This window comes from Abramis brama, assembly GCF_963993115.1.
Source record: "Abramis brama genome assembly, chromosome: 16".
Lineage (NCBI taxonomy): Eukaryota > Metazoa > Chordata > Actinopteri > Cypriniformes > Leuciscidae > Abramis > Abramis brama.
Genome location: NC_139978.1, coordinates 2248119 through 2320207, shown reverse-complemented (window position 1 = coordinate 2320207; position 72089 = coordinate 2248119). Strand labels below are relative to the sequence as shown.

At 40.4% G+C, this 72089-nt stretch overlaps 1 protein-coding gene across 1 annotated transcript; it reads left to right on the top strand.

Annotated features, from left to right (window-relative positions):
- The first annotated feature begins 39336 nt into the window (after positions 1-39336).
- On the top strand, positions 39337-68425 carry LOC311066115 (zinc-binding protein A33-like). Its single transcript, XM_084087120.1, has 5 exons — positions 39337-39704; positions 59251-59388; positions 59466-59488; positions 59570-59688; positions 67229-68425. Exons 1-5 carry the CDS (start codon positions 39615-39617, stop codon positions 67723-67725), a joined length of 867 nt encoding a protein of 288 aa, XP_083943246.1. The 5' UTR covers positions 39337-39614; the 3' UTR covers positions 67726-68425.
- The last annotated feature ends 3664 nt before the right edge of the window (positions 68426-72089 follow it).

Here is a 72089-nt window from a genome sequence, read left to right as displayed (position 1 = left end):
TGGTCCTTATAACAGTGCAAAATTCAAAAATGTAATAAAGCGATAAAATGTTAAACAAAACAGCTTATGCCTGAATTGACAGGAATTCGACTACCTGTGGGAAATGAAGCAGAACACTATTCACTCATTTGAGAAAAAACTTTGCATTGCAGTGCAAAAAGGTCAACTTGTCCAAATGTTCAGGGCTCTCTTTTTAGAGGCTATATTTCCTGCCGCAGAAAACAGCCGCTCTGCTGGTGTGGAAGTGCTTGGTATACAGAGGTAGGACTTTGCTAATCTTGACAAAAAGGGATATTTCACCTCATTCAACTTCCACCACTCTAACGGATTTTCCCCCTTGGGAATGGGCTTCTCACCAAAGTATGTGAGGACCTCCTGCCTGACTTTCCTACTGAGCTCCTCAGCTTCTCCTTCCTTGGCTTCTTCCTCACTGCTGGTGTCAGAATCCAGAAGAGAATCAATTAAGGAGACAGGAACCTTTTCAGGAGCAGGTGGTGTACTGTCAGGTGCTCCGTGGTGCTGGACACAGCTGCTCCATTTCAACTGCCTTCATTTTGACTTTGACTTGAACTTTGAAGCTGTCCTCTGAAGAAAGAAACTTTAGTTTTCGAAACCTTGGATCCAGGGAAGAACTAAGGATTACAGTGTTATGTGATGTGTCACAGAAAGTGGTTTCACTCTTCCATCGTTGTTCAAGCTGTTCTACAGCTGTGTGAAGGAACGCTTGTGCACCTGGTGTTTCAAAATCCATACCTTGCATTGACTTGACCAATCCTTTTACCGATGGTGGCACAGAGGAAATTGTAGTGTATTTTTCACCACTCATGTACTCTGTGGCACAGTCAAAAGGCTTCAGGGCTGTGGAAAGCTCTTAAATTAGGCTCCATTGGTCTGGTTTTAAGTCTAAATATTGTTTGCCTGTTTTTGTCACAGTTAGGTCTGACAGCGTTGCAGTAACAGGCTACCGTTGCTCAAGCAGGCGACTAATCATGTGATAAGCGAACATCTTGGATAAGTTTGTGTTCAGTTGTGCCCATTTGTTGTTGTTTTTGCTTCAGTTTGGTGGATGCAAGTTCACTTCTTTTAAAATGTTCAACAAGGCATCGTGAAGCTCCAACCGCTTTGGCAATGATCTGGTGTTTAAGAGCAGAGGTGAGAACAAGCTGCAATGTGTGACCTGTGCATCTGAGAGAGGCCCATCCGTATTTCTCCTCCAGTAGTCGAGCAGCAGCCACAATGTTGGCCCCATTGTCGTGCACAATAGCAGATATTTTATCAGGTAGAATTTCAAATTTGTACAATATTTTTTCAAGCCACCCTGCAATATTTTGGGCAGTATGTCTCTCCTCCAACGGCATAGTAGAGAGGCAAATTGACTCCATTTGCCAGTCGATTCCAATGTAGTGGCATGTGATTCCCAAGAATGCTTCATTGGCTACACTAGTCCAAATGTCTGCAGTCAGAGCCACTTTGCTGTCAATGGCTGAGATCACTGATTTCACTTGATCCACTGTGGCATTGTATTTCTTGACCAACAACCTTGCAAAATGCGTTCTAGAGGGGATAGTGTAACCTGGATTGAATGACTTTAACATTTGTTGGAAGCCTGCTCCTTCCACCATCGAGAGCGGTCTCATGTCCTTCACTAGCATGTTTAAAACATTGTCTGTCAATGGTGCACATTGCTGCGGGGTGAGTATCTTCTTGTTACACACAACATCACTAAGATTGATTTGTTTCTTCCTAAAACACACAAAAAAATGACAGAATAAGTACGATTTTAAAACCAAAATGAACATTTTCATTTTAATTATGAACAAATCAGCACCAATATTTCTAACACTGTATGGCGTTATATTAACCTCTTACCCCCCGCCTTAACGAGCATATTGTCTCCAGTTCGACTTTATTTGTTGTGTTATTGTTGCTTGTCTGGCACGTTTTTCTCGCTCTTTAGTTGCTGCTTTGTTGTTGTTTTTGTAACTTTTTTGTGGCTTTTTTTCCGTTACTCTTTTATCATGTTTTCATCACGTTTTTGTCATGTTTTTGTCGCTCGTCACATTTTTGTTGCGTTTTCATTCTGGCTATTTCAACGCTTTTTTCATGAAGCTTTTAGATCTAAACTGGAGAAAGTGTGCTCGGTTCAGGTGGGGGTTAAGAGGTTAAACAACGGCAACTATGTGTCGATACATTATATAACTGACAAGTATTTTTGCGTGGAGTAAACTCACCGTGCCGGTGCTGGTTCTCCGTTTCCACACACACGTGTTTTCGTTTAAGGTGCTTGTGCAGAGATGTAGTACTCCCGTGCCAGGCCAGTTCAGTAGTGTAGAGTTTACAGGTTACTCTTCTTTTTTGAAGGCTCAAAGTAAAGTGCTCCCACACTTTGGATGACTTCGTTCAATTAGTTTTATCTTCCGCTTTTTTCTTTCTCGAGCTTACTCCACTGCCGCCTGCCTCCGCCATCTCGCTGAATGCTGCAGAGACACTGTGCGGGAAGCTTGGACATAAAACGGGGCCAGCTATTGGCTATTCGCTACTTCTCCTGCTGTACTGGCTGAGTAAAACCTCCGGTGGCTCATTACTGCCACACTTTGGTCACCGCAGATTTAAAATATGCACGAAATGAACCGCTTAAGGCAAATAAAAGTTATTTAGCAACTAATCGATGACTAAATTGGTTGACAACTATTTTAATAATCGATTTAATTGATTAAATCAATTAGTTGTTTCAGCTCTATTAAAGAGCATTACAAACATATCAAATTGAATAAGCAAAGCATTTTTTTTTTCTTAATTATTAACTTAATAATTGGCATTTCCATCAGCTATATCGGTAAACATTTTGATGCGCTAAACCTTTTTCTGCAAAAAAACCCTTGGATGGAAACCTGGCTATTGTCGCATAAGTTTTGCTGTATCGCTAAGAAAATCTGCCCTCAAGTCGTTACCATACATCATTTCGCGTATATCACAAATTATATTGTATCTTTCGCATCAAATTGTAAAATGCAGAGAATAATGAAGCAATTGAAATTTGCCAGTTTACTGCTTACTATTTGCATGAATAATAGGCCTATTACTAAATTAGGAAATATTAATCAGAAGATGATGGTGAAGTGGGACAGCTTGTCTGACAGAACTGCATTTATGTGACGAAGCCCATGGGTTTGGACAGGGCAGCTCATTTCTCCTGTATGCAAAATGTTAGGATCCATTACCAAGATTAGTACAGTAAAATGTTCGGTCATATAGCAACAGTCTTTAACGTTAGCCTTGAACATGTAGTCGAGTCAGTTGCGGTTTGAGAATGCGTGTATTCAAATCATTCAAGACAAAAAAAAAGTTAGTAGTTTCAGAGTTCAATAACATAAAATCAATCAAAAACATCAAATCGCTGCTATTTTCCCCCCTCAGGGACAGAACTGTAACCTTACTTTTTTTATGTGTGTGTGTGTGTGTGTGTGTTTAGGGCAGGACTATATTTAACTTTTTAAATGGTAGAGCTGATGTCTTAATTCAAAAAATCATTTGAATTCAACCCCCTTTATTTTTTCTAATTAGTTAGATATAAAATTATATTACATATTAATAAATTGTATTTATATAATTATTTTATTAACAAGTCTCATGTTTGTGATTTTCATTTGTCAAGTAGCCAGATCCTTCCCAGAAAATCGTGATTTTATTTATTCAGATAAAGACATGTTGTTTATTTTACCTTTCTTTTTGGCAGTATTGAAAACTCCTTCATTCTTACTTCGTTTGACAGATGCACATTTGTAGTTTGACGAGCGGCAGAAATTTTCAAGGCGCTGTTTTTCTCATCCATTTTGAAAAAACACGTTATTATATATTATTAAATTGTATACATAAAATTATATAGACAAGGAGGCTGTCCCCAGATTTTTCAAAGCCAGACCAGTTCCTTATGCAATGAAGGCAAAAGTAGAAGCTGAAGTAGAACGCCTGTGAAGAGAAAACATCACTGAACCTGTTAAACCCTCTGAATGGGCTGCACCTGTAGTGCCGATGTTAAAGTCTGAGAATACAGTACGACTATGTGGTGACTACAAGCTAACAGTAAATCGAGTTTCAAAGTTGAAACAGTACAACATCTCTAGAATAGAAGATTTGTTTGCAACATTGTCAGGTGGGCAGAAGTTCACCAAACTGGATATGAGCCGTGCTTACCATCAGACTGCATTAGATGCAGAGTCCAAGAAATATGTCACTGTGAATACCCACAAGGGGTTGTTTACTTACCGTGTTTTACCCTTTGGAGTTTCTTCTAGTCCTGCCATCTTCCAGAGGACCATTGAGGGAGTTCGGCAAGGTATACCAGTGTGGCAGCTTTCCTCCATGACATCTTGGTGACCGGTCTTAATGATGAGGAGCATCTCCAGGCGCTTGCCAGGGTATTGGAAATATTGCAGGACTGCAGTTGAAACGGAGCAAATGTACTTTCATGGAAAAAGAGGTAATGTTCTTGGGCCATAAAGTAGATGAGGCTGGCCAACACCCCGTACCAGGAAAGGTGACTGCTATTCAGAATACTCCCTCACCAAAGAATGTGACAGAGTTGAAGGCTTATTTGGGGCTGTTAAATTATTATAATAAGTTCTTGCCCAACTTGTCTGCTGTTTAGCCCCTGTGCTCCAGTTTCTGCGAAAATATGCAAAATGGACGTGTCGTGGGGAACAAGAGGCTCTTTTTGCTCAGTCTAAAGAAATGATCCACTCAGTACAAGTTCTGGTCCACTATGACTGTTAGCGGTTGTGGACGAGGCAAAACATAGTCCCGCAGCCGCGAGGGACTAAACACTGAGAGTCTGAATACACTGCGACTCGCAAAAACTCATTTCCACTCGTTGATCCAAGTTCAATCATTTATTGCACTTCAACACATAAAAGAACATGGTACTGCAGTTACCCGGTGATAAAAGTGCTGTATGAGTGCTAAAAGTGCGGTCAACAGAAAGTGTTCGCTCCCAGGCTCACTCCCTCTCTCCGTCAAAGCCCCATTGAATTCAGGTGAGCCCGTGAAGCAAAATAAACCACTATCACTTCCGCCCAAACCCCGGTGGACACGCCCACCACCTACAATCCGAGTGCAGTGAATATTTATGAATGAAACCATACAGAACACATAGGAGACTTACTGGTGGCTCTTACAATGACCCTCAGAAGGATGTGATGTTATCATGTGATGCTTCTCCTTATGGCCTTGGTGCAGTTCTTTCGCATAAGATGCCTGATGGTAGTGAGAGACCCATTGGATTTATGTCACGGACATTAAATCAAGCTGAGTGGAATTATTTGAAGTTGGACAAGGAAGGGTTGGCCGTAATGTTCGGCTTATAATGCTTTCATAAGTATTTGTATGGTCGGAAGTAGGGGTGTCTACTCTGATCTATTGTGTTTTCAAGCCATACCAGCAGCCTGAGGGCGCTATATGCACAATAATAGTCCATATAGAGCTGGTAAGTCCCGCCCATCCGTAAAACCCCAAGTGGACCTCTAGGTTGAAAAATCGTCAATGCAAGTGAATGGGAGAAAATAATTATTTTCTGGTCCCGTTTGAATTGTGCCATGAATGTGAACATATGTTGTCTGTGAATTTTTTATTAACTTTTCATGTTACGAGTTTGACAGTATATGGTATGATTCTTCGGCTAGCAGTTGTGGAAAAGACATAACGAGAAAGACTACATGTCGCCTATGTGACGTCACCCCATAAAGTTGACTTACCCGTGGTTTTCGCCAACCTCAACGATTTTGTCCTCTCCCTGAAAGAAGGCGGTGAAGTGCACCAAAGACACAGCCATGTTTAGCGGGATCCGTGAGCTAGTGTCCGTGTGCGAGTGGTGTTGACGTTTCAAACGCGTCGAAAGCAGCGAAGAGTTGTAGTCCACAAAGCGCTCTCACACAAAGTCTAACCGTATCAAACTTCTACTCGCTAAATTGTAGCATTCTTTACACCAAAAGTTCTATAAAAAATTCACAGACAACATATGTTCACATTCATGGCAATATTCAAACGGGACCAGAAAATAATTATTTTCTCCCATTCACTTGCATTGACAATTTTTCGACCTAGAGGTCCAGGGGAATTATCGGAAGGGGCGGGACTTACCAGCTCTATAATGAGCATGAAGAAGAGCCATAATCATGTGACATTCCAGGAAGTAACAGACACACACAAAGCTAACAGAGATCGCTGTAACATGCTTTTTTGATGTTTTGAAGACAATAAACATGATTGCAATGATATTTGATTTGCCTGTGTTCTTCAAGCCATGCCAGGTATTTTCATAATAATAGATTATATTTATAATGTAATGCTAATCGATATAGACTTTATCATCGTGCAGAATACTATAAAATAATATATTTTCTGTCTGATTTTTTTATCTGAAGCCAAATTAGATCACAGAAGATTATTTAAAACACTCGACTTGCGTTATAAAGTAAGTTTGGAGCACAAACATGGTTTTAATCTCATAAATGGTCGTGTATTGATGGTGTGCTAAGCTAACATGCTAGCTAGCCCAGGTGCACCTGCCACCTAAGTTAGCAGTTATTCTTTTATGATTTTTTTTCTAAATAGGAATGCTTAGTGAAATGTTTCTTTATTCAAGAAGGGCATTTGAAGTGAGAACTTTGATAAAAGAAATTAGGGATTGAAACCCTATGAATAGCCTGTGAATAGCCAGTCATTAGTAACTATAATGCAGACAAAAGAAATGCATATTTAGAGCCATAACCAGGCTGGAGAGGTGTGAATGTGTGCAGGAGAGACTGAGGGCCCTATTTTAACGATCTGAAACGCAAGTGTCAAAGCGCAAAGCGCAAGTAACTTTGTGGGCGGGTCTTGGCGCTGTTGCTATTTTCCCGGCGGGATAAATGACTCTTGCGCCCGATGCAAATCTAAAATGGGTTGGTCTGAAGAGCTTCATTATTCATAGGTGTGGTTTGGGCGTAACGTGAAATAAACCAATCAGAGCGTCATCTCACATTCCCTTTAAGAGCAGGCGCGCTTGTTCTAAAGCGGATTCCTATCATAACGGCGGATTTGCCAGGAGCGGTTCACAGCCGAGGAGAGCAACGCTCTCGTCAGGGAGGTTGGGGATGGAGAAACCCACCCAAATTAACTTCGGTTAAAAAGGCGTATGATAATTTGGGTAAATGTGTAAGCTAGATGTATGCTTTTATAATAAATTATCTATCTATCTATCTATCTATCTATCTATCTATCTATCTATCTATCGTAATAATGTATGATTTGCAAAAATGAAAACTGCTGCTTCTGTGTAGATGATAGAATCAAAGTGTATGCGCGTTGTGCACACGCTACATTGATTATGGCCAAGCATGCGCCCTTAAAATAGCATATGAATAACATGCGCAACGCGCCACTGACTTTAAACTATTTTTTCCTGGTTAGTGGCGCAATTGTTTTCTAAACCTGCAAAATAGCATGAAGGAACGTTTGCGCCGGAACACGCCTCCTTTTTTGCGCTGAACCGCCCAGGGAGCGCAAGTACATTCCCTAGTTTAGCGACGTGCTTCTGTGGAGGGAAAAGCGCGCTTTGCGCGGGTGCAAAATAGGAATGATACATGCGTCGGTGTACAAAGTCAATTGCGCTGGGTGCAAGATAGGGCCCTCTGACTGAATGGGGCTCATTTGCACCACAAAAAATAGAGACAATAGACTGAATAGATGATGACAAACATCAGCTGCATTTTAGAGTCTAATCAAAATAAAGTCACATGACATGATCTTGAAAAACATTTAACTAAATACAGAGTTTTAGACTTATCATCTCCAGATTTTACATATAACATGGTCAGACATGTGGCTTTAGCTGTAGTGCATTTCTAGATTGCTACAGTACCAACTTCAATTTTATTGTCATGAGGATGTTTCATAAAAACAAAAACTTTACAAATTTTTGAAGCTATTTATAAAAAAATGTTTTCATTATGACAATAATTAATTTTACATTTACAATAAACTGCCAGGTGTCAGCTTTCAAATGAGATACATACTTGTGCTTTTAGTACAAAGGGTTCTTGAACTTTATCTGTTTCAGTTTGGGTATGTAATTTCTGGGGATTTTTCAAAAGTGGGGTTGCAGCTTAAAGGCAGGGTAGGTAGGAATTGTCTAAAAAAAACTTCTTTTTCAAATTTGTTTAAACTTTATGTATATATCAATACATAATTAAAATGTAAGTACTCTGAAAAAGAAAGTATAAAAATCGAATGTATGTAGACCTCTCACGACTGTTTTAAAGACAGCTCATTATTTCCATTCACTCCACCCTCTCCCTTCTGGGCTCCTTCCAAAGACACGCCCCCAAAACACATGAACGCGCGACTCCGACCGCTGAGCTGGAAGACGCATTATTTACCTGAGACGAGCGGAGAGGAAGGACCGCAGTGCATGTAGTAACATCATGTCAGAATCACATGTAATAAAAAAATCTAACTTTATCATTATGAATATAAACAAATAAGATGTATTTTAGTACTCACTATCAAGCTAGTATATCGATATTGGTAAAGTTTAAATTATATATTTTTTTGATTCGCTAACGAGCTAGTTATAACTATAAGGCAAAGCTAAAAACAGGTTGCATTGATACACGTTTTTCCATTTCCATTAGTTACACTGTGATGGCGATGAATTTCGTGTAAGATTCATAACATATTTGTCATATATTCTGCATGTAAGAGTTTCCATGATGAAAGCATTGTTGACTCTGAGGGTAAATCTAGTTCTAAAAAAAGTTCCTGGATGCGGAGTAACGTCAGGTCTACTAGCTGTTAAACATGTATTTTGTTATGTAAAGTAAAATTTTGCACAATTCAACACGACAGCTATCAACTTGAGCTAGGCCTATTGATTATTTATCAACTCTACTATGGCTCGCTAAGTAATGTTATGATAGCTATATTAGGCAGCTACGTGTGCTAGTGATACATGATTCATGAAAACATAAACAAAAAAATATGTCTAATCAAATTACAAAAAGAAAGATTACCTGTCCAGCAGAAATAAAGCCATCAAGGAGTCACTTTTCAGCCCCTTGAGGTCCCTCAGTTCTCGCCATCGCTGGAAAGCCACACCGATATTGACTCGCGTTTTATTTCTAGGTTTATCCAAAGACTTTTTGTTTATTGCCTTTTCTAATACTGTCTTCTTTTTTTGGCCTTGTTTGCCTTCGCTAACTGCATATGCTGGTAATGTGAATTTTGAACGCTCTCTCTCTGCCATTATTTTGCTATTCCTAGGTGCCTCTTGAACTCCTCAAATCAGACGGGTGCGCGCATGTAGGCAGATCCTTTATCAACAGGGTGGTTACCATGGTTGCGAGAGAGAGTGACAGTCGCCTAAGCCAATCCTTTGTTTCGTCCCGAATGGAAATAATGAGCTGTGTTTAGTGCAGATTAAACGGTCTAGAGTCACTCGATTTTTATACTCTTTTTTTCAGAGTACTTACATTTTAATTATGTATTGATATATAAAGAAAGTTTAAACAAATTTGGAAAAAAGTTCTTTAGACAAATCCTACCTACCCTGCCTTTAACAGGTTAATTATATGAATATAATAGATTTAATGTGCCTTTTTTAACGGTGCTTTAACTGGAGCAACGGCACGAATGCGTACACTGTACAGCTTTCATGTGACACCATATTTATTTACGTTTTCTTGACAAAAAGTGTTTCCAAACTAGCTTTTTGCAACATTTGAAGTATGAGCGGTCCAGCGGGCTGTATTTATAGATATTGTGATGTATCTGTTACCGGCCTCAGACCTAGGGGGTATCTGGGCTGACAGCAAAGGATACACAGGCAGTGAAGAACTGTGCACCTGTGAAAAACACTGTAAAATAATAAAGAGACAGACAAAATGAGTGTCGTTCCTTTGGCGCGTCAGTTTACTTCTGAGATCATAAAACTTTAGTAACTGTAAACACTTCTTGAGTTACATACAAAAATAACTTTATCTGCACATTAACTTGTGTTATATGACTCATACGTGTACACATAAGATATATCAATACATACACACCTGTATTCCATAGCCTGTTTCACATAAAGGCAATATATGATTTCCATATTTTGTGGAAAGAAGTGTGTGTACAGAATAAATCAATAAAGATTCACATAAATGTCACTCATTACTCGCATAACTAGAAAGATGACAAATGTGTCACTTAAACACACAGAATGCATAAACTAAAACCCAGCGCCATTTTACATACACCAATTCACCCTGATTGCCTCGTGTCACTCATTAAGCGTGTGCGCAAAGCACTCAAAATGGCGATTGAATTGTTAATGCAACAGATATACTCAACTACTCAATAAAAACACAAAAATAACAAGCAACCACGCACTGCCAATGCACTCAAACATCACAACAATGCTGTATAACTTAATACTTTTGAATGCATTTACTAAACAATAAATCGTTTGCATCTGTAACCCTCGAGTTAATTCAATTTGTATAAAACACATTAGAACATGAAAAAAGTTACTCAAAACACTTCACAATTACGTTCCTAAACCTTCCTATAGTCATGTGAACAATCAGAAGTATGTTTAAAGTGCATATTATTTTACCTGTGAAATAATAAAGAGACAGACAAAATGAGTGTCGTTCCTTTGGTCAGTTTACTTCTGAGATCGCACCGGGAATAAGCTAGTCTCTATAGTGTGCTTCACAGGAGCGCTCAAGCGCCATCCGCTGGCGTGGCGGTGAACTGATTCTGAACTATTGGTGTTCACATTAAAAAAAAATAGGGAGGTATCGGTTTTCAATTAATTATTGAATAAACATTTTAACACCCTTTACACTCTCCCCTGCTTTTAGAGAGGCCTCCAGGCACCCAGAACTAACCCAACAGAATAGAAGAAAGGTGGGTTTTTTTTTCAGAAGATAAGAGAAAAGAGCTATCAGTCTGATGAAAGGACAGGTAAGTATATTAATGTCAACAGTCCTGCCTCATTTGTCCTTTCTTAAGTCTAATATGCCCACACAGGTTGTGACGGGTAATGTCACAATTCTGGTGTCACAAACCGGAGTGGTTGCTCATATGTTTGAGGGTTATCTGGCTCAGCTCTATGGTGTTCCGGGTGAAACTCTGGTGCCGCTACTCGAAGATCACTACCTGGCTCATGATGGGACTGTTTGAGAGTGGATTTTCCCCTTTCATATACTGGGACTGGTCTGGGATTACAAGCATATTCTTCCTCGTCCCCTGTATCACCGGAGTCGTGCTCTAAGGCAGTGGTTCCCAAACCTGTCCTGCCGGCACCCCAACACTGCACATTTTCTTTGTCTCCCTAATCAAACACACCTGATTCAACTCATCAGCTCATTAACCCATGTGATAATGAGCTGATTAGTTGAATCAGGTGTGTTTGATTAGGGAGACAAAGAAAATGTGCAGTGTTGGGGTGCCGGCAGGACAGGTTTGGGAACCACTGCTCTAAGGTATCAGACCTGTGATGTCGGCTGTTCTTGTGGTGTTGTCTCTGCCTTTGTTGTTTCCGTGTCCGATTTTCCTCTCCATTATGTTCAATGGGCAGATCATTCACAGGCAAAAGAAGATTACGGTGCAAGACACGTAGAGTGCGATCACCAGTTTCGGCTTGAATTCGATACACAGGACCAACTCCCATCCTCTCAACAACACGGTGAACCTTGTTCTCCCAGTAAGGACGGAGTTTGCCGGGCCCACCTCTCTCTGATAGGTTGCGTACAAGCACACGATCATCTGGCTGAAGCACAATTCCTCTGACACCACGATCATAGTATTTTTTTCCTTTTGCAGAGCTCTTTTTACTATGCCGCCGCGTTTGTCGACCTCAGAGGGTTAAATAATTCACACTTCTTTGGTCGTAATTTTACACCATGCTCCCGTAAGCGGCGGAGACTCTCTTCAAATTTTTGACGTGGTCCTGAAAGGATATGGAAAAGCAGAGAACATTGTCTAAGTATGGAAAACAGCATTCATCCCTCAGACCAATCAACACACCTTCCAAACACCTTTGGAAAGCCGCCGGTGCATTGGAAAGGCCAAAAGGAAGACGGATCCACTCATACAATCCCCAAGGCGTGCTGAAAGCTGTCAGGTGCCTGGAGTTCTCCTCAACAAAGCCCTGGTGATATGCACTGCCCTGGTCAAGTATGGAAAACCATGAGTAACCTCCCAGGCTATCTAATAGATCCTGAATACGTGGAAGGGGGTGACGGTTGGGTATAGTTTTGCTGTTTAGTCCACGAAAATCAACACAAAGGCGTAGGCTCATATCTTTTTTTCTTACGCAGACCATGGGAGAGGAATAAGGTGATACAGACTTCCTAATCCATCCATGATCTAGCAGCTTTTGAACATGTTCCTTAACCTCTCTATACAAGGGCTTTGGGACTGCGTTGTAGGACCTTTGGACTGGTGTATCATCTTTTAAGTAGATTTTGATTTGTAAGTCAGAAATGCAACCAATATCGGTGTCATCTTTGGCAAAGACATCTGACTGGTCGAATAATATACATTTCGCAGTCTCCTGCTCTTCCTCAGCTAGATTTTTCTCAAAGTCTGCTCATGAGTACACAATTGAGCTGCACACTAGTGGGCTGTATTCTGAGGCGTTGGCTCACAGTTTATGGAGGAATGAGGGATTGGTTTAAGATCAAGTATTTCTTCAATAGTACCATAAACAGTTTTCTTTGCAAGATAGATGTAATGTTTCGTCGAGTTCTGAATCGGGATTTTGATGCGCTTGGATGAGCCAACAGGGACATCAACTAAAGCTGGGAACAATTCTAGACCCTCCAGGCAATGATTCTCAGGGCTAGGCTGAAACATCATCGTACCTCCACTGTTCCATCCTCGAATTCTACACTGGACTTCACGGATCTTGCCTGCAGGGATATTTACACCTTTCTTGCCTTTCTTGGTACTGTCACTGACACTCAAAGCTTCTTTCAGTATTTCAGTTACATCAACAATATCGTCCTGATCAATGTTTGCTTTGATCATCTCCGCAATGACATTACTACCTAAAAGAGGGTAGTTGCAGTTACGACTGATAAGCAGTGGCACTCTGATTGTCAGGCGCCCATGACGCTGGTTGTATATCTGAAGATCAATCTCTGCCCATTCATCAAGGGGAACCTGAGTATTATTAGCAGCAGAAATTTCAAGGGAATTATCAAATAACGATCCAAGTGGCTGTATTTTGATACAGGGTAGTGCTTGTTCAATCCACGATTTGCTCACCATGGTCACTTGTGCCCCAGAATCAAGCAGCATCTGAAGAGGTACCCCATTGATGGAACATGAGACCATGCATCGCTTACCAATGAGTTGAGCTACTCTTTTCTTTGGGTCTGACTGGTACTGAAAGTTTGTCTGTGAGTGTTTAGGTGTTTTGACCTTTTCTTGGGGCTCATCACTGCTTAGGATCACTGGCTGCCCCTCTCCAGCGACCTCTTCCCATTTCCCGACAACCTTCGTTGGAGACAGCCAATGGCGCGATGTCCTGCCTGGCCACAAACAAAGCAGTGAACACAATTGGTATTGTTTTTATGTACACAGTCATTGCATTTACCTCTGGTCTCAGATAATGGTGGTTGTGTGCGGTCAGTAGGTGAGCGGCAGTCTTTCAGCTTCACAGCCTCAGTGGGGGTGGACATCTGGGCTAGATGCTTGGTTAGAGAAGAAACTTGAGCAGTTAGTTCTTTGATAGCATCACGGTTTGCTTGTAACTCAGCGTCAACTTTGTTGGGGTGTTCAGTTCACTTTGGGTGTGCTGAGCTGCGCTTACAGTAACTGGTCTGTTTTTACCTACTGAACCCAGTCTTTTCCATCGCCCTTCTTCTTCAGCTGTTGATTTTGTTATTTCTTCCAAGAGCAAGTCATCACTAACCTGCATGTCTGAGAGAAAAGGTTTAAGATCACGTCTGACATGGCTGTTTCTCTCGTTTAACCCCTGGTAAAGTGTGTGAATGAAAGTGCCCTGAACGAGCTCTTTGTTATAGCTAAAACCTACACCAGGTTGTTGTGACTCAAAAAGAACACGCTGCCTCAGGCCCATTATTCGTTAAAGAAACTGTTGTGGGCTTTCTTTGTCATTTTGTCTAGCACTAGTTAACTCTTGAAAAAGTTCAGTACATTTTTGTCTCTAATGTGGAAGCGCAGAAATCTTTTCAACCCATCAATAGTGAGGTCATCCTTATTAACCAACATCTCTCTGAATGTACCAGGTTTTGTTATCTTAAGGACTGCTCTGATAATCTCAGACTCACTGAAACCCTCCTGCAACCCTTGATCCATTTGCTTACAGAGACAATTGAAAGACATGTCACATCCTGCATCACAAATTTGACCACCATGCAACTTAAACTCTCTACGTGGTAATAAAGCTGAAACATCAGACAATCTTACAACATGGTCAGAAATGTTAGATGAGTTCATCCTACCCAAAGGAGCAGCAAAGGATACACAGGCAGTGAAGAACTGTGTACCTGTGAAAAACACTGTGAAATAATAAAGAGGGAGGTATCGGTTTTCAATTAATTATTGAATAAACATTTTAACACCCTTTACATATCCCTAATGTAAGTGATTGTTAGGCTGCATAAATTTGGTCAACTGGAACCAGGAACACTTCCTATAACATCTGATGTACTTGTTACATCATAAGAAGAATAGCATCTACGCTAATGTTAGTCTCTCTGTTTATCCCGAGGTTGCAGTACTCAGCAGGATCCGGGCCATATCCAGATCAGATGGAGGACCTGCGCCAAAACACGACCACAACGCATGATCTAGTCAGCCGGATCCGGGCCGGATCCAGATCAGATAGAGGACCTGCGCCTAGACACGACCACAATGCAGCCCTGAAGTGTCAGCTGAGATTGTGTCAACTAGACTCTCCCCTGTAAAGGGTCTCGTCCACACGACAGCCATCGGCACTGATCCTCAACAGACTCGTCTCCATACCGATGTGATGAATCTGATCTTAAATCAGATGGAACTGGATAAATATTGCATTATTTTCCTGTTATCAATGTAAAGCTGCTTTGAAACAATCTGTATTGTAAAAAGCACTATATAAATAAAGGTGACTTTACTATATATCATGGGCTATTTGGCATTATTTCACACTGTATCCAGTACTAGTGTGTTACTTATAAGATGTATGTCTTGTTTTGACTACGTTTCCCATGGTACTTTGTGTTACTCAACTCCATGACCAACGTTCCCTGTGTTAATTGATTAGTCATTATGTTTCACCTGTGTTCATCTATTATCTCATTAGTTTCCTTTGTTTCATCCATGCATACAAAAAATAAAAATCTTTAATTCCTTTACAGTTTAATAATAATAATCGATAAGAGCCGTAGCTGTAAGATCACATATATAAATGTAGCAGCGGCAGTAATGTGATTCGTCTATGCCACCCCAAGGCCTAACCCGGGGAACTGGAAGTGACCACTAAGACTTCTATCAAATTAGACAATCAGGTTCGAGCACTGAGCGAACAGAGACATTGGTTCCATGCAAAAATACAATTTTATTAGTCAAATTCACAGCAAAGTAGTAAACACTCTGAAAGCTGACGTCAGCAATTCTTAAAACACTACACACTGGGTAAAAGTCACTACAATGTCAAATATCACAGCAATCCAGTGGAGATCGAACAGTTCATCATCAATAAAACAATAATAAATAGCACACATAAGGGTGTATGAAACAGGGTACTGACATGGAGTCTAATGCAAAAACGCACTCTCACAAGACCAGACTGAGGCTTACTGGCGGGCGTCCAGTGACTCGGGTATGAGTATCCAAAGAATCCACCCCAGACACATGTGCACGGCCACACAACCACACACCCAGCATGGCAACAATCACACTGTGAAGATACCCACACTATGCACCAAAGTGGGCCCACCACCTCGAGGACGCCGGCTCCACCGTCAGCACTCAGCTCCTGAACATACAAGAAGGACAGAATACACAAAATTAACTACAAGTCATAATTCCACACCATAGATCAGACTAACAAGAAGGAAAACAAAATAACTTTACCAACAACGCGGTACTGATGAATAAAATGAACAACCAAACAAAGGAAATTAAATAACGTTGTAAAACAACGGCAGTACTGATGAATGAAATAAAGAATCAACCAACAGTTGTACTGGGAAATGAAATTAACAAACAAACAACAAGGCAAATTAAATAACTTTGCAAAACAATGTCAGCAATGGTGCTCTGCGGCGGGAACCGCCTCCTCTCGATGATGCAACTCAAATAACAAATGATAACATATACACACAAAAAAACACCAAACCAAAATAAATTTACAATTAGGGGACAAGAACGCACAACCCACTCGAACAGTCACAACCGAATCACAAACGCATTCATTCATGGATACACCGGTCTGAGGGCAGGCACACAAGTGGCCTATGATACAGTTTGTTCAGAACGAGGAGCTCAGTCCATTAGCTTGGACCCGGCAAATAGCTCAGCAGATAGAGGGACGTGCGCTAACAGCAGCTAAGCAAAGCCGCAAACGCTTCCTTGCTATGGTCCAGTCCATTCGGCCACATATGGGCATTAGAGCCCACTCCACTAGAGGCATGGCCTCATCATGGGCTTGGTCCAGTGGGTTTCTATTCATGACATTTGTATGGCGGCAGGCTGGGCCTCCCCCTCTACATTCGTGAAATTTTATAACCTGGAAGTTCCCGCCTTGCAGGCTAAACTGTTATCAGTATGAGTGTTACGTATATTCTGCCCATGTGTTCATGTGCAGACTACTCTCATGTACTGCTAGCTCTTCTGCTGAGCTGCACTAAGGGGTGAGATTCTCTATACACAGACCAGCGGAGCGTTGCGGGCCACCTATTCTCCACACAGCTGCGCTAAGGGTTTATACTCTCTATACATAGACCGGTGGAGCCGCTCTTTATTCTCCCTATGATGTGCTTATATACTGTGCTGGCCCGCGCTGCTGGCCGCCTTTCCCCACACGTTATACATAGATCGGCAGAGCCGCTCTGTATTCCTATGAAGTGCTTTTTACATGTGCTGGCCCGCGTTGCTGGCCTCCTGTTCCCGCATGTTGTGTTCCCCGGGCTCCCCTGGGACTCATGCAGTCGATGCTCGGCGTGCACGGCGTTGACAAGGGGTTCCAGTAGCGTAAGTAACTTACGCAATACGAGAGAACCTCTCGTAAGAGAACGTACTCGGTTACCTAACGTAACCTCGGTTCTCTCTAGAAGAGGGAACGAGTATTGTGTAACCTGCCGTGTCGCGCCACGAGCTTATTCGCGTCAGTCTATGAAAACCAGATTTCCAGCCTGTGAGCCCTTCCTTTATACACGCTAACCACACCCATTCTGGCGGGCTGTGATGCCACTCACCGATAGGCTGCTGCAGTTGCCGCAGGTCAGCCAATGAGCACGCTTATATAGCCTGCTATGGTCTGCTGGCTGCTGCACTGCGTTGACAATAAATACAAAATTAAGGATAATTTTTGGCTTCAGATCTTGAGAAAAGATGACTTTACCCGTAGCGTAAGCTAATTTACGCAATACGAGATGACTTCTCGTAAGAGAACTCAAACTCTTCTGTCTGGAGGACAAACAGCCTGTGTGTTTAGTGTGCAGAGATTCAAAACAACATGACAATCATAAATTCAGACCCATCAGTGAAGTGGTTTCATCATATAAGGTAAGACAAATGTTTCTGCTTGAGTGCACGTTGGGTGCACCTGCCCCTTGGTACCCAAAGTGCTCTTTTGTCAAGGCAAAATTTCCTCTCCTTTTTTTGTAGGCCCTTTTGTGGATGCCTGCCCAATCTAACTACTAGTAAAATTAATGAATAATAATTTTGCCGTAAATAAAATAACCCACATCACACCTTTCACCTGACGAACTCATCCGGGACAATTCCTCACACTACACACGCATTTTTTAATTTCGCGCGGCTACGCGCACTACCAGATGATATCTTCAACTCTGCGGCTGCTGGTAAGTGGTGTTTCATTCTCAGCGAAGTGATTTTGATGTTTGTATACTTATTATTACTTATTACATGGCGACGAGATCTGGCAGCTGATACCAAAGAACTCGGATATACCTGGAGCCAGCTGGAGAGAAAAGCTCAAGACAGGGATGCCTGGAAAGCTCTTGTCAGCGGCCTATGCCCCAGGAGGGGTAGCAGGCATAAGTAAGTAAGTATACTTATTATTATTATTATTATTATTTTACAAGGACGACGTGAAGAGAGCATGCAGACAGAGATGTTTATATTGCTGTGTGTAGGCTGTAGAAGTAACGTTAGCTTGCTGTTGGAGGGAGAAAAGTTTCACGGGCGTCGAGGGGTCTGGTCTTTTTATGTTATTTGACTAAAAACTATTATTTTTACTTTAAACTATTATTATTATTACAGTATTTATTTTAAAAAAATAGAGTGCCTTAAAATTATTATCACAACACTGGTAAGGCTTACCAGTATCTTATGTTTTGTGTGCAGCAGTCTCTGTGAACATCTCCCCTAGCAGCCTGGGCAGAATCTGCAGCTTTACAGCAGGTCAGTGAGCTACATTTTGTCATGGTCACATAAAAATAGTTTAATCAGCTAATATATCTCCTATATGTTTGTATTAATGTCTAGTCTCAGATCAGCTCCAGCAGTATCAGCAGCAGCAGCAAAGGCAGCAAACTCACTTAAGGACTTTAGTTAGCATTTACCAGAATAGGTATCACATTAATGTTAAAAATCTTGTAAAGTATTAATTGCTGTATTTCTGTTTGCTTTGTTTTTATTTTCATTGTATAAATGTAACTCTTGTATTTTGCCATGAAAATAGCCACAGATGCTGACATGGCATTAAATAAAACTGTATGAACTGTACGAAACATGGGCCACGTTGATTTTGTCCTACACAGTTCACTATAACAGCTGTTCTTTATTATTCTGTATAACAGAGAAGAAAAAGTCATCAGGTTGGGATTGTCATGTGGATGAAGGTAGATGAACCCAAAAGCAGACTGAATGCTCACACACAATTTATTGTACGAGGCTGAATCCAGCTTCTTATTCGCAGCTTCTTATTGACGCTATCCGTTCCACCTTAAATGACGCGAACTTCCGCGTTTGCTGGCTTCTTATTGACGCTCAACTTAGGGAGCGTGCGGTTTTTCTCATTTTCGCGTTTTTAAAGGGATTGTGTTACTTTTGTGTTTATTTTCAGAATAAAATATTAATAAACGATGTTTAAATGCAAATAACACTGATATATCAGCGAAAACGGACTGTAAAAATATAAAGGCACACAAGTATAATTAGGCTACAGTATTCTTTAATTATTTGTATATCATCAGCTCAGTTTAGGGACCATGTGGTTTTTCTCTTATTTACACTTTTTAGGGACCCTGTTATCTTGTTGGCCTATTTTCAGAAAATAATAATACACTATTTTGAAAGGTAAATAACAAATAATTATATCATAAATGACTGTAAAAATATAATTAGGCCTACATCATTCTTTAATTATTGCAAATAACATAATTTGAATCTATTTTAAAAATAAATAGAATACTTTTTTTTATTTATTTTTTGTTATTATTACAAATTAAAATTTCACAGGGTAACCAGAGATAATGCTCCAGCTTGGATCCAGCCTCTTATGAAGACATGTGGAGACCCCATGCAAGGAATCCAGAACATCAAAGATGTATGATTATAAAAAAAATAAAGATAATTTTATCATTGCTTTAAATGCATGTATGATATTTCTAACTACTAATTTGTGCTATCTTATAAATGTACTTTCTGATATCTCATAAAATCCTATTGTGATTTTGTTACATAGAAACCTGCATTTTCTGTAAAGCTGCTTTGAAATTGTATGTATTGTGAGAAGTGTTATACAAATTAATGTATGAATTAAATTAAATTGAATTGACTTGAAAGAGAAATTGCATGGTTATACTGTACATTTTAAAGTTATGGACCCAATCTGACAATACAGAAGAGTTATCACATTGTTGGCCCATTTGGGGGCGTTTCACTGATGCTTTATACCCTGCATCTCTGCTTGAATATAATCATGCACAATTTCAGATATTTCTAATGTACAATTTTCAAATTATGGACCAATGAAGTTGATAGACATAGTACAGTTAGAAGAGCCATTGCATTTTTGGCTCAATTGGTGGCTCTATATCTCAGCTGCCTTTGAGGGTGAGTTCATAGTTGCACTAGGGCATTATACCCATTGTGCTTGACTGTCACCACGCACAAATTTAGACGTTTTTACAGTAGAATTTTGAAGTTATGCACCCATGAAGTTGGCAAATGTGACAATGCAGTTGATTGGAGGGTGCGTTAAATTGGACATTATCCCATTATAGTAGAGCCACTACTCTAACGAAATCCAAATTTTAAGAAGTTTTTACTGTAGAATTATTTTTTTTTATGTATACTTGAACTTGGCACATCACACATTGCACAAAGAGCCACCTATTGCATTTTCTGCACAATTCACGGTGCTATTTCACGGCAGCCTCAGAGGGTGCGTTAAAGTGGACATCATCCTATTACAGTAGAGCTGTCCCTCTAATGAAATCCAAATTTTAAGCAGTTTATACTGTGGAATTATTTTGTTATGAAGCTTTGAACTTGGCACTTTACACAATGCACAAAGAGCCACCTAATGCATTTTCTGCCCATTTCGCGGCGCTGTTTCTCGGCAGCCTCAGAGGGTGCGTTAAAGTGGACATTATCCTATCACAGTAGAGCTACTACTCTAACGAAATCCAAATTTTAAGCAGTTTTTACTGTGGAATTATTTTGTTATGAAGCTTTGAACTTGGCACTTTATACAATGCACAAAGAGCCGCCTAATGCATTTTCTGCCCATTTCGCGGCGCTGTTTCTCGGCAGCCTCAGAGGGTGCGTTAAATTGGACATTATCCCATTATAGTAGAGCTACTACTCTAACGAAATCCAAATTTTAAGCAGTTTTTACTGTGGAATTATTTTTTTATGAAGCTTTGAACTTGGCACTTCACACAATGCACAAAGAGCCGCCTAATTCATTTTCTGCCCATTACGCGACACTGTTTCTCGGCAGCCTCAGAGGGTGCGTTAAATTAGACATTATCCCTTTATACTAGAGCTACTACTCTAACGAAATCCTCATTTTAAGCAGTTTTTACTGTGGAATTATTTTTTTATGAAGCTTTGAACTTGGCACTTTACACAATGCACAAAGAGCCGCCTAATGCATTTTCTGCCCATTTCGCGGCGCTGTTTCTCGGCAGCCTCAGAGGGTGTGTTAAATTGGACATTATCCCATTATAGTAGAGCTACTACTCTAACGAAATCCAAATTTTAAGCAGTTTTTACTGTGGAATTATTTTGTTATGAAGCTTTGAACTTGGCACTTTACACAATGCACAAAGAGCCGCCTAATGCATTTTCTGCCTATTTCGCGGCGCTGTTTCTCGGCAGCCTCAGAGGGTGCGTTAAAGTGGACATTGCCTTATTATAGTAGAGCTACTCCTCTAATGAAATCCAAATTTTAAGAAGTTTTTACTGTAGAATTATTTTTTTAAGTATATTTGAACTTGGCACATTACACATTGCACAAAGAGCCACCTATTGCATTTTCTGCAGAATTCACGGTGCTATTTCACGGCAGCCTCAGAGGGTGCGTTAAAGTGGACATTATCCTATTACAGTAGAGCTGTCCCTCTAATGAAATCCAAATTTTAAGCAGTTTTTACTGTGGAATATTTTTGTTATGAAGCTTTGAACTTGGCACTTTACACAATGAACAAAGATCCACCTAATGCATTTTCTGCCCACTTCGCGGGGCTGTTTCTCGGCAGCCTCAGAGGGTGCGTTAAATTGGACATTATCCCATTATAGTAGAGCTACTACTCTAACGAAATCCAAATTTTAAGCAGTTTTTACTGTGGAATTATTTTTTAATGAAGCGTTGAACTTGGCACTTTACACATTGCACAAAGAGCCGCCTAATTCATTTTCTGCCCATTACGCGGCGCTGTTTCTCGGCAGCCTCAGAGGGTGCGTTAAATTGGACATTATCCCATTATACTAGACCTACTACTCTAACGAAATCCAAATTTTAAGCAGTTTTTACTGGTGAATTATTTTTTTATAAAGCTTTGAACTTGGCACTTTACACAATGCACAAAGAGCGTAAATTGGACATTGGACGCGAAATGGGCAGAAAATGCATTAGGCGGCTCTTTGTGCATTGCGTAAAGTGCCAAGTTCAAAGCTTAAAAAAATAATTCCACTGTAAAAGCTGCTTAAAATGTGGATTTCGTTACAGTAGTAGCTCTACTATAATGGAATAACGCCCAATTTAACGCACCCTCTGAGGCTGCCGAGAAACAGCGCCGCGAAATGGGCAGAAAATGCATTAGGCGGCTCTTTGTGCATTGTGTAAAGTGCCAAGTTCAAAGCTTCATAACAAAATAATTCCACAGTAAAAACTGCTTAAAATTTGGATTTCATTAGAGGAGTAGCACTACTGTGATAGGATAATGTCCAATTTAACACACCCTCTGAGGCTGCCGAGAAACAGCGCCGCGAAATGGGCAGAAAATGCATTAGGCGGCTCTTTGTGAATTGTGTAAAGTGCCAAGTTCAAAGCTTCATAAAACAACAATTCCACAGTAAAAACTGCTTTAAATTTGGATTTCGTTAGAGTAGTAGCTCTACTATAAAGGGATAATGTCTAATTTAACGCACCCTCTGAGGCTGCCGAGAAACAGCGTCGCGAAATGGGCAGAAAATGCATTAGGTGGCTCTTTGTGCATTGTGTAAAGTGCCAAGTTCAAAGCTTCATAAAAAAAAAAATTCCACTGTAAAAGCTGCTTAAAATGTGGATTTCGTTAGAGTAGTAGCTCTACTATAATGGAATAATGCCCAATTTAACGCACCCTCTGAGGCTGCCGAGAAACAGCGCCGCGAAATGGGCAGAAAATGCATTAGGCGGCTCTTTGTGCATTGTGTAAAGTGCCAAGTTCAAAGCTTCATAAAAAAATAATTCCACTGTAAAAACTGCTTAAATTTGGATTTTGTTAGAGTAGTAGCTCTACTATAATGGGATAATATCCACTTTAACGCACCCTCTGAGGCTGCCGAGAAACAGCGCCGCGAAATGGGCAGAAAATGCATTAGGCGGCTCTTTGTGCATTGTGTAAAGTGCCAAGTTCAAAGCTTCATAAAACAATAATTCCACAGTAAAAACTGCTTTAAATTTGGATTTCGTTAGAGTAGTAGCTCTACTATAAAGGGATAATGTCCAATTTAACGCACCCTCTGAGGCTGCCGAGAAACAGCGTCGCGAAATGGGCAGAAAATGCATTAGGTGGCTCTTTGTGCATTGTGTAAAGTGCCAAGTTCAAAGCTTCATAAAAAAATAATTCCACAGTAAAAGCTGCTTAAAATGTGGATTTCGTTAGAGTAGTAGCTCTACTGTAATAGGATAATGTCCACTTTAACGCACCCTCTGAGGCTGCCGTGAAATAGCACCGTGAATTGTGCAGAAAATGCAATAGGTGGCTCTTTGTGCAATGTGTAATGTGCCAAGTTCAAATATACATAAAAAAATAATTCTACAGTAAAAACTTCTTAAAATTTGGATTTCATTAGAGGAGTAGCTCTACTATAATAAGGTAATGTCCACTTTAACGCACCCTCTGAGGCTGCCCTGAAATAGCACCGCGAATTGTGCAGAAAATGCATTAGGCGGCTCTTTGTGCATTGTGTAATGTTCCAAGTTCAATAATTCATAAAAAAATTAATTCTACAGTAAAAACTGCTTAAAATTTGGATTTCGTTAGAGTAGTAGCTCTACTATAATGGGATAATGTCCAATTTGACGCACCCTCCAATCAACTGCTCCTGTAACTGTATTGTCACATTTGCCAACTTCATGGGTGCATAACTTCAAAATTCTACTGTAAAAACGTCTAAATTTGTGCGTGGTGACAGTCAAGCACAATGGGTATAATGCCCTAGTGCAACTATGAACGCACCCTCAAAGGCAGCTGAGATATAGAGCCACCAATTGAGCCAAAAATGCAATGGCTCTTCTAACTGTACTATGTTTATCAACTTCATGGGTCCATAATTTGAAAATTGTACATTAGAAATATCTGAAATTGTGCATTATTATATTCAAGCAGAGATGCAGGGTATAAAGCATCAGTGAAACGCCCTCAAATGGGCCAACAATGTGATAACTCTTCTGTATTGTCAGATTGGGTCCATAACTTTAAAATGTAGTAACCATGCAATTTCTCTTTCAAGTCAATTCAATTTAATTCATACATTCATTTGTATAACACTTCTCACAATACATATAATTTCAAAGCAGCTTTACAGAAAATGCAGGTTTCTAGGTAACAAAATCACAATAGGATTTAATGAGATATCAGAAAGTACATTTATAAGATAGCACAAATTAGTATTTAGAAAAATCATACATGCATTTAAGCAAAATTAGTGTGCAGTTTAAAGCAATGATAATGATAATTTATTTTTTTATAATCATCCATCTTTGATGTTCTGGATTCCTTGCATGGGGTCTCCACAAGTCTTCATAAGAGGCTGGATCCAAGCTGGAGCATAATCTCTGGTTACCCTGTGAAATTTTAATTTGTAATAATAACAAAAAAAACAAACAAAAAAAGCATTCTATTTATTTTTTAAATAGATTCAAATTATGTTATTTGCAATAATTAAAGAATGATGTAGGCCTAATTATATTTTTACAGTCATTTATGATATAATTATTTGTTATTTACCTTTCAAAATAGTGTATTATTATTTTCTGAAAATAGATAGGCCAACAAGATAACAGGGTCCCTAAAAAGTGTAAATAACCACATGGTCCCTAAACTGAGCTGATGATATACAAATAATTAAAGAATACTGTAGCCTATTTATACTTATGTGCCTTTATATTTTTACAGTCCGTTTTCGCTGATTTATCAGTGTTATTTGCATTTAAACATCGTTTATTAATATTTTATTCTGAAAATAAACACAAAAGCAACACAATCCCTTTAAAAAACGCGAAAAAGAGAAAAACCGCACGCTCCCTAAGTTGAGCGTCAATAAGAAGCCAGCAAACGCGGAAGTTCGCGTCATTTAAGGTGGAACGGATAGCGTCAATAAGAAGCTGCGAATAAGAAGCTGGATTCAGCCTCGTATTTATTGTAGACAAAACAGAGAAAACAAAACCTACGAGGGGGCAAAACAAGACAAGAGGCAATAGCCTTGACTAAGACTCGACTTGACTTTGACGATGACTAGACAGATCTAACTAACAGCAAAACAATTCTCACTAAACGTTTAACAAGATTCCAGACAAAGTACTCACAGAGGTATATCATAAAGTAAGGATGGCTGACGCGAAACAGTCGTTCCGAAGTTTTGCGAGATCCCGAAGCGCAGATGTGTCGAAACACTGATCCGAAGCGTGATTCGAAACACACATGTCACGTGACTATGACCAAACGAAGCCTCGAAGTGTTTTACTAAGTGTTTCATCAGGTGTGGTCCGCCGAATCAGCGTTTGATTGGAACGGTCGGGAACAGACCACACAATCGCACATCCGTATAAAAGTGAAATAAAGGCATTTTGACCTCGTGGGTTTTTGTGAGAGGAGTTTGACTTTGAGATAGCGGATTTTTGGTGATATAGTGACATAGTGCGATTTGATTAGTTATAGGCAATTTAGGCTTACATTTAAATTTACACAACACATTGACTGATAGGCTAGAGACAGACAGAGTATACATATAGTGACACATTAATAGATACATAGATATAAATATATATAGACAGCTAGATTAATAGATAGATACATATATAGATAGATTACAGATACATATATAAATACATATATTATAGATAGATACATATATAGATAGATTATAGATACATATATAAATATATATATTATACTGTAGATAGATACATATATAGATACATAGATTATAGATACATATCTAGATACATAGATAGATTCATATAGATAGATAGATAGATTTGGATAGATAGATAAAATGGAGGCTCCCCAGAAGAGATGCCGTACATCTGTGGTGTGGGAGCATTTCCATTTAGAAACCCCAAATAAAGTGAGATGTGTGTATTGTGATCGGTATCTAGCCTACTGCAACAATACAACATCCATGATGCGCCATTTGAGGAGCACTCATCCTGCCATTTTGCAGGGTGCAGAGGATGGCATTCCCCCTGCACCTAGGCCTGCTACTGACACTGTTGGGCCATCTATGCAAGGTATGCATTGTTTGAAATATAATTATAATTGAAATATAATTACAACCTTTTGGTTGGTTTTGTTTACATCAACGATGCGTATTTGCCCAGAACTCATGATCCACTAACTTACTGGAAAGAGAGAGCAGTAATCTTTCCTCATTTGTATGTCCTTGCTAAAAAATATCTTTGTATGCCAGCAACAAGTGTCCCTTGTGAGAGGATTTTTTCAAAGGCTGGAGAAATTATCTGTAAAAAAAGAAGTAGGCTAAGTCCTTCCACAGCAGAGAAATTAATATTTTTGAATAAAAATCTCTAAAAAAGTGAGACATTGTGGCTTGATTTCTTTTATTAATATTAATTTTTCATGACCAAAATAACATTATGCACAGTGAGGAGCCTATAGGTTACAAGCTTAACATATTAGAAAATTATAATAATAAAAAAACAACACATTTCTTTAATGGCTCGTCAAGGTTGATTCAGATCAACACCTGCAAGTGACCACTAGGTGTCACCGTTGAGACAGGTGTCGGATTGATTCGAAGCCTCGAAACAATATGGCACATTTGGTTCAACTGTTTCATTGCTTCACGAGGCCTCGATCTGGCCATCACTATCATAAAGATAGACAAGCAACGATAGACTGTGTTTGACAAGTTTAGACAATGAACTGATAAAGGACAGAGAAACACAAGGGGATTAAATAGGAGAAACTAATAATGACGGCAGGTGACACAGGTAAAACAATAATGACAAAACGAGGATAACAAGGGGGCGGGGCAAGGTAACGAGACAACACAAGCACATGGCCCAAACAAAAGGCCATGTGCTTGCACACAAAACATGGGTCCGTCATGATTCTGCCTCAAGACGAGAAAAATCAAGAACAAGATGGCAGAATCATGACAGGGATAACTTAAGATACTTCAGTTTCTAATCCCAGACTTATTAATAGGTGCACATAAATAATTTTTTTACTTTTAAACTTAAAATTTGTCTTTTCTGTTCTGTTTCTTTTTCAAAACTGCATCAAAGCATTTGCTGCCGTATCGATACAGAATCATCTGTATTGATAAATTGCTGTATTGATATTTTTAGCACAGCCCTATTTAAAGCCTTGCTCCATGTGCCCCCTTTTATACTTTGAGCACCTGCCCCTCCAGAGGTCTCTGCACGGCCCTGATGCACTTTTAAGAAAGTTGTGGAAATAAAATAATATTTACATTTTATCAGTTGTTATTGAAACTCATCATTGCCTGGAACACACTAAATAGGGCATTTACTGCAGAGGCGTGTGTGGGTTAGGGCAGCGGACAGTTTATGAATGCACTTTTAAGAAAGTTGTGGAAATAAAATATTTACATTTTTACAGTTATTGAAACTCATCATTGCCTGGAACACACTAAATAGGGCATTTACTGTAGAGGCGTGTGTGGTTAGGGCAGGCGGACAGTTTATGAATGCACTTTTAAGAAAGTTGTGGAAATAAAATAATATTTACATTTTATCAGTTGTTATTGAAACTCATCATTGCCTGGAACACACTAAATAGGGCATTTACTGTAGAGGTGTGTGTGGTTAGGGCAGGCGGACAGTTTATGAATGCACTTTTAAGAAAGTTGTGGAAATAAAATAATATTTACATTTTATCAGTTGTTATTGAAACTCATCATTGCCTGGAACACACTAAATAGGGCATTTACTGCAGAGGCGTGTGTGGGTTAGGGCAGGCGGACAGGATTTTTTGGAAGGGGGGGCTCGCTGTCCTTACCTACTCTAAGGAGGCTCATATTCACCCAATTTGAAAACCCCTGGTCTATCACATTTTGAAAATCTTATAAGATGTAAAAAATCTTTTGGTGTGTACCCAGCATTAGCGGATCACAGTTAACTGTACCTGCAAAAAATAATAATAATAAAAAAATGAAGTAGTTCTTTCGAATTTTTCTACAGTTAAAGATGGATCTTTAATTCCTTTACAGTTTAATAATAATAATAATCGATAAGGGCAGTGGCTGTAAGATCACATATATAAATACAAACAGAATTCTTTGTGATATTGTCAGAGAAACAGTTATGTGACAATGTATGTTGAAACGTAATCGGTTACTAAACGTAACCTCTGTTCTCTCTAGAAGAGGGAACGAGTATTGCGTAGTAGCTACGCTACGGGAAAGTCTTCTTTCTCGAGATACTGAAGCCAAAAAATTATCCTTAATTTTTAATAATCTTGTCAACGCAGTGCGGCAGCATGCAGACCTAGGGCAGGCTGTCTAGCGTGCTCATTGGCTGCCCTGCGGCAACTGCAGCAGCCTATCGCTGAGCCCTTGGCGTGACGTCACGTCCAATGAGCGCGCTTGGCGCGCTTAATGCGTCACAGCCCGCAAAAAGGGGTGTGGCTTAGCGCATATAAGCCAGGCTCAGAGGCTGCTTCACTGGTTTCTGTCGCTGAAGCGAGTGAGCTCGTGGCGCGAGCACGGCGGGCTACGCAATACTCGTTCCCTCTTCTAGAGAGAACAGAGGTTACGTTTAGTAACCGATTACGTTCTCTTACGAGAGGTTCTCTCGTATTGCGTAGTAGCTACGCTACGGGAACACCCTTGTCAACGCCGTGCGCGCCCAGCATCCACTGAATGAGTCCCAGGGAGAGCCCGGGGAACGTGATAACAGAGAGCCGGGTGGCCAGTAGAAGGCTAGCGCAGTACACAAGCACATACTAGGGAGCACAGAGCGGCACAGCCGGTCCGAACTGACAATTCCCTGCATAGTTCAGCTCAACCAGTAGAGCTAAATCACCCAACGTAGCCCGCGCACTGATAGTGGGCTGGTCTACGCGAGACTTAGGCTGATAAAACTTTCGCCTGCAAGGTGGGAACTTCCAGGTTGTAAAATCTAACAAATGTAGAGGGGGAGGCCCAGCCTGCCGCTGTACAAATGTCGTGAATGGAAATCCCGCTGGACCACGCCCACGACGAGGCCATGCCTCTGGTGGAGTGAGCTCGAATGCCCAGTGGGCACTGCAGGTCTTTAGACGCATAAGCAGCTGCGATAACGTCCACTATCCATCTGGACAGGCTGTGTTTCGAGGAGGCGAGACCCTTGGTGCGCCCTCCAAATGAAACAAAAAGCTGCTCTGAGCGCATGAAGCGGCGGAGCGTGTGATGTAGTTTCTCAGCGCCCTGACCGGCAGAGGAGATTACTATCGGCCTCGCTGCCGGAAGTTGGCAGGGCTGAGAGAGAAATGACCTGCGCTCTGAAGGGAGTGCCCAATATTTTGGGAACGTAACCATGCCTCGGTTTGAGAATAACTTAGAGTCGTTAGGTCCGAACTCGAGGTACGCGGCGTTAACAGATAACGCGTGAAGGTCTCCCACACTTTAACTGAAGAAAGAGCTATCAGAAAAACGGTTTTGAGCGTGAGGTATTTCATATCCACAGTTTCCAAGGGTTCAAAGGGATGCGTTTTCAGGGCCTCCAAGACCAGTGAAAGATCCCACATAGGAACCGAGGGGGGTCACAGGGGGTTCATCCTCCTAGCTCCTCTAAGGAAGCGAGTGACGAACACGTTCCTTCCTAATGCGCGGCCCAGCTCTGAGTCAATGAAAGCTGAGATGGCCGCAACATAAACTTTGAGCGTGGAAGGGGACCTGCCCGTGTCCAGCAGCTCTTGAAGGAAACACAATACGTGCGATACCCCACATGCCTGTGGATTGAGTCCCTTGGCAGTGCACCACTTACTAAACACAGACCATTTAGACGTGTAGAGCCGCCTCGTAGAGGGGGCTCTAGATTGTTTGATCGTGTTCATAACCCCTTTCGGCAGATCAACGAGTAACCGTTGAGGCTCCATGCATGCAGAGACCAGCGCTCTGGATGGGGATGCCAGATCGAGCCGCGGGCTTGGGAGAGAAGGTCTCTCCTCGCCGGTATCGGCCAGGGGACTGTGTCTGCCAGCTGTATTAGTTCCGGGAACCAAGCTTGGTTCTCCCAGTACAGGGCTATGAGGAGCACTGTGTGGCGCGCTTTCCTGACTCTCTTGATGACCTGAGGCAGCAGGGAGACCGGGGGGAAGGCATATAGCGGGCCGCTGGGCCAGGTCTGGGCCAGCGCGTCCTCGTTCTTCGTAAAGAACTCTGGGCAGTGAGCGTTGTCTATTGACGCAAAGAGGTCGACTTTCGCTTTGCCGAAACGGCGCCACAGTGACTGGACTGTTTGGGGGTGTAGAGACCACTCCCCAGTCCTGGACAGTCTGTCGGGACCCTCGTTCAGGTGACCAGGCACATGCGCGGCTCTCAGCGAGCGCAGAGAGTGCTGAGCCCACACGAGGAGGCGTTCCGCCAGGGAATCTTTGATCTGACACCGCCCTGGCGATTCACATAGGCCACTACCGATGTATTGTCCGTTCGGACTAGAACATGGTGACCTAGGAGGAATGGGAGGAAGTGCTTGAGCGCTTTCTCGACCGCGAGCATCTCTAGACAGTTTATGTGTAGGAGATTCTCCTGGTCTGACCAGCGGCCATAGACCGGTCTGCCTTCGAAGAGCGCTCCCCAACCTTCAGCACCCATTCTGACGCGCCCTGAATAGCTTCCCATGCTTTCGCACACATAGCTAGGGGTCGAATGGTCTCTGGGTTCATTTCGCCGCACTGCGCGGGATGGGGAACCTGTATCAGAGAAGATGGGGCGGCGCACGCGCCGCCGGTGCTCGAATACGGGGGTTGGCAGGTAGTGGTGACTGGCTGTACAGCATATGACGGCTCGATCCCATGGATGGAGCACATTACGCTGTTAAAAACCCGTGGCGCGAAAGCGGCGCGGGGGTAACGTGTTTGACAGTGAGCGCGCGTGCTCGAGAGCGGGCACAGCGTTTACACTTATAACACGGCCAGTGTTTGGGAGCTTTAGAGCAGTGATTCCCAACCCCCGGTCCCCGGACCGGTGCCGGTCCGTGGACCCGTTAGTACCGGGCCTTGAAATATTCCCAGAATAATGTTTCTTTTTTTCTTTTTTCTTTTTTCTTTTTTTATAATAATAATAATTGTCTTTTTAAATGCTTTTTTAAGTGCTATGACGTCATGTTATTTAATCCAAAACCTAAACAATAAATAGATTAAAATGTGTTTCTTTGAGCGCCTTGCGATTGCTTAGCAACGCGTCATATCTGAACTGACTGCAAAAAAGCGCGCTGCACCTGAAGTGACAGGGAAGTGGAGAGATGAGCGGGCCGCGATATTTTTTTTCAATGGCTAATTTCATTGCGGACAGTTCTGGTAAAAGGAAAGGCGATGACCAACTCGAAAATAGAGAGAGAGAGAGAAAGAAAAAAGTAAAGCTTCATAAATACGATACCTCATATACATTAGGTATGGATTTATGACAACAGGCGATTCCGTGGCGCCAAATCCGTTGTGTGTTATTTGTGGTGAAAAACTGTAAGCTGGTTTTCGTTCATATTTGTGAAGCAGACCTTTTTAAATTTAGTTTTATTGTATCCTGGAATGTGTGTGCATTGTTTTGGATGCATAGGCCTATGTTTTTTATGGATGCTCAGGAAGAACAGCTTGTCTTGTGCACAGCTACAAATATTGTAATATCAATAAGCAGTTCATGCTCACATTAAACTAGTTTTGTTCTCATTGGTCTGATCTGGTATTTTTTGTTAAAGGTTAAAGCTTAATCTCTAATTTTATACTTTTAAAAATGATTGGCTGAAATCACTAAGTTATGTGTTTGCTATTGTATTCTGAAACTGTCTGACTGCTGAAACCAGCCGCGGCGCTACCATTGCCACACATTTTCTACTATGTTTTTTTTACGTTTCTTCATTCAGATCTATTTGCGATCCATTCCATTCTAAACAAACAACGCAGTTTAGGCTACATGCTTCGTCCTTGTTACATTATTCATTAAGATAATAATTAATAAATGCACGCATAATTATCAGTGAACTTGATAAATGTTGCAGATATGTTTTACATGCATGCACAAGCAAATGCCTTTCAACTTATGTGTGCAAAATTCAGAATAAAATGAATGTGCAGCAATTTGTACAAATAGAGAGTTTGTAGGTCTACTGTGTTGTTGCCATTAAATAAGCGCATTTAGTTTCATATTTGTTAAAATATTATAATGTTATTTTTTCATCTATGTTGATTATGAAAAGTGAACCGCAGGAGTAAGATAGGATGAGCAATATCGAGAGACATGGAGCGGGTCAGACATGATTTTGACCACTTAATTAAGTTTTGTTTTGCAGAAAGACTTTTTTTAAAGTGAATTTCGTTTTGTATAAATTGTATCTTAATTTTAATATTTTTTTTATCAACCAATTGCCTGGATTTAATAAATAAAAAGCAGACAAATATAGCAGACAACACAATCATAGAGGCGCCCGCGCGGTCACTTGCATTGCTCGTGAACGGGAGCGCATCTCATCCTAACTTAACAAAACTCAGCATATGCCTCACAGACATGAAATATATCTTAAGAAAGCTTGAAATGTCTTTTTAACAATTTAAAACGAAAAGAAATAGGCTACTCTCTGGTTATGTAATCCATGATGTGCATTTCTCTCTATAGGCGCGTTCACTACGGAGATGGCGATCGTCAACTTCATCTTTACAGCTGTTGTTGCTGTTAATAAACTAAAAATAATAGGCCTATAATTTTATTAAACAATAAATTAAATTAAATTGTAATTGTATTAAAAAAGCAACAAAAAATTTTGTTTAATTTTTTTTTAACCTATGATAATTACGCATTAAATTCAGGTAGGCTACTGAGTCGCTGTCCTCAGTGCCGCAGAAAAGCGCTGAAACGGAGATGAAGGGGAACCCGTTTTTTTTTTTTTTTTTTTTTTTTGGCTTATTTTAACTGGCCCATCCAGTTTTCTGGGGGCCCACCTACAATCAAAATCCTGGCGCCGCTAGTGGTTGAAACTGGCTCTTATTTTCATACAATTAGCCTTTGTTGTCCCCTGTTGGTGTGTGAAAACACTAAGTTGTTGTTGAAGTGATTGTCTTTAGTGGTTCTGGAGAGATTTGACAGGTGAAATGGACTGGTATTTTCATACAATTTGCATTACTGCCACCTGCTAGTGAGTGAGTGCTGTGTGAGTTGCTTTTGAAGTAGACCTAATTGTATGGCAGTAAAGGGAAACATTTTGTGAACCGGTCTGAGAGTTTAAAAAGATTGGTATATTCATACAAGTAGCCTTTGTTGCCATCTAGTTCATTATATGCAAATAAATTATAGGATGTTACTGTTTTACACAGTGATATGTTCCAAACGATGCATCTTTAAATTGACAACTGGTCCCTGGAATTTTTTTTATGAATATGCTGGTCCCTGGCACAAAAAAGGTTGGGAACCCCTGCTTTAGAGGGTCTGTAACCCGAGGTAACTATGTGGCAGAGCGGGCAGTGGGTAGGTGTGGGCACAGAATTGTGGGCACATTCTCTACGCATAGCACTCGAGCGGCGCGTGCCCGCTTTATGAGGGTGTGCTCTGGGAGCATTACCAGGGGGACCGTGTTTTTGTGTATCAGTGAGCACATGGGAGTGGGCACATTTTCTACACTTATGACACCTTCGGCGTGAGCCGGGAAACCCCGTGCTCGTGAGCGGGCGCAAGGCTTACATTCGTAACACGGCCAGTGTTTGTGAGCTTTAGAGGATCTGCAACCCGGGGTAACTGTGTGACAGAGCGGGCAGTGGGTAGGTGTGGGCACAGAATTGTGGGCACATTCTCTACGCTTAGCACTCGAGCAGCGCGTGCCCGCTTTATGAGAGTGCATTTTGCAACAAACGCCTCGCGCTCTTTTGGATGCAGTGTGTCGGGTAGGCGAACACACAAACACACACAACATAGAGCAGAAAAGGATATAATTCGCTACGCCGGATAGCGGAGCAGGCAGGGAAGGCTGAAGGCGGCGAAGACGGCCGGCTTCCTCAGGCTGATATCCTCGGCGTGCTGGTCGCTTGTTTCAACGGCGGCGGCTTCCTCAGAGTCCAGCGATGCGGAGAGCGTCGCTGAAGAGACAGAAACCAGTGAAGCAGCCTCTGAGCCTGGCTTATATGCGCTAAGCCACACCCCTTTTTGCGGGCTGTGGCGCATTAAGCGCGCCAAGCACGCTCATTGGACGTGACGTCACGCCAAGGGCTCAGTGATAGGCTGCTGCAGTTGCCACAGGGCAGCCAATGAGCACGCTAGACAGCCTGCCCTAGGTCTGCATGCTGCCGCACTGCGTTGACAAGATTATTAAAAATTAAGGATAATTTTTTGGCTTCAGTATCTCGAGAAAGAAGACTTTCCCGTAGCGTAGCTACTACGCAATACGAGAGAACCTCTCGTAAGAGAACTCTATTTGTTAAGAAATGTATTTTTGCTAATGAAGTGAGTATATTTTTCATAAGTGACAAGAAAGTATTAACAAAGGTGCTGACGAGTGATCCCTGAGAGACAAACTTTTGTCTCATCTCCGTTTCTCCTGTTTATTCAGGACTTTTAATCTGTTGATCTGTTTGTTTCTCCAAACACTGACAATCAGCAGATAAACAGAGGAGTGTTCATCACTGAAACTTCAGCATGAGAAGAAATCATTTTGAGAAAGATTGGATCATGACAGACCCTGGAGAAACTCTGTGACAAAGGTTTTGAGATCTTTAATTTTTTTTTTTTATATTCAAGTATTTTCATTGTTCTTTTGTGTTTTATCTAAGGCTTTAAAGCGTTATATCTTAACGTTTCAATGCAAGTTAATTTTACAAGAAGAAATCCTGATGTTGTTCTTTGACCTGTTTCAACCATAGACAGTAAAAGAAATGGACACAGCGACCCCATTGAATTCAACGGAGAAAAGTGAAGTCAATTAGAAGCTCTCTCTTCCTGATGGCTGAGCGACTGCGCAGACTCAAACTGAGCTTGACGACGTGGATGTGACGTGAGCAGCCCGTCTGACAGTTGTAAGTCTTCTTGTAGCTGTGCCAAGAGAAATCTGAATCACCCACCGAATCTTGCAGAGACAGCGAGTGTGAGCACGAGCAAATTGTGATAAGTATTCTGATTAATTATTTTTTCATTTTGCATAGTATTTATTTATTTTAAAATTTAACGCCAGTACACCATATTAAGTTAATGCATAATATTAAGAAGTTATGTAAAATGATATTCAAGAACTTGTGATATGAATTCATACCCAATAGGTAAATGTAAGGAGATAACATACTAGGCACAGGCTAACTAAATGCTAGTAAAAGAAAACGTATGTAAGATTGTGGCCAAAACTGGTATTGCAATCACTCTCAAATTACTGTAGAGCGGAGTTTCCCCTCCCCCCTGACTCGAGGTTGCCAGTTAGGCTGCAGGATCCAGCAGGAACTTAGGCTGCTAAAAGGAGCTTCCAGTGGCAAGTGACAAGTCCTACATAGTAAGTTTTTTTTTTTTCCTGTTAATTATGTTTATGCTTCATGAGAGATGTTTTGTATATTTCGGATGCATAACGAGGTCTTTTAGGTTTCGTAATGTTAGACATTTTTTATCCGACACGTTTGTAGCTGCAGGGTAACTAGAGCAGAGCTGGCAACCCGGATGCTGAAACACAACTGACTTCATGGTAGATAGGTGGAGGGCGGGGCATCAGGCCAAAACACAACATGACAACATCAACATCAGTTGCATCGGCTGCAACTTCACTTTTAAATGACAATATCCTTGCCGGACTACTGTTGTCAGTGATATAAGTATTTGAAATGAACATGATTTCTTAAAGGGTTAGTTCACCCAAAAATGAAAATTCTGTCAGTAATTACTCTCCCTCATGTTGTTCCAACCCTGTAAGACCTTCGTTCATCTTCGGAACACAAATTAAGATATTTCTGATTAAATCTGAGAGCTGTCTCACTCCTCCATAGGCTTCTATAGACATTATAACTTGCTGGCCCAGAAAATGTATTAAAGACATCGTTAATATAGTCCAAGTGACTACAGTGGCTCAATCTTAAGTTTATAAAGTGACGAGAATACTTTTTGTGCCCAAAAAAAAAACAAAATAACGACATTAATCCACTATTCATTTCTTTCTCTCTGTGTGTCACGGTTGATGAATTAATTGACTCTTCCTTGCGTGTTATATGTGTGTGTGTGTGTGTGTGTGTGTGTGTGTGTGTGTGTGTGTGTGTATGGGTGTGTGGGCGTTGTCGCTGATTATTCTCCGGGAGAATCAGCGACAGGTGATTCTCATCTCCAGTGACTACTTAAACTCACCTCGTGCGTCTTGTGTTTGTCAGATCGTTGTTTTGTGGATGTTCCCCGTTCTGGTCCTGTTCATCCTCGTCTCCTCGTGTCTCCAGCCTGAGTTTTCGTTTGGATTGTTCGTCGTTGCAGTTGTCTTCACGTCTCGTCTTCACTGGGATTTCCCCTCACTCATCTGACAGCGCTTCCTCGAGTTGCCAACGCAAGCCTGCGCTGCCAACGCACCCCGAGCTCTCTCTCTTTTAGGATCGTGAGACCTGCCTGCATTGACTGTGTCTGTTCCTGTTATTTTCCTTCACGTTCTGAGTCTGGTTTCTGTTATTATTCAATAAAGAACCAGTTTTACTTGCTATTGTCTCCTCGGTTACTTCCCGTCACACTGTGCCTCGAGTCTTTTCTCGTAGTGTTATAGCACAGCGCTTCTGTGTTGTACGTCACACGCATCACACACATGACCATCGTCGGCCAATAATGAGCCTACGTGTGACGTACAACACAGAACACTACGTGAACTTACTCGAGGTACAGAGAGAAGGAAATGAATAGTGGAATAAAGTCGTTATTTTTGTTTGTTTTTTTGGCCACAAAAAGTATTCTCGTCGCTTTATAAACTTAAGATTGAGCCACTGTAGTCACTTGGACTATATTAACGATGTCTTTAATACATTTTCTGGGCCAGCAAGTTGTAATGTCTATAGAAGCCTATGGAAGAGTGAGACAGCTCTCAGATTTAATCAAAAATATCTTAATTTTTTGTTTCGAAGATGAACGAAAGTCTTACGGGGTTGAACAACATGAGGGTGAGTAATTACTGACAGAATTTTTGGGTGAACTAACCCTTTAATGTCTAGTGACATATCAGGGCCATTTTATGATTAATTGAAATACATTTCTTACATACGGTTCCTTTAACATTAGTAATTAATCTTAAACAGCTAATGTACTGTAAGTCGAATGTTAAATGAGTCATATTTATTTAACCACCCAGGGAGCGCATATTTTAAATATCATTTAAGCACGATTAAATTAGGCATTGGTAAAGATAACGTGCTTGGCACAAAGTTAATTGATGCATATGATGTTGTACTGGTCCTTCTCAAAAAATTAGCATATTGTGATAAAGTTAATTATTTTCCATAATGTAATGATAAAAATTAAACTTTCATATATTTTAGATTCATTGCACACCAACTGAAATATTTCAGGTCTTTTATTAATACTGATGATTTTGGCATACAGCTCATGAAAACCCAAAATTCCTCAAAAAATTAGCATATTTCATCCGACCAATAAAAGAAAAGTGTTTTTAATACAAAAAAAGTCAACCTTCAAATAATTATGTTCAGTTATGCACTCAATACTTGGTTGGGAATCCTTTTGCAGAAATGACTGCTTCAATGCGGCGTGGCATGGAGGCAATCAGCCTGTGGCACTGCTGAGGTGTTATGGAGGCCCAGGATGCTTCGATAGCGGCCTTAAAGGGATAGTTCGCCCAAAAATGATATTTAAGCCATGATTTACTCACCCTCAAGCCGTTCGAGATGCATATGTCAATCTTTTTTCAGACGAACACATTTTCAGTTATTTTAGAAAATGTCTTAGATCTTTCAGTGGTTATAATGCGAGGCAATGGGGTCCAGCTGATTCAAGTCGCAAAATGTACATGCATCCTTCACAAAAATAATCCATCCGGCTCCAGGGGGATAAACGAAGGCCTTCTGAGGGTAATCCGTGCGGTTTTGTCGTAAAAATATACATATTTAAAACTTTATAAACGAAAATAACTGGCTTCCGGTGGCGGTCGGCGCGCGTTCATGGAGATGAATGACGTCGTGACGTAGAGCGAACGTAGATTTTTGTTTTGCTCTGCTCTCTGGCTGCGCTGTCACGCTCGGTCTACGTCACGACGCTTCCTGCGCTACGTCCTACGTCATAAGCCAGCAACCATCTCCATGAACGCGCGCCGACCGCCACCGGAAGCCAGTTATTTTCGTTTATAAAGTTTTAAATATGTATATAATTTAGCTGAAGGCTTGAGAGTCTTAATCCAGTAGGGGTGATGCTGAATTAAACCTCTCAACATGTTTTTAACATGAAACAGTTGAAGATTGTTAAATTCTTTTGGGGTTGTGTTTGTGCCTTTTGTCTTTAGTTTAATACATTGTCACATTGGTAGACATAACACTGTTCAATAGTCACTGCTCTTTTTCCCCCCACCCTTTCTCCCCTCCGTGCCATTTATGTATTGCCATCCACCCCATGGCCTCTCTCTTTTCTTCCCCACGACGAATGTAGCTAGAGAGGGGTTAGGGATTTTTTATTTATTATTATTATTATTTTTTTTATTGTTTTTTTAACATTTTCAAAAATTTGTGTGTTTATGTTTCAATAAAGAAATACTTATTAATCAAATGATTCAATATTTATTATCAAAACACACAGTAGACACTTCAAGTAGACATACTTTGACAGAAATGTCATGTGGTTTTATTACTTATGGTTTAGAACTTCGTAATGATACATATTCAAAGTCAGTGGCCTAATGAATATTGATAAGGCAACGTTGATGGCTACCTCCTTGTTGCCCCTGTCAAAGCAGCCCCATGGACGTGGTTCAGCTCATCAGGCACAGGCAAGGAGGTGTCGGTGGGCTTCCTCTGAACCTGCTGGTCCGGGTGCATATAAACGGATCGGGACACTGGCGGCTTCACTTCTCACCAATGGAAGAGAGCGAAGGGGCGCCGTCCATATTTTTTTACAGTCTATGGTTTCAACACACCAACTTGATCAGAAGCTTCACCCTCTTACAACACTAACCAGGAAGAGACGGACTTGTTATTTCTTTAAAACTTTACAGAAGAATTTGACAAGTTTCTTTCTGAACAAGTTTTTTTTCTGATCTTTGTGATTCTTAGGGTGATTTATTTTTAAACCGTCGTTCAGAAAGTGAAAGTAAAGTTTAGATTGCTGGAGCTCAAACAGTGAAAATGGCTTCACTAAATGTAGCTGAAGAAGAACTTCAGGAGGAGAGAAATGAGAGGCGTTCATCAGGGTCTGAGGAGATCTGCAGTTTGAAGGTATCTAAGTGTTACAGTCTTTTCTCGAGGCAAAGTATTTTTTATTAAATGCAATACATTTTCCCATATGTAGCCTACTGTATTTTCTCGTTATTTCATCTGACTCCATTAATGAAAAGGTTGATATCTGATGATATCTGTGCATCATTAAATGTGAGCGAAATGTTTGACTATTCCTTTTAACTCTTTAATGAAAATAATGTCAAAGTCAGTTAGAATAATCAAATGTAACAATCTATTATGTCAGGAAAATGTATCATGCCAATTTCATAATCAAGTCAAGGATAATCGATACAAAACATAAAATGCTCTGGAAAAAAGAGAAGAGATGCGAACCCGACATTATACTATAGTTATATACTATATTATATTATTGTCGACTCAGCCTCACGGGCTAATCTGAAATACAGAAAGGCCCTGATCTTCTCGTTGCATTTCCATAGACAGAAATTTCTTTCACATGGAAAATATGTGCTAACAATGGGGATTTACATTCAGAGTTGACACCTTTTGGGGTTGGGAGACCATTTGTCTATAGAGACCACTTTCCTACTGCGGTCAAACTAGCCGCCCCTATATTTCGTGGTGCGCGCACTGGCTATTACAGTAAGACTGTCGCGCTAACCCGGTGGAGGTGTGGCTGTCTTCCGTGTACCCGTCAGAACTAAAAACAGGTAATATTCCGGCGAAGGCAATTTCACATTCATTTATTCCGTCTGTCTATCTGTCTGTCTGCCTGCCTGTCTGTCAGAAAGAAATAAAGATTTTAGCACACCTCACAACCTGTCACTGCATGATATGCTGAATTCCAAAATAAGAGCCCCTCCAAAAAACCCTCATATATTAGCTGTTTTGTCTACACATTCAGAAAATCATAAAAATAAAAGTCCTAGTTTCCACAGACAAATTTCACCTCAGATGGAGAAGACACCTTCTCACGGTGTCATTAGCCGCGTTTCCACTGTCGGGCCAGGGCCGGGCCGTGCTAGTGCGTGCCAGGGCCAGTCGCGTTTCCACTGTCACTTCTGGGGCTGGATCGGGGCTTTCTCGGGGCCTACTCGGGGCCAACGGCCAGGATTTCTGGCCCGTCGAATACCTTGAGCCAAAGCGGGCCAGCTCGAGCTAGAGGAGTGGTTACCAACAGAGGCGGAGTTCACCTGAGTCGGGAGACGGCAGCGCCGGATGATTCTGTCAGTATTAAAGACTTTTAAAATAATTGAACTCGCGTTCATGTTTGAATTCTGTTTGTTATGCAAAAGATATGCGCGCTAACCGTTACCATAGTAAACATAGTAAACGCTTGAAGATACGCATAGTAAAAAAAAACAGAACGCTTGAAGAAATCAGACCAATATTAAAGGCTATCACAGTCATGTTTTTATTTTATCTGTCATAGCCTACGTCTAGTCTCTTTATACCACACTATCATAAAATAAAGTAACTTTTTTTTTCGGGAGCTTTCTCTGTTTCTCTGACTGAAAATATCTGTATGGGAGTCGAGAGAGTGCTAAAGCTCCTCAGGTTGTATGGCATATAAATTATCATTCTTTCTAAATGTGATGTATGTCGATCCTGTGATAAAGAAACAGACACGACTGAAGAAGTAAGTGTGTCCTCTACCTCCTCTTTCTAGAGTGACTAATGTGCAATTTTGACATAAATTAATTAATTATGATCATATCACTTTTTATTGTAAACCTGTGGTAAAACATCAATGCTTGGGTTTTAAATATTCAAGTAAACAAACAAAACAAAAAATGCCAGCAAACGGCCGCTTTTATCGTGTTTGTTTTCAATGCTGTTTCCAGTGATTTCTGATTAGTTTTCTGATAAGACTTCCATTTGTTGGTGAAATGATGGGTTATTGTGACGTTGTTCCAGAGAGGCGTGTTACGGGCGTGTTTTAGTGAAGCGCTGTGGAGCTTCTGGCCCGACAGTGGAAACGCAGGCCCGGTGCTATTAGCCCGGCACGGCCCGTTTAAAGCCCTGGCCCGGCCCTGGCCCGACAGTGGAAACGCGGCTATTTACAAAAGTACAAGACATTCTGTTATTGAATTTCACATTTACATTTTTTTTTTATTTAATTGTTATTTACAAATTATTTAAAACTCTTAACACTTTTTTATAGTGAATATGTAACCACTTCTTTAAATCGACAGAATGTAATTAGCAATGTATTATTTTGCCCCCCCCAAAAAAAGAATAAAAAGATAAATAACATAAATTTTGTAATTCTGTTAACTCGACAGATTTAACAGCACAAAATGCAGTCCCCATTATTGACTCTGGCCCATTTCAGCTTCTTCTGAGTCATGCCCAGGCACTTTTCGTGGTACCACCTCTTGCAGCGGTCACACTGGATCTAAAATAAGATAGAAATATCACTGAACTGCTACATACACAGATCCACGTTTTAAATTGCTACTCCTTTTCACTTTCCAATTCTCCTTTTACAAGTGAACAAAAAAACTCACCTACTTTGTCACACGTTGCCTACTTTCACTTGGCTCTTTCTGTGCGCACATGGAACAGTGATTGGTCTCATCAAACACAAATCTAATGTTCAATGTCCATGTCCTTTTTAAAGGAACCATCTTACAATATCAACATTACATACAGCGAAGACTGCATTTATTTATATATATATAACCAGCGAGATATTTAGGTAATTACTAAATGCTGCTTTTAAACCAGGTTTTCAAATACTGTACTGTATTACCTAGAGTGAAAATAACAATGTGTGTAATGTGTCAAGACATTATTTTTACTATTATAAACTGTTCATTTATACCCCTTTCATTTTTGTGAACCTATTTATGTCACAGGATATCTATGGTGTTGCTGTTTCATGTCTCATTTCATGTATTGCATGTATATTACGTCTCATTGTTTTCAATATTTCCATGCCTTCAGGCCTCTGCATAGTCATCTGGAATCTTGTTTTGTTATTTGCCAGGCTTGTTAACTTGAATTACCTGCATGTATTACCCGTGATCAATTTTCCTTTTGCCTGCTCTGAGAATGTCATCTTTATTTGTAATTTCAGTTGATCCCCTCTGTGTTTATGATTGCATGTGCTGCATTAGAAGCCATTGCCAACAAACTATAAGCACCCTCCTGTGGCATCAGTATTACTGTGCTGCTGTGTGTTGTTTTGTCTTGTTAAATTCTACATAATGTTGTTAAATAACGACACTCTATGGTGAAAAAGTATTTTTAGCAATAAAATATTTAATACATAAAATAATTTTTGTTACTGTCCATTTTATGAAATCTTTACAGCTTTTTGTAGTAACCATTTTATAACAGTTGTAAGCTGCTCTGTGTTGTAGCTCACCATATGTTGTCCTGAAATTACTGGCCACCATGGCTTCACAGGCCGTATTCTGTCTGTCTTAGCTGATACTACTCTGGCAACCCTACATTTTGTGGTAGCTTTAATGTAATATTATACAACCTGGCTGTGAGTGTTGACCGTCAGAAGACATCTTAACTAGTGTGAATTCTTTCTTTGAATTGTGAATTATTGAATTATTGTTATAACCATCTATTTCCCTCTGAAGCAGCATTAACAGATAGTTTTATTCAAATTACAAATTCACAAAATATATTTTACACTAGACTTCTGCATTGTACATTTGAATTCTGACTAGAGTCTAAACTGTTAAGCTGCATTTTATTTTGTATCCCTCCACACAACAGACAAACACTTACTTTACAAACCTGATTATTTCAGTATCTGCAGAGACATAATTTTCCGCTCTTGTGCCATTTCCTTAAATGTAAATCTGGAACAGCTGGAAATGCCCTCACTATTGCCCTTGCCATCTAAACAAATAATAATATTTACAAACATTGTGTGGACTGTGTCAGACTCCAGCATAGGTCAGCATTCCCAACTACAATATTCCAATTATTTTGTATTGTGTCATATTGTGTAAATTGTTGAAACAAACATCAACTTAATTTATGAAAGAAAACAGAGATAGATATTACAAAATTTCACAATGACCCCATAGCTACTGGCATCCTGCTGGACTGGATGTGTCAGAACTCCTCCTTTCCATTTTATGTTCACCCACTCCACTTTTCCATGGCACGTTTTCCTCATCTGTAGGTACTCACTGTATGTGATGTATTACGGGAATATGTATTAATTAGGAAAAGATTACAAAAAGCTTTGTTTTTAAATGATAAGTAAATTCTAAACTTATAACTCTTCTTCTAATCTAAAAGTACACCCAAATAATTCTCTTAAACTCTTAATTTCATTAAGTTTATACTAAACCAAATTAAAAGGTATGGCATGTAAATCCATTAATTTAATGTAATTCAAAGTCTTTACAACATTTGTAATGTCTCCATAAATTGTGATGTGATTAATTGAATTTGCGATTCGGAAAAATATATGATATAGTGAATTTCTTTAATTTTTTACCAGGCTATTGGGTTAATATTTGGTGTAACCCTTTTAATGAATGTAAATCAGTGAATATGTATCTCCACCAACGACCACTCCTTGGTTTAGGAATTTAATGAGTTATAAAATGAATACCTGATTTTTTTGGCAGCATGAATGGAATCGGCTTTCTCTGTGTTATTTTATGAAGGATCCATCAACACTGTGTGGTTGACAGCCTTTATGTACTGAAAATGATAAAGGGAAAATGCAACCAATACATATTTTAATAATACACCAGACGCTGTAAATAATGACATACAGATATCATTCTGCTACTCACCAGAAGTTTCCAGAATTGCCTGGTAATTGTCAAAGTTGACCTAATGAAGAAGTTAAATAATATTTACCTTTGCACTGTAAACCGAAATTAGTAAATTTAGCTTTTCAAAGCAATATGGAAAGCTAGCATATTCACTATACATTCAGTATGTAGTGCTGCAATAGATAATTTAGGTCCCTGCACAAACACACAAAATTGCACATCCACACTGTAGTCCATGCAACCACTGTGATCAGCTTTGACAAACTGTGAGCTTTCCCCATGCAGAATCACCCATGCTGTATAGTGAGTGAGAATGTAAATGGAGTTCCCCATCTCCAGCTGACTGATGGCAAGATGAAACAGGACTTCAATTATCTAAATAAGAAATGTGGGAGAAATGTTTTTATTTCTTTGAAGTTGTATTATAAAATAAAAATATAATGTTAAGAAGACATTAAACTCATTACTGTTCCAATCATAAGGACATGTAATTTAATTTAATTTGTACTTTTGGTTTGTTACATTAAACCATTTCAATATTTTAATGTTTATACCAAGAAACACATAACAAACACAACATAACTAACCATATGTCTATAATTATACTTCACAATAATGGTCCATCATTAATAGGTATCTGTGCATGAATTAATGCAGGACAAATTAGTAAAACTACATAAACACTTCAGCTATCTACTTCTATTAACTAATGTGAAAACAAGTTTACCTAATCAGTAAGTACTAGTCAACTTAGAACTGATGTAGTTTCTTTATAGGTAATCAATAATTAATGAATTAGATCAACCTCATTATGAAATATTAAGTAACTATGACAAATTATTAGCAATTATTACCAACTACACTGTCTGAGACATAATACATTGCATTTTTTACTCTGAATATGGTCGTTTTCTAATGACTCAGATGTTATGTAGTCAATATGCAGAAACAAGTAGTGATCTGGACCTTTATTTAAATGTGAAATCAATTTAAAATAGTGGATCAGATCACTAGCAGTTCATACAGAGTTAATAGGTAAATAGCAATGCATTTTATGACAATGGTAAGAGTACAAAAAGACAACTGGTTACATCTCAGATACGTTAATGTGGTTGTAACGGTCACCAGCTGGAGTGCCCTTGAGAGCCACCAGAGGGCACTCCACACCAGACTATCTTGTTTCACTCACTAACTACATCTCCCATCATTCTCTGCCTGGACTCATCAGCACTCATTATCACATTCACCTGTGTCTTATTATCTTGTTTAGTTCACCCCATATAAGCCTGGTTCACCCCATCACTCACGGCGAAGTTTTGTTTGTGTCTAACTGCATCTCTGAGCATTTTCCCTATGACGCAATCGTTAGCCTATTTTTACAAAAACTGCGTCTACGGGGCCATAACGTAAGATACAAGGGTAATGGAGCCTTTTATACGTTTTCATGTTTCTTTAGAAATAAATAATGGACAAATGGAGTCTTTAAACACCTCAGATGTAAAGTTATTCGCTGTCAAAGTGACGCCAAATGAGTCAATGTACTGCTAACAGCAGGTGGGGGTCTGCTAATCAATGGCGGCGCCCAGGGAAGCTTCGATTTATTTTTTTTATTTTTTTTTATTTTTTTTTTTATGAAACATTGTCCCACTGGAAATTGATCTGTGGAAGCTAGGACTTTTATTTTTATAATTTTCTGAATGCATGGACAAAACAGCTAATATATGAGTTTTGGGGTCTTTCTTTCTTTCTTTCTTTCTTTCTTTCTTTCTTTCTTTCTTTCTTTCTGACAGGCAGGCAGGCAGGCAAGCAGATAGACAGACAGAACTGTAATGAAATTGCCTTCGCTGGAATATTACCTGTTTTTAGTTCTGACGTTCTTATGGTAATAGCCAGTGTATATGTGCACCACGAAATATAGGGGCGGCTAGTTTGACCCGCTCATTTCAAGGTGGTGGCTGGCTTGACCGCAGTACTTTACTGCTGTGTGCCAGCTATCTCTAAACTCCTAAAACCTTATTACCTTTTGTTTTACTTATTTGGAAATGAGACATTTGTACCAGTCGCACTGAGACATTTCAAATGATACCAAAAATGTAAAACTATGTATTTTCTTGGGTGAATTCAGGTGATCTGCGCAATACACAATCGAATATTTTGGTTGTACTTTTCTGGAACAGTGTTGTAAACAGGGTTGGGGAGTAACGGAATACATGAAACGGCATTATGTGCATTAGGATACAAAAATCCTGTAACTGTAATCCGTTACAGTTACGTCAAAAACATAGTAATCAGATTATAGTTACATTTTGAAAAAAGGGGGAATACTTTCAGGATTACAATGGTTTAATTTAAAACTAAATAAATAAGTATTTTGGCATAATAACACTTTATTAACTGCTGCTTGATTATACAGTAGGCTAGTTCCTGGTTCTGTTGCCAGTAATGACTCGTGTGCCACGCGCTGGTGCTTGTGCAAATAACAGCTTTTTACAATCTCCTCAGACGCAGACTGAATCACTGCTGCTAGTAGAAACGATGCTGCCTGCGGGTAAAATCGCTGCTATTTTGTAGAAATTAGGAGAGTAGACCATGGTACTTTTAAGTACCCAAAATGTCCTTTCTTAATCTTTTTCTCACTTAATGGGATGTTCGCTGTCTAGGTAACGTAGTGGAACTCCCACTGCCATCGCCCCAAGTTCAGTCAGGCAAATTAAGAAAGATCACGGCTTTAGTCAACATGTAGGCCTATATTAAAATAAACTAATATGTAGATTGTGTAAAAAATGTTAATGTTGTGTTTTTATTTTTTAGTTAAAAATTAGTTAAAAATAAAACAAAATAATCTGTAATACCATACATTAGCCACTAGATGTCTGTATAGCCCTTTACATAAATATATATTCAGGCCTGTGTGTATATTTAGCAAATATTGTACACTGGACCAAATTCTTAATAAATAAAAGTTTTTAATAATATTTCTTCTTGCTTGACTTTATTTATATACGTGACCTTAAAGTAATCCAAAAGTAATCAGTTACATTACTTTCATATTATAGTACTTGGATTATGTTACTGAATACTTTTTTTATGAAGTAATTTGTAACTGTAACGGAATACATTTTTAAAGTAACCTTCCCAAGCCTGGTTGTAAGTAAAGCTTAACCACTGTTTTCTAATTTTGTCCTCTTTTGGAAGACCAAACAAAGTAGTTTCACAGCGTCTCCACGACATGCCGGCAACAATAATACAGCGAGAATAAAAGTTACACCTTCTTTCTTTGCGTATACATCTGGGCGGTGTTATGAAACTCTGCGCACACACACTGACGTAGGTTTGTGGCGGCGTGTTTGAATGAAGCATTGAAGGCTGTTGAAGAGCTGTTAATCCGCTGCTTGAGGCTCATTTCAACGGTGAGCAGAAAGGCTCCTATCTTCTTCTCTTCAGAGACAGTGAGGAGATGATCTTCACACTTGAAGGAGAAAACTTCTGATGAAAACAGTTTTCAGCGCGACTTAAATAGGCAGTTGGCCCCGTCAGTTTTGGCGGGCTGAAAAGCCATTTGTCTGTAGAGGCGCACAGATGTGAACCAATCAGGCTTCAGTATTCAGTGTTGATCTGATTGAACAGGGCTGCAGTGATCAGGACTGGTTGTGTTTAGACCAGCTGAACTACATTATGCAGTTTCATAGATTTGAGGAATTAGTAACTATGGGGGCAAATACATTTTCACGCCGGTCCAGTTGGTGTTGGATACATTTTTTTGTTTCAATAAATAGCATTGTAATTTACAAACTGTACTTTGTGTTTACTCAGGTTGCCTTTGTTTTATGGTAGGTTTTAATTTCTGAATCAATTTAGTGTGAGATGGGGGCAAATACTTTTTCACTGCATGATATGATCATATCACTGTATTGTCTTCTCTTCACTGTAATCTGGTGTTTTAATGTATTTTGGTTCAATTCTAGGAGGAGCTCAATACAGTACTGAAGTCCTTACAACAGAAACTTAAACGCAATGAAGAAATGAAAGCAGAGTTTGAGAAAACAGTTCAACACATCAAGGAGAGGAAACAGAAACGAGAGTCATTTTCATTACAGCTGTTGGATCACTATATACAGTTATGATCTGATATAATAGATAACAGTTTATTATTTCAGTAAATGACTAGCAGAATGAACAAAAAGGGTGGCTAACCGCACACTGATCCACTCAAGACTGGAAAAGTCTACAAAAACATGTTTTTATTTAATAAATTGCATCGTGCAAAAAGTGCAAAGTGCATGCGAGTTAAAAACAAATAGACACCAGCAAGCAAACGTTTCAGCACATTGCTATTATATTATATTATACTATATTGAATATTTCAAATATACAGCTTTAAAGAATGATACAACATTACAAACACAGCAAATATAATAGAGAAGTAAGTAAAAAGAAATATATATAGCAGTGGCGTAGCCTCAGATTTCTGATTGCTTAAAATAAAATAATAAAAATAAGTAATTGTTGATGTGTTAGTCTAATTGGTAGATTGACCAATCATAATACTGCGCGGTAAAATGCGGCTGTTTTCAAACTTGATTTGACGTGTTGTGCGTAACCTACACTGTCATCTTCGCGTGAGAGTTCATGCGGTGAATGGCAGCGTTGTGCAAAGTACAATATTACGCACGAAAAGATGAGCGAAAAGGAGAAAATAAGCCATCTACATCTGAGTTTGCTTCAGCTAACTACAAGACGACAGCGAGTGAAGCGGCTAGGAGACAGAAACGCACATATTTCATCACAGGAATAGCGGTGAGACTCAGATCGGCACAATGCGCAATGACTTGTTTGCAATTGATGAACCGCCTTCACAACCAGTGATGACCACATTTCCTGTATAGCCATCTGTTGTTGTATATGAAGAGTTTGGTTTCAAAATGCGATAAATCCATTATGATTAATTTAAGTAATAGGCTAATGTGTTTTACCAATAAAGTGGAAAGATGAAAACCACTATTTTTTGTTTCAAACTTTCACATAGCATATTTAGATTATAATAACATAAAAATTTCAAATCCAGATTTTGATTTTCAAATATTTATTATAAAAAAGGATTAGATTCTCCCCAAAATGCAATAAATTCATGACAGTTTTTTTCCCCAAATGCAGTTAATCCACTGAATCAATATAAAAGTTATTTTTCATATTTTTACTGTTGAAAATACACAACAAAGTAAGTTGATCCACATATGACAGCCACTGCACTTGGTCAATACTAATCTTATATAACTTACAGGTAGGCTAGGCTACTGGACTAAAAATAGCCGACATTAAATCACCATCGCTAAGAAATACCTCCTGAACTTTTTTTTGACGGCGTTCAGCTGTAAAATGGCTTGGTCCTGCTCGGTTTTCGTTGACTTTGAGTAAAACAAATGAAAGTTTTCCAAAAGATCCCCTGGGGTTAACGTGTCAGCGTGACAGAAGTTTGATGCTGTCGTGTGAGAACAAGCAACAGTCTGCATTTTTCCTCCTCCCGCGTGCCTCATCTTCTTAATCTCCTCAAGTAGTTTTTTATTTATGTTTTTGTGGATCACAAAGTAGAAGGAAAACTAGGATGCCGGGTTTATTCAAAGCGCCGCCGTTACAGTTTACAAAGCGTGGAATGGTGCGCTCACTGCGCTATGATTAGTTGAGTGCAGGGGCGTAGTTTGTGTGTGTGTGTGTGTGTGTGTGTGGGGGGGGGGGTATATTAATATCCAAACTATAGTGAAACACTATTTATTAGCAAGGTAACTTAGATAAGCAGTTTAAGACATTAAATTCGTAAGCATTTACAGTGGTTAAGACTTCTGTGTCACGGTCGTAACTAGGGCGACCAAACAAACGCTAGTGGGCAAACATGTGAATTGCAGTTTGTAAACAGTTACATGTTACAACACTGTTCAAAGAATATGCACGCACAGTCGATTATATTACGTGAAATGTCGGCGCATTTCAAAAACTGTACAAATAAGGGACACCACTTGTAGCTGATTTTACGATGTGGGGCTTCACTCAGTTGTTTAGAGTGAGATTAACTTTAAGCAAGCAACAGCTTTGCGCTGAAATAAATTAAGCAATGGCGATCTCGGGGGATCGTCTCAATTCTGTCTATTTTATGCAATTTTATCTGAGCACACAAAAACAACAGGGTTCTTAACTGTTGGTTAGGTTTCAACGTCTAAAATAACTCCTATTCAATTACACTCGGACACACGCAGATAAGCACGTATTCATTGAACAGACACAAACAGATAAGCATGTAGTTTATCACAGTGATAGCAGTGTTTGCACTTTCATTTAAACACCTAATAGTTATACCAATTACATGAATTATATGGTATCTAAGCATATTAAACACACATATAAGTTGCAGACACAATATAGAGTTATGTAGTTGATTGATGTTTGAAGTCAATCAAGAATTGTTTTGGGATGACTATGTATTGTTATAGGTAAAATCTCAGTTCTCTGTGGTTTGAAGAGATTTTACACTCTGGGTCATTCAGAGTTCCTTGAGAAAATGGAGGTCTGGTTTGTGTATCTGTCATGGGATCCAGCGACTTCTGCTGTTATCTTGATCGGGCACTGAGTTGTGCCATCTCTGAACCAATCAGTCTTTTGAAAACCATCTCACATTGACAAGTTCTTCCATTAGTTTGGCCATAAAAAGTTCTAGCCTGGCTGGAGCCTGGATGGGTGATTTGGGGTCTGGAATGTTGAGTTCCCTTTCGTTGTCACTCCGAGTTACGTCGGATGACGACGAATGGGGTTTCGCTTAGAAAGCCTATCATCTTCGAGTATATAAAATGAGCCAATGGCAAAGAAATGCCATGGGTCTGCGGAATTTGCATAGCGTATCTCCGCCCCATGCAGGGGGTAAGGAAGTGCGCGAGCAACATGCAGATATGTTTTCGCTTCGGAGCCAAGAGTTTTCTTCACTCCTACAAGCCATTCTGTATCATCTTCACTCTACTAGACGAGCGGCTCTTTAGTGTGTTGGTGTGACCAGCGAGATCGCATTGCCTGCTGCTGATCTGTGCAGTGATCTGCCGACAGCGTGTGTGTTTCTCCCTGGGCGCTTCAGCACTCTGCTGAGCTTTTCCTCTTTCTAAAAGAGCTGCACGTGGCACGTCTTTTTCAAGACGGCTCGCCCGTGTATTACTGGATGTGGGCGCGTCACTCATCTGTTTAACGGTCGCGAGCGCTGTTTTGCATGTTGGGATGCAAATGAGTCGTGGATGAGTCATGAGTTTTATTGTGGGAACATGACCATCGCGATGTTTATAGATCGAGACTCATTAGCCGCGTTTCCACTGTCGGGCCAGGGCCGGGCCGTGATAGTGCTTGCCAGGGCCAGTCGCGTTTTCCACTGTCACTTCCGGGGCTGGATCGGGGCTTACTCTGGGCCAACGGCCAGGATTTCTGGCCCGTCGAATACCTTGGGCCAAAGCGGGCCAGCTCGGGCTAGAGGAGTGGTTACCAACAGAGGAGGAGTTTACCATTGGGAGACGGCAGCGCCGGATGATTCTGTCAGCATTAAAGACTTAAAAATAAAATCGCGTTCATGTTTGAATGCCTTCTGTTTGTGATGCAAAAGACTATGCGCGCTAACCGTTACCATAGTAAACGCTTGAAGATACGCATAGTAAAAAAAAAACAGCGAACGCTTGAAGAAATCAGACCAATCTTAAAGGCTATCACAGTCATGTTTTTATTTTATCTGTCATAGCCTACGTCTCATCTCTTTAAACCGGACTATCATAAAATAAAATAACTTTTTTTTTTCGGGAGCTTCCTCTGTTTCTCTGAATGAAAATATCTGTATGGGATTCAAGAGAGCGCTAAAGCTCCTCAGGTCGTATGGCATATATTTGTAAATATGTAAATATGTCCTGTAACTACCAGATAAAGAAACAGACGCGACTGAAAAAGTAAGTGTGTCCTCTTTCTTTTGTGAAATAGACCTAACGGTAATTTATTTCTGAGTGACTAATGTGCAATTTTGACATAAATTAATTCATTATGATCAATGTATCACTTTTTATTGTAAACCTGTGGTAAAACATCAATGCTTGGCTTTTAAATATTCAAGTAAACAAAAACAAAAAAAGGCTAGCAAACGGCCGCTTTTATCGTGTTTGTTTTCAATGCTGTTTCCAGTGATTTCTGATTAGTTTTCTGATAAAACTTCCATTTGTTGGTGAAATGATGGGTTATTGTGACGTTGTTCCAGAGAGGCGTGTTACGGGCGTGTTTTAGTGAAGCGCTGTGGAGCTTCTGGCCCGACAGTGGAAACGCAGGCCCGGTGCTATTGGCCCGGCACGGCCCGTTTAAAGCCCTGGCCCGGCCCTAGCCCGACAGTGGAAACGCGGCTAATGATCTCCGTGTGGGTAGAGTCCCCTCTGTCACACCCCAATCTATCTCTTCCTACGAGTGGGGATACTTTGGCTGGTGGCCAGGGTGATCTGAGGGTTACAGTGTGGCATAATACTGACGAGCATTCCTCTGGTCTTGCCCCCCTCCACATCGCAAACCGTGGGGCTTCCGTGTGTGCCTGGTTCCTCTCGGGGACCCAGTGTTTTCATTCGGGGCTCCAGCAGGTGGTGTCATGTCACTCATAGCATCACAAGGCGGGCTTGATTCCTCTGGAAATGAGGATTCGACTGCGTTGCCTCCCTCTGGAGTGTCAGCGTTAGTCGGGTCAGATCCAGAGCTGATGGCCATGCTTTCCCGGGCAGCTGAAAGCATCAGTTGGAGTGGCGCCGCCCTCCCCCCGAGCGCTGTAGGCTTCCCGGATGTGCATCAGGACGCTTCCGGTCCGCGGGAGTCCACGTGACTTTTCGCGGCCCGCGGGCGTTCTCCGCCTTCGCTGCCCTTGATCGTGAGGTGATCTTGGTCTGTATGTTCTCTGTCACTATTGTGACACAGGCATGCAGTCCTGTGTGTCGCCTTCACCTTCGAGGCAGTGCTGACTCGGGAGTTCTGTCAGAACCGGCCGCAGTGGAACGCTAGTCCTTCCCTGGCCAACACTGACAGAACGCGGAATCTCGACCACGCCCCCTTGCTGGGACGCTATGCCTCCCATGCCCGGCCTGGTCGTTCCGCCGCGCACATTACTGACCATGCTCTCGGGCGACATCGGTACCTGCGTGATCCCGGGGCCAGGTGATGTCCACAGCTGTGGTCCAGGAATGGGCTCAGCCAGGTTGATGTGAGGGGGTCTGAGAATTCATTTTCTCAGCTCCCCCATGTCCCAGGCTGGGCTCCTCGGCGGTGTGGTTGAGGACTGTACCCTACAGTCTTTTGACCCCCCCAGAAGCAGACCGAGGCCTTCTGCACCGACGGTCATCCGTCCGTGCGGTCTCCTTAGTCTACTTCCCGCTGAGGCTGCCTCTCTGCGGCTCCTCCCCTCGAGCCTTCACCGGCCCCGGGCTGGAGGGGGATGCAGGACCAAAGCTGACCAAAACGCCAGGCTAAGCAGCACTTTTGAGATGGGCAGCTTGGAGTTAGGGCTCAGTTCTTCTCAGGAGTTGGTAGCAGGGCCACTCCGTCCCCCGGTGGAGGGCCGGGGGAGAATCTCTTGTTTCAAAAACTGATGCCCCTTCCTCCGAGCCCCAAGAGGTTGTGGATGACAGTGCGCTCCGCTCACGAGCCTCACCACTCTCGTCTCCCTCTGTCGCCAGACCCCTGCCAGAGCACGCCCCCATGGGACGCTGGTCCTCCCCTGGCCTCCTCTGGCAGGGCGCGGCTAATGATCATGCCCCCACACCGGGCCGCTATGCCACCCATGTCCGGGCCGGTCATTCCGCTTCGCTGCTCCTTCAGTGTACGTCTGGTTCCCTTGACCCCGCTGGTACAGCTTTTGGAGCTTTCCCAGACTGTCCCGTTGGGTCGCGAGAACCATCAGGCTCGGCTACGCGATTCAGTTCGCGCGGTCTCGCTTCACTATGGTCGGTGGCAATGCCCCTGTCATGAGAGTGGAGGTCGCCACCCTACTGGCGAAGGGTGCGATCGAGATTGTCCCTCCAGCCAAAATGAAGTCCGGCTTCTACAGCCCCTACTTCATTGTACCGAAGGCAGCGATCGACCTGAAGGACACCTACTTCCATGTCTCCATTCTTCCTCGACACAGACCGTTTCTTCGGTTTGTTTTCGAGGATCAGGCATACCAGTACGCGGTTCTCCCTTTCGGGCTAGCCCTGTCTCCTCACGTCTTCACAAAGGTCGTTGAGGCAGCCCTTGTTCCCCTACGAGAACACGGGGTTCGCATCCTGAACTATCTCAACGACTGGCTGATCCTAGCTCACTCTCGAGACCAGGTTTGCGAACACAGTCAAGTCAAGTATATTTATATAGCGCATTTCACAATACAGATTGCATTAAAGCAGCTTCACAGCATTAAACCAAAATAACACAACAAGGTTTGTTTCTAGTGTAAATTTATTGATTGATGAAATTAAATTAAATATCCCCAAAATATCCCCAACTGAGCAAGCCAAAGGCAACAGTGGCAAGGAACCGAAAACTCCATCAAGTGACCTAATGGTGTCCTAAAACTCCATCAGGTGACCCAATGGAGAAAAAAAACTTGGGAGAACCCAGGCTCAGTCGGGGGCCAGTTCTCCTCTGGCATTTATGAACTAGAGGCCAGACTGTAGTTTGAACAGTAAGATTTAAAATGTTATATGAATGCCTGGCTGAAGAGATGCGTCTTTAATCTAGTTTTAAACTGGGAGAGCGAGTCTGAGCAACGAACAGTATCAGGAAGGCTATTCCAGAGTTTTGGAGCTAAATGTGAAAATGCTCTCCCTCCTTTGGTGGATCTGGATATCCTAGGTATGACCAAAAGCCTCGAATTTAGTGATCTTAAAGAGCGCGTTGAATTATAGGGCGATAGAAGATCTGTTAAATAGACTGGAGCTAAGCCGTTTAGGGCTTTATAAGTCAGTAGCAATACCTTGTAATTAATACGGAACTTTATAGGTAACCATTGCAGTGATGATAAAATCGGTGTTATATGATCATATTTTCTTGATCTAGTAAGAACTCTAGCAGCTGCATTTTGGACTAACTGTAGCTTGTTTATTGAGGATGAAGGACAACCAGCTAATAAAGCATTACAGTAATCTAGTCTCGAGGTCATGAATCCATGAACTAACTTTTCTGCATCAGAAACTGATAGCATATTACGTAGCTTAGCAATGTTTCTAAGGTGGAAAAAGGCTGTTCTTGTAACATATGAAATATGATTTTCAAAAGACAGGTTGCAATCGAGTATAACACCCAGGTCTTTTACTGTAGAGGATAAAGTAACAGGACATCCTACGATGTTAAAGTTGTATTGTGAGAGGTTTTGTTGGCGGTTTTTTGAACCGATAAGTATTACCTCTGTCTTGTCTGGATTTAATAAAAGAAAATTACGCGTCATCCAATCTTTGATATCTTTAACACATTCTGTCAATTTGGATAATTTAGCGTTTTCATCCGGCCGTGATGAAATATATATTTGAGTGTCATCAGCATAACAATGGAAACTAATTCCATGTTTCCTTATAATATTTCCAAGTGGCAGCATATATATTGAGAATAACAGAGGGCCCAACACAGATCCCTGCGGCACTCCATAGTTTACTGGAGTTAATATCGATTTTTCTCCATTTAAAGAGACAAAATGGTAGCGGTCAGATAGGTATGATTTGAACCAGCTTAATGCTTGTCCTTGAACACCAGTATAATTTTGTAGTCGATCTAAGAGTATTGTGTGATCTATAGTATCGAACGCAGCACTTAGATCAAGTAAAACTAGTATTGAGAAACAGCCTTGGTCAGAAGCTAAAAGTAAATCATTTGTGATTTTAACGAGTGCAGTTTCAGTGCTGTGATGCGGTCTGAATCCAGACTGAAACTTTTCATAGATATCATTTTCTTGCAAGAAAGAGCCCAGTTGAGCGGACACCACTTTTTCTAATATTTTAGACATAAATGGAAGATTTGAAATGGGTCTATAATTTGCTAGGTTATTAAGATTTAATTGTGGTTTCTTAATGAGAGGTTTTATAACTGCCATTTTAATGTTCTAGGAACATGACCTAAAGATAAAGATGAGTTAATAATATTGAGGAGAGGCTCTTCCACTACGGGTAACACTTCTTTCAGTAATTTAGTTGGTATAGGATCTAATAAACATGTTGTTGTTTTAGATGAAGTGATAAGTTCATTTAACTCTTTTTGTTCTATAGTTGTAAAGCACTGTAATTGTTCTTGAGGGGTGATAATTGAGGCTGAATTATAAGGCGCGATTGTAATCCCATGGTCGAACCTCAGTTTTCTACGGGCCGGAGTGCCCTTAGATCGAGTTTCCAGGCATGTTGTTGTATCAACAGATGCCTCAGCCACGGGCTGGGGTGCCATGTGTAATGGACATGCTGCCACGGGCTCCTGGACAGGACCCCAGCGCCTTTGGCATGTCAATTGCCTCGAGTTGCCGGCTGTACGCCTCGCCCTGCACCGCTTCCGTGTGCTGCTCAAGGGTCAACACGTACTAGTCCGATCAGACAATACCGCCACAGTAGCGTACATCAACCGTCAAGGTGGTCTACGCTCCCGCCGTATGTCGCAACTCGCCCGCCACCTCCTCATATGGAGTCAGAAGCATCTGAGGTCGCTTCGAGCCATTTATATCCCGGGAGTCCGGGACACCTGAACCAGGCGGCCGACGAGCTGTCTCGAGTTCGCCCTCTCGCTGGAGAATGGCGACTCCATCCCCAGTCGGTCCAGCTGATTTGGGATCAGTTCGGGGACACACAGGTAGATCTGTTAGCCTCCCACGACTCGTCCCACTGCGACCTGTTTTATTCCCTCTCCGAGGGCACGCTCGGCACGGATGCACTGGCGCACAGCTGGCCGCGGGGCCTACGCAAGTATGCGTTTCCCCCAGTGAGCCTTCTTGCGCAGACCTTGCGCAAGATCAGGGAGGACGAGGAGCAGGTTATATTGGTTGCCCCGTATTGGCACAACCGCACCTGGTTCCCAGAACTAGTACTCCTCGCGACAGCACCTCCCTGGCCTATTCCTCTGAGGAAGGACCTGCTTTCTCAGGGACGGGGCACCCTTTGGCACCCTCGTCCCGATATTTGGAACCTCCACATGTGGTTCCTGGACGGGAGGAGGTAGGTTTGAGTACCCTACCACCAGCGGTGGTGGCTACCATCACTTCTGCTAGAGCATCGTCCACGAGACATGCCTATGCGTTGAAGTGGAACCTCTTCGTCAACTGGTGTTCTTCTAAACAACAAGAACCCACGCAATGCCCGATCAGTGTCGTGCTTTCCTTCCTGCAAGAGGGGTTGGAGCGAAGGCTGTCTCCCTCCACCCTGAAAGTGTATGTTGCCACCATTGCCACACATCACGACGCAGTTGATGGTAAGTCTTTGGGGAAGCATGACCTGATCATCAGGTTCCTGAGGGGAGCGAGGAGACTGAATCCTCCTCGTCCTCCTCTCGTACCCTCTTGGGACCTCTCAGTGGTTTTAACTGCCCTGCAGAGTGCTCCCTTTGAGCCTCTGCAATCAGTGGAGCTTAAGTTCCTGTCAATGAAGACAGCTCTCCTGGGTGCATTGGCCTCCATCAAGAGGGTAGGGGACCTGCAGGCATTCTCGGTTGACGAAGCGTGCCTGGAATACGGGCCGGCTAACTCTCACGTGATCCTGAGACCCCGGCCTGGATATGTGCCCAAGGTTCCCACCACTCCCTTTCGGGACCAGGTGGTGAACCTGCAAGCGCTGCCTTGGAGGAGGCAGACCCAGCCTCGGCACTGCTCTGTCCAGTACGCGCCCTCCATGCTTACGTAGACAGAAAGCAGTGTTTCAGGACCTCAGACCAGCTCTTTGTCTGTCATGGTGGGAAGCTGAAGGGAAAGGCTCTCTCCAAACAAAGGTTGTCTCACTGGATAGTGGACGCCATTGCTTTGGCTTACCAACAGCAGGGTCGACCATGCCCCCTTGGTGTGACGGCCCACTCCACTTGGAGTGTGGCCTCCTCTTGGGCTCTAGCGCATGGCGCCTCGCTAACAGACATCTGCAGAGCTGCAGGCTGGGCGACACCTAACACTTTCGCGAGGTTCTACAATCTCCGAGTAGAGCCAGTTTGGAACTAGGAACCCCCATTCGTCGTCACCCGACGTAACTCGGAGTGACAACGAAAGGGAACGTCTCGGTTACGTTACGTCTTCCTGCAACTTCCGCTGTACCGCTGGAACGCCTGAGTACAGTCTCGGCTCCTCAGCGAAGACATATCTGCATGTTGCTCGCGCACTTCCTTACATACCTTATATACTTATATACAGTGTGGGGCGGAGATACGCTATGCAAATTCCACAGACCCATGGCATTTCTTTGCCATTGGCTCGTTTTATATACTCGAAGATGATAGGCTTTCTAAGCGAAACCCCATTCGTCGTCATCCGACGTAACGTCTCCGTTCCCTACTCAGGGAACGAGGGTTACATACGTAACCGAGACGTTCTGTGTGGAGTTATCTTTGATCAAATCACCTGGGAGATTAATTTGTGTTTGGTTCGTTCTCAATCGCTACATAATTATTTTACAAAAAACAAGAAAATTCAAGTTCTTCATTCATACCCTCAGGAAATAAAGATTTAAGTTCAAAGATCCAGTAAATGACTAGCAGCAATCTGCTTCTGGGTCCGTTTTATGTCGGGTATCCGAGTTTATCTTGGATATTAATGATGTGTGTCGATTGAGATAATTGAAGTGAATGTGATCTGATTTCAGTCTCAAGCTGAGCACACAGAGCGTCAGATTAAACAGCAGTTTGAGAAGCTTCATCAGTTTCTCAGAGATGAAGAAGAAGCTACAGTCGCTGCACTGAGGGAGGAAGAGGAGCAGAAGAAGCAGATCTGCTTTCTGGAGGTCTGATTTCAGATCATTGGTTGATTGATTGATGATTGATTGAGTTCTTGATGATTAATGGTGTGTTTGTTCTGCAGGAGTTTCCAGTCTCAATGGAAAGGTGAGTGATCTGCTCCTGTCTCTGGTCTCTCTGGTTCTGATCCAAAGCCACTGCAGTTCTGACTCCTGAATGTTCTTCCAGAGTCCAGAGCTCACAGCCGGATCCACAGATGCCTTCTGGAGCTTTGATTCATGTGCCACGATACTTGGGCAACCTGCCGTTCAGAGTCTGGAAGAAGATGCAGGACATCGTCCAAAACAGTGAGTCTAACAGCAGGAGATCTGAGCTGGACATGATGGATGGGTGGAGAGTTAGAGGTTCTTCACAGACAGACAGACAGACAGACAGACAGAGATAGATGGATGAGTTTGGTGTTTGTTAGGAGGTTACACTTTAAAAAAATTAGTCTCGGAATAATAACAATAATAACTAGAATGTACATTTCTTGAAGAAAATGTGAGTGGTGCTTGCAGTGGCAAAACTCTGAACTAGGCAGATGCTAACACAATTAGCATTTTGCTAACATGATGCTAACACATTTATAATGTTGTTAACACGATTAGCATGTTCTTAGCATGATGCTAACACGATTAGCATTTTGCAAACATCTTTTTAACGAAATGCTAACAAGATTAGCATTTTGCTAACATGATGCTAACACAATCACCATGTTTCTTCAATGTTTTAGCAAGATGCTAATATGATTAACATGATGTTAGCATGATTAACATGTTGTTAGCTTGGTGTTAACTAGGGCTGTCAACTTTAGTCGTTTAGTCCAGTGGTTCTCAATTCCAGTCCTCGTGACCCACTGCTCTGCACATTTTGTATGTCTCTCTTATCTGACACACTCAGTTCAGTTCATGGAGTCTCTCCTAATGAGCTGATGATCTGGTTCAGGTGTGTTAAATAAGGGAGACATACAAAATGTGCAGAGCAGTGGGTCACGAGGACTGGAATTGAGAACCAATGGTTTAGTCGACTAATCGGTCGATGCCAATTTTTTTTTTCACCAATAAAGAAATTTTCATTGATTTACTCCATGATATTTATTCCTTTATAAGCAGTTATATATTACTGTATTCTAAATATAATTAGCCTATGTTTTATCCCCAACTTTAAATGCTTTAATTTAGGCTATTTTGTAACAGCGCCACAGTTTAGCGCAACACATAGAACACTCGGGAACCGCACCTGTGGCTGGCTGCACTGCTGCTTCGCGCTTAGTAAGGAATATACCGTATTTTCTGGACTATAAGTCACATCAGTCAAAAAATGTGTCATGAAGAGGAAAAAAAACATATAAGTCGCACTGGACTATAAGTCGCATCTATTTAGAAATTTATTTCACAAAATCCAAGACCAAGAACAGACATTTAATCTGGAAAGGCAAGTTATTCAACTACACAGTAGCACACAGAACAACAGGCTGAGTAGGTGTCCGGTGTGTTAACGCAACACATTAACAGTTATTCAGCTACACAATAGCATAAAGAACATATACCTGGGAGGCTGAATAGGCTAAATTAACATAAGTCAGCGAGTCCAACAAGCAAGTTACCAGTAAACAAGTTCACCAAGCTCCCGCGATCTCATTCCACATCACTGAATCCATTGAATTTTCTTCATCCTTGGGTGTCGCTTCTGAACAACTCCGCCAACTAGAGCGCCCTCTCGCGGCTGTAGACGGTAATGTTTTCATCTCAGTCTGAATTCATTTTGATATATAAGCCGCACCTGACTATAAGTCGCAGGACCAGCCAAACTATGAAAAAAAGTGCGACTTATAGTCCGGAAAATACGGTAGGTAGTTTTGCTGTATTCATTCAGTTAGAACACTAATTGTTTTGGCTTTAGTCGACAAAATGTCCAAGAAATCTAAATCTTTTGTCTGGCTGCATTTTACAAAAAAAGAAGACAAGACTGTGCTGGGCCACTTGCGTGGTGGAAAAATAATGAGGAGAGATATCCACGACTTGCTCGGGCAGCCAAACGCCTGCTCTGCATCCCTGCAACCTCCACTCCTGCAGAGTGCATATTTTCCAAAGCAGGATTTATTGTTAACAAGTCGAGGAGCTGTCTTTTACCCAAGAATGTGGACATGTTAGTGTTTTTGGCCCACAACATAAAAAAGGTGGACTGGGCCTGCAGATCTGTAAGTAGCCTTAACGGCTTTATTATGCTGACTAGTGATCGACCGATATATCGGTCGGCCGATAAATCGGGCCGATATTTGCGGGTTTGACGTGTATCGGCATCGGCCGATACGCGGCTGCTGCGTTCGCCGATAGTTTTTTTCCCGGCATTAATTACAGACAGGCGTCCGCAGGCAGCTCTGTGTTGCTGGAGACGCTGCAGTTCACGTGCAGCCCATGCACTGCCCCTCCCACACTAGCAGAGTGCTGGAAGCCTCTTCAAGACAACGGTTAGTTTTAAAATTTCAAAACATCTTTTTAACTGTTTGACTTAGCTGAAATACACTTTGAAAGTGGAAACACGTTGCTCTATATGTGCGTGCAACTATAGCTAAGCAAGTTTGTGGGTCCAAATGGAAAACGCGAATGCCTCATCTATAAAACTGCTTGTCATTGTATTTAGGGAGCTGCAAATAGCTACGTTTGAGGCTATCCATATGCATAAGGCAGCTGTTACAAACACTGGTCATAGGATTAAATAATGCCGACGTTGTTCGGTGATTCCGTTATATTTGTGGGAGTTTTATTCAGCGACTACCTGGCTGACGTTTGGACGCGTGCTCATAAAAGAAGTGACGCGGTTGTGACACGCACGCGATGCAGCGCGCTCGTTTGTTCCATAGACAGTATATAAACGGTTTGTCCAGGCGCTCCTATGCCGTGGTGAGATGAAAACATCTAAACTTGAATGCCGCAAGCGCACGCAGGTCATGTGACAAAAAACAACTGACCTTTCCATGACAACATCGAAAGCTCGGTCGAACGGCGGATCATAGCTGGACAGGGCGGGTTTTTATTTCTCATCTCCATAAATATATGTAGTCGTAAAGGGCAGGAAATAAATTAATCCTTACTTCCTCGTCATCATGGAGAGAGCAGTTCATGTTTGCATAGCAACAACAGACGCAAGCGCTTGTAGAAGCGGCGCGGCCGTGCTTTCCACACGTTTTAGACGCGATCCCTAATTCATAATAAACTTAGAATCTATTTGGTTTAAAATCGTTTTTGTTTTGTTTAAAATGGAGATCACGATTACATAGATCAGACAACTACACAGAATAACATGTTCCAGTCAAATTATTTTATTATGCTTAAATATTTATATTCAGAATTTATTTTCAGAATTTGAATTATGCTTAAATATTTATTTTCAGTATTTTCAGCACTGAACTTTTTTTTAATATTTGTCAAATATTGTTTTTTTTTAAGTTCAATAAATGTTCCTTTCTTAATTGAGACTTGTAACAGTTGTTATCATTATATATTATATACATGTCATTTTTATGATGTAAACTGAGTGAGCAAAAGCAGTATCGGCTCCAAATATCGGCCCAAGAAAATCGGCAACCCGTATCGGTCATCGGCTAAGGCTGATGAAAAAAAATCAGTATCGGCATCGGCACTAAAAAATCCATATCGGTCGATCCCTAATGCTGACTCAATAGATTGTGTTTTCTTATGTTTTTGTTTTTATTTGTACACTTGGCGCGTTTGAAAATAGCCTAAATAATGTAACAAAACGAAAATAAACCTATAGGCCTTCCTACTGTACAGCCCATTATTATTAGGATTGTTTTTTAGGCTATTTGGGTTTTTTGTGTGTTTGTTTTAAAACGCCTAGAACGCCTGGACAAAAGTTAACCCATAGCTTTGAAAGTAAAGAAAAATATACAGCCTGTATAAATGAGAGCTTTTGTTAGGATTTTTCATTATTTGGCAGTTTTAGATGTTATATTTTTTTGTAGCGTGTGGTGTGGTCAGGTGTGCGATTGTGAATGTCACTATAGACCAAAGAATTGTATTATTATTATAGTTTTATGTATTATTGATGTTTTTTCGTTGTTGTTTTATAAATGCTCTATGACAATTGTTTAAAGGTCCCATTCCATGGATTATTTTTATTATTTTATAATGTTTCCAGGGGTGCCCTTATAATGTTAGTATGTTTTTTAGATCAAAAATTGTTATAATTTAGAAATAAAAGGCATATTTCCTAGCCTGATTTCATTCCCTGGTTTGAACACTCTGTTTGAAGGGGCGTGTCTGCTGTGAGACTTCAGTGTAAACGCCCTCTGCTGTGATTGGCTGACATGCTTGCATATGAAATATCTGGCATTACATGTGGAACTATCTGGAAAACTTTTACTATTACAGCTATTATACGTTTTTACTATTACAGCTATCTGGATTAACGAATCGTGAGAAGTTTAAGTATTTAGATCTATTTCAATCACATAAAAGGTTGCAGTGATGATGAGCATATAAATTGTCTCTGGCATTGAGCAGATGACAGCCTGTTGATCGCGTGAAAAAAGATCTTATCATTGCAACGCAGTTTCTGCACTCTCACTAATGATTTCACCAATGCAAACATGAGGTATATAAATACAGTAAGAGCTTCGTTGTGCAGTGTAACAGCGTCATTGATTTCATAACGAGTTTTGGCAAGTGTCCAGATAAACTCGCGCTGTGTGATTGACAGATTGGGCGATTGGAAAGGGACTGTTCTTTGATCGCTATCTGTATATTAATCACAGTCTAAGTAAGATTATTTTCATCCTACTAAGAGAAACGATGTGAAGTTGATCGCTACTTCCATATTAAATCACTACTTACCGCTTGCTGGAATATAGTTGAAATTGCCCCCTTCGTCAGTATGAAACGCTGAGAGAAGCCTGCTTGATATTATCCCAGGTTACAAAAACAGTCCGTGGTGAAATGGACAGAGCACACTAACAACTTCGAATTAAACTTTTGCGGTATCCGATTATAGATAAACATCAACCGTCTGTTGACATTTCGCCATCAATACGCCTGTGTTCCTGTGGGCGGAGGTTACGGTTCTAGTGACATCATTAATGCAGGTAGTAGAGGGGTGTAGTCCAATCGAGCCGTTTTTTGTAGTCAACTTCTGTTAAATAAAATATCTCGCTTGGCATTGAACTTTGAGCTTTATAATTTTACAGATATTATTTATACTCTAACAACAACATTACACACTAACTAAAATTTGAAACATGGGATCACGTAGAACGGGACCTTTAATAAATGTTAAATCAAAATGCAAAACATTGTGTCTTTTTTTTTTTGTCGACTGATCATTGCGCAGGACAGGACTTTGGTTTCACTAAGCATTTCTTTTTCTTTTTTTTTTAATTTTTTTTTTTCAAAAGAAAATCATTTATATAACATACCGAGGTAAAAAAAATCCCAGATTTTAAGGTTAACACATTTTCTGTATACAACTTTCTTTTAAACATTTTTCCACCCACCACCCTCATAGGGATATAACAGCAACATAAAAATTGAAAAGAAAGAAAATTGAGGAAAAAAAAAAAAAAAACATAAAATAAAAATAAATAAATAATTAAACAGCGTGAGTACAGAACTTGATCTACAAGGTCATATCATTTTCCAATACCTAAAAGTAAAGGGCACCAGAATTCATTAAAAAGATGTCCACGGTTATATTTCTCCAAAGTCAGTTTTTCTAATGGCAGAAATGAAGACAATTGGTCAAAAAAAGTCTTAAGAGATGGAGGGGAAACATTCTTCCAGTATAAAAGTATGCATTTTTTTGCAAAATAAGATATCAAAATAAATAACCTGCATTTTTTCTGATCTAACTCTAAATTATCAATATCATTTAAGAAATATAGACTGTTACTCAAGTCAAAATGCTTATCCAAAACTAACTGAGTGAAAGAATGAATTGATCTCCAATAGCCTTTTAAAAGACTGCAGTCCCAAAACATGTGTAAAAATGTCCCATCCATATTTTTACATCTCTGACACACAGCTGGAATATCATTTGATATTTTATGCATTTTTAAAGGTGTTAAGTAGGTTTTGTGGATAAACTTAAAATTAGTCTCCTTAATCTTAATACTTGTGAATGGGAAATTAATTCTATTACAAATATTTACCCATACATCATCTTCAAAGGTTCTACTAAGATCTCTTTCCCATATTATTTTTAAAGGTCGGAAATAAGATTGGGATTCTTTTGTCAAAATATGATAACATTTAGAAATCATTCCTTTTATTGTGTCTACAGAAAAAAAAAATGTCCTCCAGTTCTGACAAAAAAAGCCGTATTTTATCCCCCTTAATCAGAGAGTTAGTGACACTTCGGATTTGTAGATATTTAAAAAAATTGTTTATTAGAGATATCATATTCTGCTCTTAAATCAATAAATGATTTTACTTGCATTTTTTCACTCAAAAGATCTTTAAAATATAATATACCAGAATTTAACCATTGACATATATTGCCTGAAGGAATTAAGGTGTTAAGATCTGGATTTAAAAAGATTGGAGAATATATAGAAGTACAAGAGACAATACCAATTTTCTTTCTACAATCTTTCCAAGTTTGAAGAGTGTTAAGTACAGTGAAATGGTTATTCATATTTTTTATCTTTTCATAATTTTTAATAAATAACAAAGAGACAAGGGGCAGTGGTTCAAATTGATTTGATTCCATCTGGACCCACATGGATTCATGTCTTTCTTTAGACCAAGAAATCAAATTCCTAATTTGGGCTGCCCAAAAATAGTATTGAAAGTTAGGTACACCTAAACCTCCCAGAGGTTCAGGCTTCATCAAAGTCAACATACTAATCCGAGGCTTTTTATTGCTCCAGATGAATCTTGAAAGATGGCTATTAATTGAGTTAAAAAAGTCTACTGGTAAGAAACATGGAAGCATTTAAAAAAAAAAAAAAAGAAATCTCACTAAGCATTTCTTTGGTTGACTACAGCCCTAGTGTTAACATGATTAGCATGCTGGTACTGTGTTTTAGTAAGCATGTTTGACATTTTTCAACAGTTAGCTAATCGCTAATAGCATGCAGCTATTCTGCTAGTATGCATAGCATGATGGAAGTCCTGTTTGCTAGCATTAGTCAAAGAAGCCAACCACCATGTCTCTACGATGTTCTGGTGCAGAGATATAGGTCTTGCTGAACAGTTGCTAGGGTACTCTGCTTAGTTGTTAGGGAGTGGCTTGGCAGCTGCAAATGATGTTACTTCAAAGGCTGCTTGCCAGTATGAATGATATAAAGCAACCGCAACTCCTCTATGACATTCAGATTAGAAGATATCTTTCTCTGGATTTGGGTTGCTAGGGTGCTCGACAATGGTTGCTAGGGTGTGGCTAGGAAGTGTTGAAGGTGATTCATTATTGTAAGTCAAACACAACAGACAGTCATAATAAACTAATTTAAAACAAAACACAGACTATAAGAGCCAATAAAATGAAGATGATCAGATGCTGAAGATCAGACACACACTTACAGTTCTTCATCTACAGCATAAATCTCAACAGATCTCATTGATTTATTGTTATTTAACTTTCCCAAAGTATCAGTTCCTCTTGATGGACACAAATGTCTGAATCTCATATTTAATGTTTGTAGTTGATGCCGTTAAACGCTGATGATAAAAACGAGTGTGAAACTAATAACAGCACTGACAGTGATCAGAGGAAAATGTGTTTGATCAACAGGACGAGTGTCATAATTCATAATAATCTGTGTTGGGTTCACTCTTGATCATTATATGAAGATCAGAATAAAAGCATCTGTTGATTGTGTCTCATCAGCTCCTGTGATTCTGGATCCAAACACGGCTCATCCACATCTCGTCCTGTCTGATGATCTGACCAGTGTGAGATACAGCGGGAACTATCAAACTCTTCCTGATAATCCAGAGAGATTTGACTGTTATTACTGTGTTCTGGGTTCAGAGGGTTTTAACTCAGGAACACACTGCTGGGATGTGGAGGTTAAAGAGAGTTCAGACTGGACTCTTGGAGTAACTACAGCATCAAACCAGAGGAAGGGAAGTGTTTTCTTCAACACTGATGTCTGGTGTGTGGAGTATAATAAAAACAAAATGTATTTTCGTTCTAGTTTTCCTGTTCAACAGGCTCTTGATCGTGTGAGAGTGAATCTGGACTATGACGGAGGAACGGTGTCGTTCTCTGATCCTGTAACTAACACACATCTACACAAATTCACAACCACCTTCACTCACACACTCTTTCCATTCTTCTGGTGTTATGACTCTCTGAGGATCTTACCGGTCAATAGTCAGTAAACGTCACTCCTGTAGATCTGGATCTTCCTGCTTTCATCATGTTTCCAATATTTAATCCATATCTCATGAGTAAGAGTGCTGTTGATCTGAATATCAGTACGGTGGCTGTGATTGGGCCGTGATGATCACATGACTGATATCCAGCACTACAGCAACACTCAGATCAATAAACAAGAAGTTTTCATTTATATTCCACTTCACACATTAGACCGATTAGAGACCGTTTTAGCATTCATGTTTTCAGGATAATTGACATTTATCCGATTATTTCAGTCAATGTGTGTTTATTAATTTCTAACTTTTTTGCATCATAATTATATTTGATTATATACCATATTTTTTTCTTGTATTACATCAAATCACTGAAGCAGTAAATTCTGCACATTCTCAGTGTTTGTTCAACATGAGACTTAATTAATAATTATTTCAGTTATAGAGGAGAAATGATCATTTGTTCATTGGAATAAATGGATGTAAAAGGTTCTTGCTGATAATCTTGTGTTTTAAATAAATAAATAATATGTGATTATGTGATTTAATGCTCAGAGTGAAAGATTAAATGTTTGGGATGATAATTAGGGTTTAAGTCATGGAAACAATACTTTACAGACGTAACATGTTTATTTTACCTTTCTTTCTGCCTTTATTGGAAACTCCTTCAGTCTTCCTTCGTTTGACAGACGCACATTTGTAGTTTTGACGAGCGGCAGAATTACAAAAATAAGGAAGAATGATGTTTGAGAGGTAACATGTATTATTCTTACCAGTAGTGATACATAATTTAATATACAATTTAATTATATGAATATTATGAACATTTTTAATGGTGCTTTAACAGGATCAACAAATACAGCTTCTGTCATGTGACACCATATTTATTTGCTTTAAAACCCTTTCTCTCGATAAAAAGTGTTTCTTGTGTTTTGACAAAAGTCAAACTAGTTTTTCGCAACATTTGAAGTTAAATGGAAAAAGATTTGATGATCGATAATCAAAAAAAAAAGATTGATAATTGTCATTTCCATGTCGGTAAAGATTGATGCACTAAACTTTTTTCACAAACCTTTTTTTACTGGAAACATTAATCTAATATTCGATGCAAATCCACTTTGACACTTTAGTTGACTCATCAGATAATAAGCTCAAGAATTATTCCATCTATGTATTTTTTCTAACATATTGTCTTAAATTAGCTATATGGCAGTTTGATCTGTGAAGTATTTCTGCATTCCAGTATTATAGTTTATAAAAAATATTACATGATTTATTAATTACAGTGTTTACTTGGTCATGGGCCACTGAAACCACAGAGATTTCACCCTTCTTATATATATATATATATATATATATATATATATATATATATATATATATATATATATATATATATATATATATATCAACTTCCTTTCATGTTTCCCTTTGAATCTATGTGAATTAAACAAGCGGAAAGTTTGATTTTTATTTTGGAAATCCATGAAAAGGGAGACCTTCTTTCTTTTTCTGATTGTATGTCTCTGAAAGGTGCTGTAATTTCAGTAAGAGATTTTAATAAGGTGACTAAAAGTATTCCTGTCAGTTTAAGAACCTTGATTAAAGCACATTTAAATACCTGCAGTAAGAAGGGCGCCATCTGCTGGAAAACAATTTATAAACTTCAGACGATAGACCATCTGTCCCAGGTGACTTGTTGTCTTTTAACAGTTCTGAACACTGACTGACTTCTGCCAGGATAAGGGGAGGTCACAAAAATCGTGAGTTGTCGAGCTTAGGGGTATTATGTAGAGAATTAAGGAATATCGAAGAATCATTGTCTGCATATTCTGATGTTTAAAGCTTTTTATAAAATGAAGAAAAAAAATAAGATATTAAATGTTGATCATCACTTATAGAGTTGCCTATTTTTAATTAATTAATAGTATTCATCTTTAGGTGATACTTTTCCAGTTTGAAGAAGTATGAGGAATTGTGTTCCCCTTCTAACCACTGTTTCCGAGACCTTATAAAAGCTCCTTCTGCCTCTTTTATCCAGGCTCTCTTGTAAGTTAAGCATTTCTATTTTTTTCCTCCTCTGTTAAGACGTCTGGCGAAATTTGAGACATTACCGAAATGCCTGTGATAACTCTCTGTTCCTCCAATTTTAGCAAGTTTACTTCCAAACTTCCTAAGTATTTTGCTGATTCATATTTAAATAACTCCCAATTAAGACTAAAATAATTTTTCACCACAACTTTGTTAAAAAAAATGTTTAATCAACTGTGAGATTTTCAGTTTAACCTCCTCCACATTAAGAAGAGAATTATTAAGTTTCCAGTAATTGGCTTTATAATCATTATCTGAAAATAATTTAATAGAAATGAATACTGATTTATGATCGCTTAAAGGACAGGGAAGAATGTTAACCGAGATATCCTGCTCTTTAATACTTTTTGAAACTAACCAGAAGTCTATGTGAGAAAGTCTAGTGTTGTCTTTATTACTCCAGGTGAACGAAACTACATCTGGGAATTTAACTCTCCATATGTCACTTAAATCATACCTGTCCATGAAAAGCTTAAAATATGCCTTTCTATTATTATCACGTGTAGGTGGCCATCTGTCAATCTCAGAATTTAGAGAATATTAAAAGTCTCCTCCAAGTAAAATGTGAGAGTTTGGAAATGTTGTTAGCCAATACTTGAGTCTATTTTCTATATTAGCAAATAACTGGATGTTTTCTAACTTAGAATTGTACCTGTAAATGTTGAATATGATTAAAACAATCTTGTTGTAACCAACCACTTGGCAGATAAAATGCCCTTTTGGATCTGTATCTGTGTGCAAAATGTCACCATTATATTTGTGCTTCAACGTTAAGACTCCAGCTGATCTTTCTGAACAGTGAAAACCATAAATCGTTCCCCCACTGAGATCTCCAAAACTTCTCGTCATTTGAGTTTGAGTGAGATTCCTGACAAAACGAGAAATCTGTGTTCAGCTGTTTAACAAATAAAAATAAAGCTTTACGCTTAGTTATATCTCTTAACCCCCTGGCGTTTAAAGAAGCTATAGACAAAGACATTTTCAAGAATAGAAAAGGCTTACTACGGCTTAAGTACTACGGAACAATCAACAAACAATGTTATACTGAGCACCAATTGCACCTTAAAATAAAAAAAAGTGTTATATGGTGGAAACTTAAGACCATATTTATTGTGTCCCAGATAAAAGTCTTTTAAATTGCTGGTCAGTAATTATGATCTTTCAGGGAATATATTAAGCTATATCCCACATAAACAATCTTCAATAAACAAAACTAAGGATCAGGCTTCAGTACAAGGTAGTAAAAAGAGCCAAGAGCCTGGAAAAACACTCGGGTTATGTGTCAAAAAATAAAAGAAAATTTTTCCCAAAAATATGGGAATCTAGAAGGTCGTCTCATGTAAATTATTCCGGAGATTTCGGACCATTGTCAGTTCAGTTCTTCAAGTGATTTCCTTCCCATCGACAAAAGCCCGTGCTCCAACAAAGTAAGCAGATTCACCTTCACTATACGTGCCTTACTCACCAAAGGCCACATCTTCAGCCTGGCCTCCTTGACAGGTTCAGGGAGGTCTTCAACGAAGCAGCGCTTGTTATCTCGCATGACGGGGTGATTTTTTGCCGCTTTCCATAGAGCATCTCTGTAGGATCTCTGGGAGAATCTGATGATGATGGCTCTCGGCCGAGAGCTGGCTGGTGTTAGTTTCCCAATGCGATGGGCGACGTCGATCGCTGGTGTCAAATTTGTCATCTGGCAGAATACTTCTTCACATTTTCTGCAGTGTTTTCAGCTACTCCATAGACCTTCAAGTTCCAGCTTCTTGAGTAAGTCTGCAGTTCACACACGCGAGTTAGGAGCGCTGCCACTTTTTTTCTTCCTCTTTAAGGCGGCCATCAACATTCTTGACTCTCAGTTGTGCTTCTTTTAGTTCACTGCATACAAAGTCCACAGTTTTCTTTAGCCCTTCAATTTTCAACGAGTTTCCATCAATTTTCTTGGAGTTTTCACTCACCAGAAATTGTATGGAGTCAGCCTGCTCTTTAATAAGCTGGGAAAGGGTAGTAATGACGATGCTGTCTTGGGATGTGGGCTCATGTTTTGCATTATAGACCCTTTTACTGTTTGTACACAATGATGACGTAGCAACGTATGCGCGCGCATATTGGCAACGGAAGTATGGCGAGAATCAGCAGTGTGTCAAGCTACGCGAGCGGATTAAGCAACACAGACAGAGATATAGGAGTGGAGTGGATAGAAGACGTTAGCAGACGGCCAAATATACAGTGGCCAGATATATACGTATTTAGTTGAGAAACAGAGCGTGTACACCCGAGAGAAATTA

Excerpts from the sequence above, each read along its gene's own strand:
- LOC311066115 (XM_084087120.1), top strand. The coding sequence starts at position 39,615 with ATGGCTTCACTAAATGTAGCTGAAGAAGAACTTCAGGAGGAGAGAAAT. Across the intron at positions 59,389-59,465 it reads AGCAGATCTGCTTTCTGGAG|GAGTTTCCAGTCTCAATGGA; the intron begins GTCTGATTTCAG and ends TTTGTTCTGCAG. Across the intron at positions 59,689-67,228 it reads GCAGGACATCGTCCAAAACA|CTCCTGTGATTCTGGATCCA; the intron begins GTGAGTCTAACA and ends GTGTCTCATCAG.